General features: G+C 36.9%; 1 protein-coding gene across 1 annotated transcript; it reads left to right on the top strand.

Annotated features, from left to right (window-relative positions):
• Window positions 1–10,443: 10,443 nt before the first annotated feature.
• On the top strand, window positions 10,444–46,681 carry LOC121373487. Its single transcript, XM_041500157.1, has 17 exons — window positions 10,444–10,624; window positions 15,867–15,871; window positions 17,077–17,149; window positions 17,519–17,668; window positions 19,571–19,717; window positions 20,730–20,912; window positions 23,164–23,196; window positions 24,135–24,275; window positions 25,229–25,564; window positions 26,822–28,042; window positions 30,003–30,143; window positions 34,893–34,916; window positions 36,012–36,158; window positions 42,356–42,688; window positions 43,315–43,395; window positions 44,077–44,170; window positions 45,946–46,681. Exons 1-17 carry the CDS (start codon window positions 10,444–10,446, stop codon window positions 46,127–46,129), a joined length of 3,474 nt encoding a protein of 1,157 aa, XP_041356091.1. The 3' UTR covers window positions 46,130–46,681.
• The last annotated feature ends 5,640 nt before the right edge of the window (window positions 46,682–52,321 follow it).

The following is a 52,321-nucleotide window of genomic DNA, read 5'->3' as shown; positions in this document are numbered from 1 at the left end:
ATAGGCTACACTTTCCGATTAGCAGGAAGGGATCTTTTATTTGCGCTTCCCACAGGCAGGATAGCACAAACCATGGCCTTTGTTGAACCAGTTATGGATCACTGGTCGGTGCAAGTGGTTTATACCTACCCATTGAGCCTTGCGGAGCACTCACTCAGGGTGTGAAGTCGGTATCTGGATTAAAAATCCCATGCCTCGACTGGGATCCGAACCCAGTACCTACCAGCCTGTAGACCGATGACCTAACCACGACGCCACCGAGGCCGGTCGAACATAAACATAAAATAAACACATTAAAACTTCAGTCCCTGGAATATTTTTTATTATTTAAGCATTTAGAATAGATTTTCTTCATTTAGCGGGACGCCAGTAGAACTGGTTCTTTAATTGATTTGCGCAGGCGCTGGGCTTCTCACGTGATTTTGAACAAATTTAACTGTCTTGATTAAGGGGTCGTCTCATATCTCCAAAACATATTTATATCCATAGAGGTATGGTACAACACCTTTCCAGGGGTCGGTGGGGTGTTAATAATTACGTAACGCTCTAGGGGTAGAGGAAGAGGGTGTTGTGTTCGATTTACGTAACATTTATCAAGACTATATGTTATTTCTATTCATTACTTAGACCTAAAAAGGTGTTTTTTGGAAATGCGAGGTCGGTCTAGACTAAATCCCCACCGGCGGGCTCGTTCCAGCCAGTGCGCCATGACTGGTATATAAAAGCCTGTGGTGTGTGATATCCTGTCTGTGGGATGATACATATACACGATACCTTGCTAAAAAAAAATGAAAAATAATCAAAAGGCGCATGTGCAGGGATTTCAGCGGGGTTGGGGTTATAGACTGTGTTGAGCGAAGTTTATATATGGGGCGATGCACCCCCAGAAAATATATTTCAATTTTTTATTTTTTGTTAGCTTGGGCAGGTAAGGGTTTCGACGCCCAATACCCGCCCCCTGCACATGCACCCGTTTCCTCTTAAATCAATATGCTCTAACATTGATGTCGTTAAACAAAACAAACTAACTTTACCCTTTCGAAACGAAAGAATATTTATTTGAATTTGTCGATTTTATCACACGTAAAATTAAGAAATGAAAACGTTCATTGTCTACGTTAGTATATTTTATTTAAAATATATAAACATGATCAATGTGTTACTAGTATATAAACTAAATTTTGAAAGTTCTACTAAGACTTTATAAACTATTAATTCTGAAATAGGAAGGTACGATTGTCGATAATGCGTTGTCAAGATCAAACCGGTTTTAACGATATCCTTAACCGAACGTTCTTCGTACAGCGCAAAATTTTTGAGACGAACCCTACAATTTCAAATCCACAAGTGCACGTGTTAACTGAAACTGACAACAGGCTGTCGTTTCTGCTTTGCCGAGCAATGGCGGTACAGGCGACGAATCGAGCGTATACTTTTGACGATCTCCGTTCATAGCGAACACACACGAGTTTTTTAAAGGTGCATTTGTGCTTGTATTTCATATTTGTACATGATGTTATAATATGGTAACCAGAGAATGTAACTTTAAGTCAGACGTAGCCAAGTGGTAAAGCGCTCGCCTGAGGCGTGGTCAGTCTGGGATCGATCCCCATCGGTGGACTGATTAGACTACGTCCCGTTCCTGTCAGTTAACTACAACTGATGTAACAACGGCCTGTGATATGTACTATCCTGTCTGTAGTATGCTACATATAAAAGATCCCTTGCTGCTAATCGGGAAACAATAGCCTATTGCGTGGCGGCCGCGGATTTCCTCTCTCATTATCTCATTGGATTTATGCACTGGGTCACAAGCAGCCCGACTAGGCTCGGTAGCGGGCGAGGGTTACTTTTAGTGCTATTGAATTTGCAAATGTTCCGTAGCATTAAAGTTTGTTTTCTTTAACGACACCACTAGAGCACATTGAATTATTAATCTTCGGCTATCGGATGTCAAACGTTTGGTAATTTGACATATAGTCTTAGAGAGGAAACCTGCTACATTTGTTTTCATTAGTAGCAAAGGATTTTTATATGCACCATCCCATAGATAGCACATACCACGGCCGTTGATGTACCAGTCGTGGTGCACTCGTTGAACCGAGAAGAGAAATAGCCCAATGGGCCCACCGACGCGGATCCATTCCAGACCGACCGCTCATCAAGCTAAATATATATCATACAACAACACATTTCTTGAACTATGTTTCACTGGTAAAAGCAATAAAATCATACCTTAAAAATTAGATACTTTGAAAGATGACAGTTTCACAACAATAAATAAACCCATTCTTCCATTTAAACTAAAACTATTGTTAAAAAGCCAACGAGGATGTAAAGATATGTACGATATAATAAACCTCAAATCAGTAACGCCAAAATCACAAATTAAATACACGAATCAAGGATTTATTTTTACACCAAGTGATTGGGAACAGTACTATTTGCTACCTTTCCAATGCGTGAACGATTCAACTTTATTATGGTTCCAATACAGATTATTTCAAAGAATTTTAGCTACTAATACATTTTTACATATGATTCGCTACGTCGATTCGAATATGTGCAATTTATGTACTAATTATCCTGAAACCATTTGTAGTGTAATGAGACCAAAAACTTATGGGATTCGGTACAAGCCTGGATATTAACTAAGACTGGGAATATAATTACTTTTATAAAAATAATATCATGTTTGGTTTCATAAATAATGAAAAAGATAACTTTCTTAATTGGCTAATTATTGATATAAAATACTATATTTACTGTACAAAAATACAGAAAAAATGCTTGGAAATCACTGCCATTAAAAACATATTGCAACAAAAAATTTAAATAGAAAGATATATTCTATTTAAAAAATGCAATTATGAAACATTTATTAAAGAATGGTCCCCATGGCTCAACCTCTTTAATGAGTGAGTGATAGTAATATAGATATAATTAATATTAAGAAAATATAATGTATACATATATACATGTAGCAATAAATATTGTGACTGATTTAGTGCGTGGCTTGTTTGGAGATCGCAGAGTTTCATGTCTTATTTAATTCAAAACAACTTCTTTCCTTCTTCTTATGCCATCTATATCTGTCTTGTATTTTTCCTGTTTTTCTTTTTCTTCTTCTTCTTCTAAATCCTTTTCTGATTCTCATCCTTCTTATTCGATATTTTCTCTGTTCCCATTTAACTCTCGGATCATAACAATAGTTATATTATAGATCACTGTCCATGTTCATCTGTATGCATGAATTGAACTTCACCCTGAATCAGTTTCTATTAGTTTTAGTTATTTTAAACATAGTTTGTTGCTGCTTAGACCATGGATACAAATGTAAAGCAGTGATTCGGGGCTCCCAAACCCGACACTGCTATATGATCTGGGACAGTAAATATGTATTAAAAAAATAAAAAAAATAAAAAAAATAAAAGCCAACCCCCCCCCCCCCCAAAAAAAAAAAAAAAAAAAAAACAACAACCAACAAACCCCCACCCACAACCTCCACAAAAAACAACAACAAAAAACCACAAAAACCACAACCCCCTCCAAAAACAAACAAACAATCAAACAAAACTAACAACAACAACAAATAAAAAATAAATAGCAAAAACAAAAACCAAGCAACTATTTCTTGTAGAAAACTAATGTAAGTTTTAGCCATAATATTCATAGAAGAACGGGACGTAGCTAAGTGGTTTGATGCGCGGTCGGTCTGGGATCGATCCCCGTCTGTGGGCCCATTGAGCTATTTCTCATTCCAGCCAGTGCATCACGACTGGTATATCAATTGCCGTGGTGTGTGCTATCCTGTCTGTGGGATGGTGCATGTAAACGGTCCCTTGCTACTAATATAAACATGTAGCGGGTTTCCTCTCTAAGACTATCTGTCATAATTACCAAATGTTTCACATCCAATCGTCGATGATTAATAACTAAATGTGCTCTAGTGGAGTCGTTAAACAAAACACACTTTAACTTTCATACAAGGTAAAAAAAAAAAAAAATCAAGTTCCTTTAAGAACCCATCTGCGTTATTCCTGATCGATATAACGGACAATACAGACGTGGATCGTCTGTTACAATAACGTGAGGTCATTTGCAATATAAAATTCTTAACAATGATTCAGACGCACTGAACACAGACTATACAATGATTTGTTAACGAAACCGTAATCTATTTTAACACTACGAAAAATTCGCAATATTAAAAACCTAATATAAATAACAAAACCCTATTGCCACAAATACAAAGTAATAACACGTTTTTCAGTTGTATCTATTTTTAGAGACGGTTTAAGGATCCACGGGGCCTGTAGCACAAATAACAGCGGGACCCCCCTTCCCAGGCTATATATTTTGCAAACCTCTCTGGGAGAGGGGGAAAATGATTTGGGGAAAATAAATGTATACATCACCGCGGGGCCCCTAAAGCGCGGGCCGGTATCACGTGCTATATGTGCTACTAGTAAAAACCGTCTCTGTCTGTTTTATTGATGAAACCACAACAAGCAAACACCTGTACAGTGACAGTGACTGCACGTGGTTATTGCATATTGTGCAGGTGTGTTGTTTTCAGTTTTTTGGTCGCCATTTTGCGCGGAATTTTTCTCTTTGAACCCGAGTTTGACTACGTTGTCTGACTCCAGCCGGTACAATGTTGTTTTTGCGCCTGGTGATTCTTCGTTGTCATGGATACTGGTGGAAAAGAAAGGAATATTACTGTTGTTAAATAACTCCTCAGTACATTTTAAAACGTCGGCTATTTAATGTCTAAGATACACTTGACAACTCATACAGAATGGCGGAAATGGATTGATTGTTTGTAGTTTCTAGTAGACAGAACAGCACATACCAAGACGTTGATGTAAAACATGTAAAGCACTGGTTCAGACGAAAAAACCCTCACAACTTTACGATTCCGTTGACGGCGATTAATCTAAGAATACATAGCGCTTCAGTTGATTCTGTTCTTCATTGTGATTGCTAAAGGTTGCTAGCAGCAGTGTTTTGATTGGACGAATGAAAGGTCTCCTGATAACGTTGTTTTTCTTCAAATCTACTACTGTGAACAAAACTTAAAGTTAAAGTATGTTTTATTTAACGACAGCACTAGAGTACATTGATTAATTAATCATCGTCTGTTCAGTGTCAAACATTTGGAAATTATGACTTGTAGTCGTCAGAGGAATCTCGCTATATGTTTCCTAATGCAGTAAGGGGTCGTTTATATGCACTTTCCCACAGACAGAATAGCACAGACCACGGCCTTTGACCAGTAACACGACATACCACACCACTAGTCCTATTTAGTATAAAGGTCAATTTGATTTCATTTTAAAGAATTATATTTAATTCAGGATTCGAAATAATTAGAAGGGAGTTTTGAAGTTTAAAATGTGCGCGTAAATCGGTTGTCATGGAGATGCTGTAAACGACGTTGGTGATGATCTTAAAGGGAATGCCCAGAGCCAGTCCCATCAACAATGGTAATAGGAAGCTGACGAAAACAGGTAATACGATGGTGTAATTCGTTACGATTTTTTTAAAAACGTTTTGTTAGTGAGTTTCTTCTTCTTCTATCGTTCTAGCCAGTGCACCACGACTGGTATATCAAAGGCCGTGGTATGTGATATCCTGTATGTGGGATGGTGCATCTAAAAGATTCCTTGCTGCTAATGTAAAAATGTAGCGGGTTTTCTCTCTAAGATTGTATGTAAAAAATACCAAATGTTTGACATCCAATAGCCGATGATTATTAAATCACTGTGCTCTAGTGTTGTCGTTAAACAACAACAAAAAAAACCTACAAAAAATATTGCATAAGCCTAGGAGCAGTGAGCCGATGTTTTACAATGTACTAAGTTCAATGGATGATAATAAATAGATCATTATTATTACACACATAACCTGTAATCACATTTAATTATTACACATATATTAAATATATACCCCATGTTCATTACTATACATATGACGTACACCCCATTCATTACTATACATATAATCTGCACTCTCCACTCATTACATTACTATACATATAACGTACACGCCATTCATTACTATACATATAATCTGCACTCTCCACTCATTACATTACTATACATATAACGTACTGCCCATTCATTACTATACATATAATCTGCACTCTCCACTCATTACATTACTATACATATAGCCTACACCCCCATTCATTACTATACATATAATGTGCACTCTCCACTCATTACATTACTATACATATAACGTACACGCCATTCATTACTATACATATAATCTGCACTCTCCACTCATTACATTACTATACATATAACGTACTGCCCATTCATTACTATACATATAATCTGCACTCTCCACTCATTACATTACTATACATATAACGTACACCCTACATTCATTACTATACATATAATCTGCACTCTCCACTCATTACATTACTATACATATAACGTACTGCCCATTCATTACTATACATATAATCTGCATTCTCCACTCATTACATTACTATACATATAGCCTACACCCTACATTCATTACTATACATATATTCTGCACTCCCCATTCATTATTAAACATATAATCCTCACTCCCCATTCATTATTATACGTATACTACACACTCACCATTCATTAGTATACACATAATCTACTCTACGTTCATTATTATACATATATTTCATACTACCCATACATTATAATACATGTAATATACACTCCACATTCATTAATATACATATGACCTACACTACTTATGCATTGCTATACACACTATCTGTACTTCCCATAAATTACTATACATATAATGTGCACTCTCCAGTCATTATTTTACTTATAATCTACACCCCACATTCATTGTTATACACATAATCTGCACTCCCCGTTGATTATTATTCATATAATCTATACTCTGCATTCATTATAATATGTAATATGCTCAACCTATTCATTATTATAGGTATAATCTACACTACTCATTCATTATTATACATATAATCTAGAGGGTAATAGTGCATGATAAAGCTATACACAAAATTTAAGCTCGATATCTTGCAGCATTGCCAAAACAAAGTCCGGTAAACTAATTTTCATATCTCCTAAAAGCAAGGACCATAAGTCTGTGTGAAAAATGGGTAAATCGCCATGAAAGGCACACTTGATTTGTAACAGTACATGATAAAGGTATATACAAAATACCAGCTCAATATCTTGAGGCATTTGTGGGGAAAACATCCGGAAAACTATATGTGGACGGACGGACAAACAAGGACGGTGGTAAAACCTATAGTCTCCTCCAGTTGGATCGCTAGTGGACTAATAAAGAATATGGATTCAGTATTTAAACATAGTAGTGGTTAGTGCATATTATATGTATAATAATAACTGGAGGAGTGCAAATAATTCAAGGGGAATGCGTATTATACGTATAATAGTAACTGGGGGAGTGCAAATTATACGTGTAATAATGACTGGGGAGTGCATATTCTTGGGGAGTGCAAATTAAATGCTACACCGGCTCTGCAGACAGACAAGAAGGTATATAGAAACATAAACAAACGTACGGACACAGACAGACAGACAGACAGATATATAGACAGACAAATAGACAGACACTCAGACAGGTAGAAAGACAGACAGACAGACAAACGGACAAACGGACAAACAAACAGATAGAAAGACAATTCGACGAATTGTCACGAAATGCATACAGATCTGCAGTAAGAATGTTATTGATGTCGCATGTATATTGTAGTGCACGACAAACGGGTGGCGAGCTATGAGTAAAATAGCAGGAAGCTGTGAACACCTGTTTGTTACAGTTCAAATAAAAGTTTTTATTGTGCAGATTTCATTGTAGAATCTATATCAATACGTACACAATATACACGCCGTACACCACGCACACCGGTCACGAAACCGAGCGACAATAGCCCTGCATATTGAAAAAGTACAGTCATTGATCCATGCTACAAAGCAAAAGCTCATTAATATGTATTGTATGATCTAAAAATGACAGCGGAAAACGGTTATGTTATATGAATGCGTTTTAACTGTCTTAAACGGACATTTCAAGATTCCTCTCTAATGACTTATCTTCTTTGCTTCTCTCTCTCTCTCTCTCTCTCTCTCTCTCTCTCTCTCTCTCTCTCTCTCTCTCTCTCTCTCTCTCTCTCTCTCTCTCTCTCTCTCTCTCTCTCTCTCTCTCTCTCTCTCTCTCTCTCTCTCTCTCTCTCTCTCTCTCTCTCTCTCTCTCTCTCCTGGATTTTGATTATTGAAAACAATTAACTGCTTTTAGCCTTTTCCTAGACTATGAATGCCAAACACTTTAGTTACACTAGTCCCCAATATTGATATCATGCTCCAACATCATTAAATAAACGGTCGTCTCTGTTTCTATGTCATCTTCTTGACACCGTATAGCATCTAAAATTGTTAATAAACACTAACTCATTCATGTTTTTATACGCCGTGTTTAGTTCGTTGTAGTCTGTGTCTGGATATAATGTGGATATGTTTACTCAGTGATATTTGACATTGAAATCAATTCCCCATCAAATTCCCCATGACTGGTATTTGAAAGGCCGTGATATGTGCGTTTCCGTCTACTGCACAGTGCATTTCGTAAATACCGGGGTTTCTTTTAGTTTTTGTTGTTTTGTTGTTGGTTTTGGGGGTTTCTGTTTTGTTGGGGGGGGGGGGGTGGGGGGGGGGGGGTGGGTTTTTTTTTTGGGGGAGGGGTTTTGTGTGTGTGTGTGTGTGTGTGTGTGTGTGTTTGTGTGTGTGTGTGTGTGTTTTATGTTTTTTGTTTTGTTTTGGTTTGTTTTGTTTGTTTGTTTGTTTTTGTTTGTTTGTTGTTGGGGGTTTTTTGGGGGGGAGGGATTAATAATAAATACAAACGATGCCAAATTGGTCTCTTGTTGCATCATCTTGGTTTACCGAGACCTTTTGAATAATACTTGCAACCAGAAGAAATCTGTGAATCAATAGACATATAATCCAGTAACGGATCCAGAAAATCCATTTGGAGGTGTGTGTGGGGGGGGGGGGGGGGGGGCAGTGGCATGGGGTGGAACGCCAACGGAACTGTGGGGGAGGTTTGAAGGGGGGATCGTAAATAAATTAAAATTAGTATATAATAAAATTATAACTATCGCACAATTTAGGGGGCGGGTGCCCGGACCCCTGCTCCTCTAGATCCGTCTCCGTAATCAGTTTCAAGACTAGCGGGTACTGGGTTCGTGTCCCTCGAGGGAAAGTGCACTGCCAGAATCCGTGCTGTGGAGGTGTGTGAAGCTACATATATATATATATATTAAATGTGTTTATGGATGTCGCACACGTTTGATCAAATATTCAAATGAATATCCAATGGGCTATGTAGGTATTTGTACAGGCTGAGGAAATATAACTGGCAATATAGCTATATACATCTGTTTTGTGTGTGTGCTTTCTTCTTTCTTTCTTTTGTTGTTGTTGCTGTTTTTGTGTGTTGTTTTTTCGGGGGGGGGGGGGGGTGTATTGTTTGGGGTTTTTTTTTATTATTGTATTTTGTGTTTCACGAATTCCTTTACAATGTAAAACAGGTGCATATTCGAAATGTTTATTGTATTACCTATATTGTTCCAGATATGCAAAGATAGTTTTTGAAGTTTTTTGTCTGACCATACATTAACTTTGTAAAACCACATTCTTTAAATACATTAAATCTGCTTGTGTTAAAGGGACATTCCCGAGTTTGCTGCAATTTTTAAGATGTTATCGACTAACAGAGACTTTTTAACGACTGTAATTACATATCAAATATATTTTTCTGCATAAAATATTAGAGGCTGTATATTAAATGTGTTTCTGATCGTTCTAATATTTGTACTAGGTTAAATTTCATTTTATTTATAATAAATTTTTTCGTACGTACGTAATTATTTGAAGACAGAATCCAGTTTGGGTTTCTTATAAGTATTAAGACGTCCAGAAACACATTGAATATACAAACACTGATATTCTAAACGAGAAAATATATTTAATATGTAAGTTTAATCGTAGAAATATTATATTTTTCGGAAACATCTTACAGGAATGTCCCTTTAAGACAGACGTTATATATGCATTAGCACTGTAAGTCAACGTTTCTAGGCTCCCCAACATGTCAATTTGATCAGTTCGTAAAAAAGAAAAACAAAAGAAAAACGAAATGAAAAACGAAATGAAAAAGACGGAAGATCTTAACATAAACAAAATCCTTCAGAAGGGTAACAGATAATTTTGTTCTTAAATCATGCCAAAGTACTAACTCTCGCTTTATATACCTGTCTATTATTAGACTATGCATCTCCCAGCGGCCCGTCATATCGGCCACAAAGCATCTATTAGATATGAGTGTTGATAAAAAAAATATAAGACGTGACCGGGTATCGTATTGTAGTGACAGTGGCGCGTGCCACAGACAATGGCGGCTGCGCCTGCACCCGGGATGGGTATTGTTGGCAGACATCTTGCATACATCCTGGATTCCATACTTAGGGCGCGCCCAGTCAGAAAACGACACCCGGGGAAACGCCCGAGCAGCGACGACAAAAACCGTACGTTGCTTCACGTTCTGTCATTTAAATCTGAAGACCGGGGACAAGGTAAGTTTGAAGTCGATTCTTACTGCATTGATGTTTTAGCTTTTTTTCTCTCTCTCTTTTTTTTTCTTTTTTTTTTAAAAAATAAGAACAAATATATAAAAGCTGTCACTTTAGACAGAGAGGAAAGAAATCTAAAAGCTGTTAATGTTTACTATAATCAGTAATAAAATTCAGGAGATAGAAAGACAGAGAGAGAGAGAGAGAGAGAGAGAGAGAGAGAGAGAGAGAGAGAGAGAGAGAGAGAGCGATATATATATATATATATATATAGAGAGAGAGAGAGAGAGAGAGAGAGCGATATATATATATATATATATATACATAGAGAGAGAGAGAGAGAGAGAGAGAGAGAGAGAGAGAGAGAGAAGAGAGAGAGAGAGAGAGCTGGGGGAACAGAGAGAGAGAACAAAAAGGAGTGAAAGATGGGAGAGGGACAAAAACACACAGAGAGAAACACAAAAGAAGATATATATATATATATATATATATATGAATAGAAAATCCTTCTGTGTTGCTAGCACCTCTCATGTAAAGTAGCAAGGGAGCTTAAGATAATATATTTTACATATATTTACAAGTATTTTCCCAAACTTGTTTAGCATGCCACAATAGTCTAGCACCGTATCAAATAGAAGATGAGTATCATTTGTCCTCTGCTCACGTCATAATGATTTAAGAATAAAAAATACTTTTAAATTATACCATAGACGTCCAAGCGTTTTCAAACTTATCCAACTATTAGCGTCTGACTAATACTAAAAAACTTAATAATCTTGGGAAATGTTTATTTAGAGCAAATGCCGTTAGAGATCAGCTATTAGAGCAAACTGGTTAATATTAACATTACTTCTATTTATTCAGTATAGTACTATTCGTTTACATGTTTATTAAACCAATAATACATTTATCTCTCAGTATACTTAATAATGACTTATATGTATATGTAAATAATAAAAATAGTAATGATAATTTTTTAATTTAGGAAGCCCTCTCATAAACTGCGACTAAATTAGTAATTAAATTAATTTATTTTATTATTTTCGTTTTGGAAATGTGCTTTAAAATTTATTAAAACCCCTTTTATTATTTTTAGGCCGTAATATTCAAAACTGACCCGGTAATAATTTGTGTCCCGAGTCATGCCCCTGGCTATCTAGAGACAGGACCCGGGATAGACATGCTCGAAACCTTAGTCGTATATGAGCATGATCAAATGATCCGCTCCGATCCGTATTAAAGAAATAAAGAAATGTTTTATTTAATGACGCACTCAACACATTTTATTTACGGTTATATGGCGTCAAACATATGATTAAGGACCACACAGATAATGAAAGAGGAAACCCGCTGTCGCCACTTCATGGGCTACTCTTTTCGATTAGCAGCAAGGGATCTTTTATATGCCCGATCCCACAGACAGATTAGTACATACCACGGCCTTTGATATACCAGTCGTGGTGCCCAATGGGCCCACCGACGGGGATCGATACCAGAACGACCGCACAGCGAGCGAGCGCTGTACCACTGGGTTACGTCCCGCCCCCGATCCGTATTAAATAATATAAGTCAATAGAACCTTAATTTATTTATTTTATTATTTGTTACTAAATCACTCTCCACCATAATCCTGTACATATTCTGTATATATTTATTATTATTTTGTATATTGTATTATGCTGATAAGTTCAGGGCGACTAACTTAATGGAAATATTTTTTCGGAATTGTGTGGTATTTTCATTTTTAAGAGCGCGAACGCCCCTTTCAAAACAATAGTTTAAAGCACGCGAAAACGCCATTTTCAAAAATATAAAAAATAATTTGAAACATATTTAAAAAATAACAACAACCAAAGAGATAATAACAATACAAAAAATTATATTATTTATTGGAATGTTATGTATTCAATAATAAAAGTATAAATCAATCCACATAAGTGGCAGAATTTTTCTACTTCCTTTTTAAGCATAACCCTACTTTATGGCTTGTCTAGTAAAACATGCTAAATATATTCATCAGTGTAAATAAAGTTACTATACCTAGTACAGCAATTAACAGCATTATCACACACACACACACACACACACACACACACACACACACACACACACACACACACACACACACACACACACAGACCAAACATAAACAATTATCACCAAAAAAAAACACCTAAAAGCCCCACTTTATTAGCAAATAGTGTGGTACAGTTTCACTCCCACCTACAGATTAGTAATAAAGTGACAAACTTGGTACCAATGTTATTTTTATGTAGGTATATTGCCACATTTGCACTATTTCATCAGTAGGGTCGAACAAATTTGTGGTTAACTTGCTATCGTTCTGCATTACGCTTACATTACTATTAGAGTGGCACTTTTCGCGGCAAAATCTAACAATGGTTTGTAAAAATTTAAAAATTTTATAGTTTAAAGGCATACTGTCACAGATTTAAGGACCTTATTTCTCAAAAAATTATTAATAAATCAAAATTACATTTAATTTTTACAGACCAAACCTAGATATTGCATCACTTTAACTACACCATGATGGAGTGAAATCCATGTCAACCCTCTCAGCAATGTTAGTTTTTGAATTATGGACCATTGCCATAATTCAATTATTTTTACAAAATATCATTAATATGTGGAGTATGGTGGTTACGTAGATGGTTGAATAAAGTACATTTAGGGACAAATCAAATATATATATATATATTTAAGTAATACTTTGTTAGGCCATGTAATAGGTCAGTGGTCTGTGACAATATGCCTTTAACTTACTTGAATAAAACAAGATCGGTAGGTATATTAATTAATTAATATTAATGTCATGAATGTGTCACAGATCGCAAGTGTTCTGTTATATGTTCAGGTTTTTATACACCGTGGTGAAGTTGCATGCATCGTCATAGAACAGATGTCTGTCCCGTAGTAATTACTATATGATATTTGAAATATCTTTAAAATAAATACATAAACTACATAGCAAGTAAGACAAATTTCATACATGGCTTCAGTTTACTCGATTGTCAAAACATTTTCATTGATCGGCTATTGACAAATACAGCCAATAGACAAACGTCTTAGTAATAGCACGAAACAATCGATAATTCCAAGTTCAGGTTGCAGTGGAGAATGCAGAATGGTAAACTCTGTTTAATAAACTCGGGATTTCAAAATATAGAAAATTTTAAATATATTTAGAAATGGTTGCTTCCAAAAAAAAAATAATGATAGCGAATTTTGAAAAAAAATTCCGGATTTTTGGCATTAATTTCGGAATTCTGGATATAGGTGAAAAATTCCGGATTTTTCGGAAAATTCCGGAAAGTTGGTCGCCCTGTTTAAAATTGCAAAAACGTTAAGCAATAATGAAAGGAAGTGTTTTATTTAACGACGCACTCAAGATATTTTATTTACGGTTATATGGCATCAGACATATGGTTAAGGACCACGCAGATATTGAGGGAGGAAACCCGCTGTCGCCACTTCATGGGCTACTCTTTTCGATTAGCAGCAAGGGATATTTTATATACACCATCCCACAGACAAGATAGCACATACCACGGCCTCTGATATACCAGTCGTGGTGCACTAGCTGGAGCGAGAAATAGCTCAACGGGTCCACTAACGGGGATCGACCCTAGACCGACCGCGCATCGAGCGAACGCTTTACCACTGGGCTACGTCCCGCCCCCTTAAGCAATAAGGAAGTTGAACAAATCACCATCTTGCCTTAATCACCATCTTGCCTTAATCACCGTCTTGCCTTAATCACCGTCTTGCCTTAATCACCATCTTGCCTTAATCAGCGCCTTGCCTTAATCAGCGCCTTGCTACTCCTGGATTAAACAAGCCGTTTTCAATCATTCATTCTAAAACTGCCTAAATTGTAAAACACTCAGAAAATGTATTAGTAATTGACAAAATATCCCAGTTATATGTTTTGCCATTCATTTATTAAAGCAAGCATATTAATTACATTTATTAAAACAAGCATATTAATTACATTTATTAAAGCAAGCACATTAATTACATTTATTAATGCAAGCACATTAATTACATTTACTTTTATTTCAATCAGTTTTTGTCTTTAATAAAACCAGAAAAATGCCCTGAAAATGGTGAAAATATCCCAAAAGTGTTTAGTCTATCATTTCGTTCCAAATGTCTAGGCAAAACACTATTTACTATTTTTTGACATCCGACAGCTGATATATATATATATATATTTGGTGCTTCTTGTTATCATTAAGCATTCATTCGTTCATTCGTTTTGCTGTTTTAGAATTAAAGTTGTATTACCGACTGCTTCACTTTATATAATTAAATCTATTTGACTTTATTTCATTAAATCTACTTAACTGTATATCATTAAATCTACTTGACTTTATTTCATTAAATCTACTTAACTGTATTTCATTAAATCTACTTAACTGTATATCATTAAATCTACTTGACTTTATTTCATTAAATATACTTAACTGTATATCATTAAATCTACTTAACTGTATATCATTAAATCTGCTTGACTTTATTTCATTAAATCTACTGAACTGTATATCATTAAATCTACTTAACTGTATATCATTAAATCTACTTGACTTTATTTCATTAAATATACTTAACTGTATATCATTAAATCTACTTAACTGTATATCATTAAATCTACTTGACTTTATTTCATTAAATCTACTGAACTGTATATCATTAAATCTACTTAACTGTATATCATTAAATCTACTTTATATCGCTTTATATCAAATCTACTCCTCACATTACATGCACAGAAACGTTTAGACGACCCATCACAAGCTTTAGACGAGAAATATATTCTTTGAGCTTCTGATTGGAACTTAAAGTTCTCAGAGTTTTTAGACCGGCATCGGTGGTGTCGTGGTTAAACCATCGGATGCAAGACTGGTACGTTCTAAGTTCGCTCTTCCCCCATTAAGCCGTTACGACTCAGTAAGGTTAGGAGCCGGTATCGAGGTGCGAACCCAGGAACTACCAGGCTAACGTCCGAGGGTCTAAACATTATACCACCATGTCTGTTTCGAGATCGTTGTTTTTGTTGTTGTTTTTTAATCCTGTCGCCATCTGTATCACGAAAGCATCTCATGTTACTGTCGTGCACTGAAGGAATATAAATGTAACCGAAACGTACTTGTACACGATGTTTAACTGTATATTTTAATATCTGTTTAATTGTGAAGTTTATTTGCTATCTCTGTAACTTAAGAACACGTCAGAGAAAACCAGCTTCGGTGAACAATGAAAAGGTAGATCAAACTATGCAAGCATGTGCTAGAATTAAAGGAACTTCGACCCGACTCATGACTCTTGGGGTCGATCTAGTATGGGGAGAGGGAGGGGAAATGGGAGGAAATTTGTTTTTAAATGTTTTTAATGACAACAAAACACATTTTGAACTATCGCTAATCACAATTGGAAAGTTAAAGTTCGTTTTGTTTCATGCCACCACTAAAACATATTGATCAGTTAATCATCGGCTATTGGTTATCAAATAGCTGATAATTCTCACGTGCAATCTTAGTGTTTCCCGTCACAAGCAGTGCACCACGACTGGTATACCAAATGTCGTGGTATGTACTGTCATATCTGTGGGTAAATGCCTACTGTATAAAAGATCCCTTGCTGTTAATGGCAAAACAAATGTAGCAGGTTTCCTGTAAAACTACAAGTCACAAATTACCAAATGATTGACATCCAATAGCTGATGATTAATGAATTAATGTGCTCTAGTGGTTTCGTTAAACAAAACAAAATTCAAAATTTTAACTTATTAGTCTTAGAGGTAACCCCTCTATGTGTGTCAGTTATCAATAGCAAGGGATCTGTTATACGCACATTTCCACAGACAGCACATACCAAGGCCATTGATATATCAGTCGTGGGTCATTGCCTGGGAGGGGACAAAATCACAATCAGTGAATAGGTCCAATCGAAACAGCTCAGGCGAATTTGCGCTTGGTGTCTAACAAGGAAGGAAATGTTTTTATTTAACGACGCACTCAACACATTTTATTTACGGTGATATGGTTAAGGACCACACAGATATTGAGAGAGGAAACCCGCATGGGCTACTCTTTTCGATCAACAGCAAGGGATCTTTTATGTGCACCATCCCACAGACAGTATAGTACATACCACGGCCTTTGTTACACCAGTTGTGGAGCACTGGCTGGAACGAGAAATAGCCTGGTATCTAACAAATGCTAGCAGTTATTTCGACAGCGGGTACCGTTATTATTATTATTATTATTATTATTATTAATATTATTATTGTTATTACTATTATACCGAGTTGAGTGGAGGTGGTGGTGGTGGTGGTGGGGGTGGGGGTGGGGGTGGGGAATCGCATCTTCTATCCATTGATTACATTTAAATAAAATCCACTCATGCATTGAGTGTTATTGTTTAATTTGCAGATAACGATCTCGATGACTCTACGCAAGTTCCTCGTCACGTTCTGTTTGTGGCTGGCAGTCGTCCAGATCCACGGTAAATATTTTTTTATGCGGAGTATACACACTGAATATATAACTTGTCATATATGTAGATTGAAGCATTCACTGATTTGTTTTCCATTTGTCTGTAAACAAGGGCGAACCCAGGAAATATTTTTAAAAGAGGCCCACGGTGAAAGTGACCAACTCCTGAAAAGATGTTTCCAAAAAATAAATCGGCATTCGTGAAATGGAGATTGTAAACAAATTGCTAAGAAAACCCAGCGGTCTTGAATTTATTATTATTATTATTATTATTATTATTAATTTGGGGGTCCTATAAAATATGTATCGCGCTTGAGCTCGTCGCAGGCTAAATTTATTTCGTTTTTCGCATGTTGTGAATGTTTTGGGTTTTTTCCAGGCGCCACACTGAAGGTATCTGAGTCGTGTAAAGATGCCCCTGATTCCTGCCCTGTCAACTCCATCTGTCAGGCGGTTGGATGTCTCGACAAACTGTGCGTCTGTCAAAACGAAACCCTCGCTAGTGCGGACAAGACCAAGTGTTTCCGAGGTATTTTTATAAACGTGTAGTCCTTTGGCTAGCTCGAGTACTCTGACGATAAGAGAGCTAGACGGACGTTTCTCTTTAACCGTCAGAGACCAATCTGTGTAAATTCGGCGCAATTGCTGTCTACCAAACGGTCGTCAAAGATTACAGCTCTAATACAACAACAATTCTGTGTTTGACGTTCAATACAGGGCCGTAGCTAGGAATTTTAGTTTGGGGAACAACTGAGTAGTTAATGTCTAAAACTTCTTAAACGGTTAAGAAGAGGACATTACAATTACCACGCCCCATTTCTGCAAAAAAACCATATTACACTCGTAATGTAGATCGCCTCCTTACATACTTTTGTCGAACTAAACTTTTCGCGAATTCCTTTTTTCCTTCCGCAGTTAAATGATGGAATAATATAACGTCCGATATTAGGAATTCTTCATCGTTAAATAGATTTAAATCAGAATTAAATAAATCAGACCCAATTGTACCGTGCTACTTTTACGATGGTGATAGAAGTCAACAGATATTACATAGTCGACTCCGCTTGGGAACTAGCGATCTAAATGGTCATAAATTTGCAAGACACGTAAGTGACAGTCCATTTTGTACTTGTGGACATCTTATTGAAGATGCAGAACATTTTTTATGTTATTGTCCACTATATAATGTAATTCGTAATACTCACCTGTCAAAATATCACAATCTTAATTGCAAGACTTTATTATTTGGTGACCCAAATTTTAGTACCCACGAAAATAGTGTTATATTTAAATCTGTTCAAGACTTTATAATTAATAGCAAACGTTTCGATAACTAACCATTCATTATTCCTCCTTCTCCCTTCCCTACTGTGACTAAATAATATCATATAAACTATCTATTTTTATTTTTCCTTTCTTCTCTCTCTCTTCCATTCTTCTCTGAGAAGGCCTCTCCCTACATTTATAAATACAAGTTTGAGACTCATCTTAGCTAATTTGAATTTATTTAAATTATTATACTATTTCTGTCATCTTGATGTATCAAACTTGTATTTATAAATGTAGGGAGAGGCCTTAATATAGGCTCTTGCCTGTTGGCTAATCCCAAACCGCAGTTTGACGGCAATAAATATTGTTTAAACCAAGAAGAGAATGTTCTTTAAGTTTCTATATTTTTCCCCGAATTTTTTTCTTGCCCCCCCCCCCCCTTCCCCGCTAGCTACGGACCTGATATACCTATACACCGATCATGTTTGAGCTACCTTATTAATAAAATTCACATATTAATCACTAATACACAAACTACAGGAAGAAACCTGTAAAAAAATACGTATTTAACCGGAACATTATTGAAAGAGGTTCTGTCAGGGGTTTTTTCGTGTACGTCATATAACCGTAAATAAAATGTGTTGAGCGCGTCGTTAAATAAAACTTTTCCTTCCTTCCTTCCTTTTCCGTGTACAGTCAGCGTACTCGGGCTATCCCTTCGCGTGCTCAGGTGGATAGGCGTTATGAAACAGTTTGCTATGCTCTATTACCCAATCAAAACCAAAACAACAGATTGGCAAACGATGGCAAGTTCTATTCCACCTGAACGACTTTTTCTCTTCCAACGGGCAAACAAAAATTTAAATAATTCGACCAAAGGTCATTCCAAATATATTTATCCGTATAACGCTTTATATTTAAAACAATTTAAGGTAAGATAGTGTTTAAAAACAAAACAAAAAAACAAACCAACCAACCAACAACATGAAAAAGCTAAATTTGTATTTATTTTATTGGGGAGGAACAAAGTCTTGCTAGGGTTGAAAAGTTCAGGATAGTCCAACTGAAGGTTAATTGTTTACATCTACCGCTATGTACAATTCACCGTAAAACTAACATATTCTCAGTTTGTAAGGTCATATTTATCTTGTCTGTTTTTCAGTGGTGAGCTTGGGCGAGCCTTGTACAGAGGTCGGGCTCACGTGCACAAAACGCGCGGAGTGTTCCACAGACGGTCTGTGCGTCTGCAAGTCCGGATTTATCAAGTCAGACGATGGAGAGCGGTGCAAAGAACAATCGTTCATTCCTGGTAATGTCTCTCTACAAACACTATGTTAAAGAAACACTATGTTAAACAAACACTATGTTGAACAAACACTATGTTAAACAAACACTATGTTAAACAAACACTATGTTAAACAAACACTATGTCAAACAAATACTATGTTAAACAAACACTATGTTGAACAAACACTATGTTAAACAAACACTATGTTAGACAAACACTATGTCAAACAAATACTATGTTAAACACTATGTTAAACAAACACTATGCTAAACAAACACTATGCTAAACAAACACTATGTTAAACAAACACTATGCTAAACAAACACTATGCAGTCTTGGAGTGGCAGTCCTCCTGGTATTTGATTCACTTAACTCGGTAAATAGACTGTCCAAATGGGTCTTAAATGATCACAAACCATTGGTAATTTTAATAGACGGAAACTTAATAGGATTTAAACTGAATAATTAAAATAAATTAAAAAAAAACTAAATTCATATTTTCGTTTCTTTTGTCGTTTCGTATATTTTAAGGCAATATTTTTTGTTGCGTCCTTTAGTAGATAATATTATGTCCATTTGATTTCCTTCATCTTGGATTCCAAACCACTAACTTGTTTTGTTTTGTTTTGTTGTTGTTGTGTTTTGTTGTTGTTGTTGTTTGTTGGGGGTTTTGTTTGTAGGTTGTTTTTTATCCATCTATCTCCTTTCCTTTCTTTCCTTTGAAATACATTTCATTTCTTCCCGATCTGGCAACTCCTATCTTTCAACTTTCGCATCTCCACATCCCAATCCTTGTCTCCCCAATCGAGACAGGTGCTTGCCTCTTGTGGCTATCCGAGCGACATACCTGCCATTTCCCATCTGCTTCAGCTGTGGGATTAGTCTGACCATTTCATTGAGTCTTCAGTAGTTACTTCTGGCATTGTTAAGAGGCATTTGTAACCACCTACTACACTCCCTACTACTGGCGGAACAACTAAGTTTCTGTTAGAGAAAAATGTATTTTTCTTCAAGATTCTGAATTTTCGTATAGGTGAGAAATATTCCTTGCTTGGGGAGTCGTGCGATGACGTCAATTTGTTCTGCGAGGACGCACGGAAACAGGAATGCTTCAGTGGAACGTGTCAGTGTAAATCCAGCCAAAGACAGGTTACTGAGATCGAGTTCTTCAGCCTACCTAGCTTCACAGAGTGTGTTCCGAACGATTTCTTACTAGGTAACAGAAATAACAATTTAGTTTTACCTGTTAATAAATTAAGGTGGGTTTTAAAAAAAAAATCTAATTAGTTTCACAGGTTGTTTTCTCAAACGACTTCTCACTAAGTTACAGTAATATCAATTTACCTTTTAGTGAATTAAGTTTTTTTTTAATCCAACTAGATTTACAGAACTATGACTTTTCACTAGGTAACAGAAATAATAATTTACCTTTTAGTGAATTATGTTTTAAAAAAAAATCTAACTAGTTTCACATTGTGATCCGAATGACTTCTCACTTGGTGACAGAATTATCAATTTACCTTTTAGTGAATTAAATTTCTTTCTGTTTTTTTTAATCTAACTAGTTTCACAGAGCATGTTCCAATTGGCATGGCACTAGTCAACAGAAATATCAATTTACCTTTTAGTGAATTACATTTTTTTCAGTCTACCTATTTTAACAGTGTGTTTCAGAAGATTTTGTACCAGGTAACAGAGATAACAATTTACCTGTTAGTGATAACTCTAATTTAATACTATGTAATCTTCAATAGTTATGTTACAGAAACTTAATTCTATTATAATTTATATATCCATGTTTTAAACTGTTGCAAAACAACCGTAGGAAGTAAGAAAGCTCATTTTATCAGGAAAAATAGACTACGAGCATGCACGCTTCCAGTAATAACATTTGTATACGTACGAAGAGATGTTTGTCTTTAAAATTCGAAAAAAAACCCCACCCAACCCACTTTTTTCTGAAAATAAAGTACACGGACGTGCGTATAGTGCACATAGATCGAACATTTCTGTCCATTTTATATTTATGTCGCAGGTTCAATGGCTGTAAATAGATAAAATAATAATAATAATACAAATAATATGACACAAAGCTTTACAGAGACAGAAATATTCAATCTAATAGTGCGTAAATTTCAGTGTTGTATACTCGTTCCACTGTACGTGAGACATTTTAAAAATAATCACTATTATTAATAATATTAAAAAACAGAATATAAAACACCGAACTTTTACTGATTTTTACTTATTTCAATTTTGGATTTGTGAATAGTGTTTTATAATTTAATATATATATATATATATATATATATATATATATATATATATATATATATATATATATATTTTTTTTTTTTTTTTTTTTTTTTTTTTTTTTTTTTTTTTTTTTTTTTTGATAGAACATAATATATATGTAAATATACAGAACTTCACATACGTTGTTTTCGTTTCCTATTTATTGCACGAGTTTATTTAGCGCAAGAATATATACCACGAGACCGCGTAGCGGTTGAGTGGTATGTTCTTTCGCAAAATAAACGAGTGCAATAAATAGAAAGCGAAAACAACGTATGTGAAGTTCTGTATTTATTACATACCTTCTTTTATGTTTTACAAAAACCATTTTTAATTTAACGTCATAACAACACTTTGTTAAATCTATGATCAAAAATCCTTTCATGGATTTGCTTAACGTTAAGAATCATACTCTGCGGCAGTCTTGTGTAATGTTTCAAATACGATGCGACGTAATTTGTAAATCGTATATGACGTCAGTAAATAAAAGGCGCTAACTGCAGTAAAAATAAAAAGGGAATTCCCCATTTAAAAGTTCCGGTCCAGATTGCACATATGTGTAATACAACATAAATTTATTACACGGTTTGAAAATGCCTTTATCACTATAGGAAGATTGTATAGATATTATGTAATAAATGTTATTATATTACAATTCAATAAATTCCGTTAAGTTTGTATCGAAATGCCTGCACCCCACGGGGTAGCATGCAATATAACATACACATGCAATAAAGCATATACAGTGAAAAACATGTTTAGATATTTAATACATTTCCACTGCGCCCCCCCCCCCCCCCCCCTTTATTTTAAAGTAATTATATAAGAATTAAACCTTGTCAAATTAAAAACACATCATGTTATGAAGTCATCAAAACGTCAAGGCATGACATCACTGAAATACATTCAGGTAAAACGTTTGCTTAATCCACTTGGTTTTAAAAACAATAATGCATTTTTAATTAATCAATTCATCCGAGTATGTCATCATAAAAATGTCAGGGTATGATATCAGCGAAAAATATCTGAGTATGATACATTGAAAAGGTCCCTGGTATAAATAGGTCCTGGTATGACCTCATCGATGTTACCTACAATTATTCCTACATGTATTTTGAATTTAGTTTATATGTATTTAAATGCATTAATCAATACTTTATTTCCTATTTCAGGAACCGAAGTACAAGCCGATGACTGTTTAGACAGTAAGTTGCGACAGTTTGTTGTACAATAGAAATACCTGTAGGCATTGGAATTATGGGATTGAAATGAGGTCGTAATTATAGGGAAATATGGTATATTTAAAACCAGTTCAAAGTTTCATTTACATATTATTTAGTTGAGAAAACAAATCAACTTGTGAGTCAAGCTGACGTACACAACGAATAATTGAATACAAAACCTCCAAATATCACTTAATACAAAACCTTTTGTTTCAAAACTTTGTCTTACAAGTATACGTAAGCTAGGCTAGTCATAGCCATGATAGATCAGTGTCTATTACAACCAGACTTGTTCACAGTGGATCGTCTGTCTTCAGATCTCTTAGTAGTTTACCACAGAGATTTATACAGAAAATACTAGAGAAAACAGGTTAACAAAAAACATAACATAACAAAATAATGATAATAATAATAATAACAATAATAATAATAATAATAATAATAATAAATTACTGGCTATTAATATTGATTCTTTAAGTATAACCTCTCTGCAATGGCTTCAAAATGGTTCTTTCGTTCCACGAATTCATCTGCTCCCCCGCCTAAAAACATTCCTAGCTATGACAAAACCATTATCCATGACGAAGATGACAACAATACAGAGTCGAATGGATATTTGGCAGGAAACTGGTTGATTCCATGAATCTCTATCTAATGTCTCGTCTATAGGAGGACAGCCACCCCGAGGAGATCATTTTCTGAACATGACATCTTTCCAGCACAGCTCAAAAGATATTGATTGTATTTACCATAGTTTAACACTCAACAGCCGATGTATTGTTCGTGCTGGGGTGTCGTTAAACATCTATTCTATTCATTCGCTCAAAAGAGGACTGCCACTCTCAGACAGATTTACTATAATAGCTTCAAAAGTAACCACGAGTTGTCGTCTTGTAAAATATTCCTTTCTTTTAATACAGGTGTTGTTGCTCTGGGCGAGAAGTGCTACTCTAACAGCAACTGTCCGGGGAATGCCGAGTGTGCCCGAGTGGGCTGCGACAGGAAGTGTAAATGTAAGAACGGGACCATCACGTCTGATAACTTCCAGAGTTGTCTTGCAGGTTCAGTAGTTCCTGGTTTATTATTTATTAATAATATTCTTAAAGGGGAAGTCTCACCAAAAATATGTATTACTTTTTCTTACACCTTGAATTATATGCCCACAAAATATTACTTCAAACTTATTTTATTTAATACTTTTTATTTTATGAGTTTATACAATTGCAAAATCACACTTCTTTTTTTTTAAATTTTTAAATGCATCTCCATGTTAACAAAGAACTATGTAATTTATGTTGTTTTGTGAACAATTCTCGGGGAAATCACTGGTTACACATTACAACATTTATATTCTTGAGTTAGTAATTCAGAAACTGTTACATACATGTAGTTAGTTATCACAAATATATGTAAAACAAATACGGAGAGATGACTGGATGTGAAAAACCGTCCAGCGAAATTGTTCTGGGTCGGTATCGTTTTCATTCATCGATTCAGTTCTTAATGCATTCATTCATTCATTCATTCATTCATTCATCCATTCTTTATTCATTCATTCATTCATTTTTTCATTCATATTAACATGCTGTTCGTGCTTATATCCAGTTAAGTTTCAAGCACGCAGTCCTGGACATACACACCTCATCTATTTTAACTGTCTGTCTAGGATAACCGGTTAATGGTTACTTCATAGTGGTTAGTTAGTATAGTGGCCTTACGTTTATCCGTTGGGCCGTTAAAAGTAAGTGAAAGCATTGTGATTTACACAAAATGCATTTGGGTCTATCAGGAACATCAGAACAACCCTAATCACATTGTATTTGGGTCTATCAGGAACATCAGAACAACCCTAATCACACTGCATTTGGGTCTATCAGGAACATCAGAACAACCCTAATCACATTGTCTATACAAACATTGATAATTTAAACCAGACTTTGTAAAAAATAATAATAATTTGTTAAAACCGCCTTATGCTTATAGAAATATGATTTGAATTTCCCTTTTGTTTCAGTGCGTGTACTGGGTGAAACCTGCGACCCCGCGTCCGAATGTGGAACAAAATATTCATACTGTAAACCGGAAGAAGGCGGAGTATGCACGTGCGATCCGAGCCACTTACCACGAGCGGACGGCAAAATGTGCAAGCGACGTCCCTTTCCCTGCCCGACTTGCGTGAAGGAGTGGGCCACACTGGGGGAGGCGTGTGGGGGGTCGGGAGTGGAGTGCGATGATGACCTTATCTGTAACGGGACATGTCAATGTAAGGAAGGTTTCCGCGTTGCTACGTTACTAGAACGCAAGGCGTTCTTCCTGCGTGGATACTGCATCCGGAATGAAATGAAAATAGGTATGATTTGTTTCTTTTATAGTAGAATGCTTCCAGTTCTAAAGTTGGTTGTTAAAGCTCGTTATTAACTATACAATATTGCCAAACTGTCAAAGGTCCAGTGTTTTATACAGGGGCGTAGCCAGAAAAGATTTAGCATTACGCATTCCGAAAGCGTGCCCGAGCGGGGAGATTCGTAGGCCTCCCCACGTGAAAATTGTGAAACTCAGGACGCCTGTATATGCATTCTGAACCTTTTGTGAAGCATTTCTTTTCTATCTTTTTTCGAGTCAATTTTAAGAGGATATTTTATAGAACAAATACAGACCGCCTCGACCATTCCCTGATTTTTTTCTTGCATTACGCACATGCATACTGTGCGTAATGGGCTCTACACCTTTGTTTTAACGTGCGTGTTCAGAACAGGCTGGTATAACACCCGCCTATCTTGAGCGTAGGTTCTCACCACTACCACCTCCTTCGTCCAGGACAACAATTGTCAAATGTCTGGCATTGTGATTAAATAGTACATCTCAGGAACCACTTGTTTTGATGGGAATTCAGAATTCTTATCATGCATATTTAATATCGAAATCGAAATCACACAAATCCAAAATTAGAGTTTCGTAACATGAATCTTTAACAAAAATCATCTAGTAAGCCTTAAGAACTACATGAAAAACATGTCTCCCTTTGGGTAACAGTTCCGCCTGTTTTTCCAACGAACACCCTTCATTCTGCCTTTACATTAGCGAAAGTAGAATGAGTTTAACTCTTTCCAAGCTGTGAATGTGAATGTTAGAGATGAGAGTAAATGTTGTAAGTAGAATGAGTTGAACTCTTTCCAAGCTCTGGATGTGAATGTTAGAGATGAGAGTAAATGTTGTAAGTAGAATGAGTTGAACTCTTTCCAAGCTGTGAATGTGAATGTTGGATATGAGAGTATATGTTGTAAGTAGAATGAGCGGAACACTTTCCAAGCTGTGAATGTGAATGTTAGAGATGAGAGTAAATGTTGTAAGTAGAATGAGCGGAACTCTTTCCAAGCTGTGGATGTGAATGTTAGAGATGAGAGTAAATGTTGTAAGTAGAATGAACTGAACTCTTTCCAAGCTGTGGATGTGAATGTTAGAGATGAGAGTAAATGTTGTAAGTAGAATGAACTGAACTCTTTCCAAGCTGTGAATGTGAATGTTAGAGATCAGAGTAAATGTTTCATCTCATTCTAGGTTTTTGTGTGAATTATCTCACTATCAGTTGATGTATCTTTCTATTTAGAATATTCAGAGGATGAAATAACAGAAAATTGTGTGACATCAGCAGCACAAAGCAGTACCATGGAGACCGCAACAACAGCAATAGCAGTAACTGAATCAACATCTGATTCAGCGACAGAATCAACATCTGATTCAGCAACGGTATCAACATCTGATTCAGCAACGGTGCCAACATCTGATTCAGCAACAGAATCAACATCTGATTCAGCGACAGAATCAACATCTGATTCAGCAACTGTGCCAACATCTGATTCAGCAACAGAATCAACATCTGATTCAGCAACGGAATCAACATCTGATTCAGCAATGGAATCAACATCTGATTCAGCAACGGTATCAACATCTGATTCAGCGACAGAATCAACATCTGATTCAGCGACGGTATCAACATCTGATTCAACGACGGAACCAACATCTGATTCAGCGACGGAACCAACATCTGATTCAGCGACGGAACCAACATCTGATTCAGCAACGGAATCAACATCTGGTTCAGCGACGGAATCAACATCTGGTTCAGCGACGGAATCAACATCTGATTCAGCGACGGAATCAACATCTGATTCAGCAACGGTATCTACATCTGATTCAGCAACAGAATCAACATCTGATTCAGCAACAGTATCAACATCTGATTCAGCAATGGAATCAACATCTGATTCAGTGACGGAATCAACATCAGATTCAGCGACGGAATCAACATCTGGTTCAGCGACAGAATCAACATCTGGTTCAGCAACAGAATCAACATCTGATTCAGCAACGGTATCTACATCTGATTCAGCAACGGAATCAACATCTGATTCAGCAACAGAATCAACATCTGATTCAGCAACAGTATCAACATCTGATTCAGCAACGGTATCAACATCTGATTCAGCAACGGTATCAACATCTGATTCAGCAATGGAATCAACATCTGATTCACCAACAGTATCAACATCTGATTCAGCGACAGAATCAACATCTGATTCATCAACGGTATCAACATCTGATTCAGCAACGGTATCAACATCTGATTCAGTGACAGAATCAACATCTGATTCAGCGACAGAGTCAACATCTGATTCAGCGACAGAGTCAACAACATCTGAGTCAACAACATCAGGGACATCGGAATCAGCGACATCAGAAACAACAAGTGGCTCTACAGCGTCAACAACAACGACCAGTGCGGTGACGGAGACAACAACGGAAACGATAACAACTACGACCACGCCAGGTACAGCGTATTGTAGTACTGTAGTACAATAGGACCATCGCGAGACTTGAACCAGTCTTACAAGACCGAGGAAATGTCTCTTTTAGCGCGGGTTGGCACAAACTGATTAATGGGTGATTAATAACAGAGTAAAACATGCATTGTGCTTTTGGGTACGAAATCTGTTGTTGCAGACAAGTCCGGGGTGTAGGTGGGCATATATCCAATTAAGGTTCAAGCACGCTGTCCTGGACACACATACACACACACACACACACACACACACACACACACACACACCTCGGTTATCTTGGCTGTCTGTCCAGGACAGTGGGTTAGATGTTAGTAGTTGGTGAGCGAGAAGAGGGTGTAGTGATCTTACACCTACCCACTGAGTTGTTAAAACTCGCTCTGGGTGGGAGCCGGTACCGGGCTGTGAACCCTGTACCTACCAGCCTTTTTTCTGATGGCTTAACCACGACACCACCGAGGCGAATTCTTCGTTAGTAATGTTCCTTTCATTTTCATTTCAACTTATTTTCGTGCTTATATCCAATTAAATTTCAATCACGCTGTCCTGGCATACACCTCGGCTATCTGGGCTGTCTGTCCAGGACAGTGGGTTAGTTCTTGGTGGTTAGTGAGAGAGAAGAGGGTGTAGTGGTCTTACACCTACCCACTGAGTCGTTAAAACTCGCTCTGGGTGGGAGCCGGTACCGACCAGCCTTATGTCCGTTGGCTTAACCATGACACCACCGAGGCCAGTCAATTCTTCATTATTAATGTACCAAAGACCATTAGATTAGAAGGGACATAACTCGGTATTGTATTCGGTTGTAATCAATCATCAAAGTGATACTCCATTAACTGGTCAAATGGCTCAAGCAGGACTTCTAGATTATGGCATCCCCACTCCCATGGCTAGTGATATTCAGTGTTGGGCTAGTAAACAACTTCTATTGTCATGCCCGATGGCTAGTGAAAAACAATTTGTGAAATGTGTCAGTTAAGTCTATTTTGTAAATATGAATATCCTGACCCCACCCCCTATCCCCAATGTTAGTGTTTTTAAGCTCTATCTCCCTCTTTAGGTAACATATCTGATTATTACTATTATTTAGTAAAATTGTATTAACTTAAAGTAAAGTAGGGCTAGTGAATTTTAATCATGACTAGTAAATTATTTAAATCACTGATCCCATGGCTAGTGGATTTTAAAACAAGTTCTGAAAGCCCTGGTTCAAGCAAGCAATACCTGGACCAATCTAAGAAAAACATTATCATTACAGCTGTCAAAAAATGTCCATTGAGTTCAGCCTTGTGGAAAAATATGGCTTTGTGGTTAGAACTGGTAGTCATCCTATAGATGAAATAGGATGTATCATTTACAGTAACAATGAATTTGGATTTCTTTTATCCTTTGAATTGTATTTGCATTTTTAGTTCAGGATTTAGATGTTATATTAAATATATGTTATCCAGCATAAAATTTTAATTTTAAATTTCAGATGTTATTTAAAATGTTATTCACAATGTATTTATACTTTAATTCACATGCTATTAAATTTTTAATCTAAATGATTTACACTATATTTAATTTTTAGTTGAGATTTTATTCTAAATCTTAATTTAAGTGTTATACAGTGTACTTATATTTAACTCAGATGTTAATTTAAATGTTTTACACTGTATTAACATTTTAGTTATGTTATTCTAAAACTTAGTTTGAATGTTTGACAAATATAGCGTGTTTCCTCTCAGACGATATGTCAAATTTACAAAATGGTTGAAATGCTAATCATTAATAAATCTATATGTGTTCTAGTGGTGTTATTAAACAAGACAAACTTTTAAATGTTAAACATAGTGTATAATTTATATTTTAATTGATATGTTATTAAATATTTAAGTTTAATATTTTACATTGTATTTATATTTTAATTCAGATGTTACTTGAACAAATTTACAATTGTTTTTGCAGCTCCTGTGAATCTAGACCGTAACTGCACCAATGACGATTCATGCCCAGATAACTCTATCTGTGGACTTTTAAACTGTAGGCGGCGCTGTGTCTGCAAACAGGGCTACACAGAGGCAAACCAGAACTCCGCTTGCATTAAAGGTACAGGGAGACAGAATATTTGAATGAAATCTCTATCCCCATTACAACCTGCCCCATTTATCATCTACTATAATATTAAAACAAGTGTTTGATAATAAGTGTAATTATGTCAAAGCCTTTGAACATAAAACCATTGCGCTATTTCTCGTTCCAGTCAGTGCACCACGACTGATATACCAAAGACCGTCTGGGGCGGATCCAGCTTTTCTGCTTGGGGGGGGGGGGGGGGGGGGGGGTCCAAGACAAAAAGGGCACCATATCATTATGAAAAAGCACTATTGAAAAATTACACACGGTTCACATGGACCATAATATAATAGTGCTACAACAGGCAGACGTATTCTACAGAATAAATAAATTTGTAAAAAACCTAAACATCCTAAATAAAAGGGGCACTTCTCAAATTTGAGGGGGGTCCGGACACCTTGACCCCCCCCCCCCCCCCCCCCCCCCCCCCCCCCCCCCCCATAGATCTGCCCCAGACCGTGGTATATGCTATCCTGTCTGCGGGATGGTGCATATAAACGATCCCTGTCTAATAATGGGCAAATATAGCATGTTTTCTCTCTAAGACTATATGTGAAAAAATTACCAACTGATTGACATCCAATAGCTGATGATTAATAAATCAATGTGTTCTAGTGGAGTCGTTAAACAAAACAAACGTATTTAGCATAGAAATACATTGACAAAGCCTACAAGTATCATAAGGTCTAATCGAAAAACAAGAGTGTTTCTGGGCACCTGATGTTATCTATAAAAACAATGAGTGTTTCTGGGCACCTGATGTTTTCTATTAAAACAATGCTTTTATTAACATACCTGTATAAGTGAAAAGAGTTAACACATAACATTTTATTGGCATCTGCATGGGTTAATTATTAAATAATAATAATAATAATAATAATAATAATTCAGATTTATATAAAAAAAACATTTTTTTTACAAAAAGCCAACTTACCCATAACTATGCTAAAACAATTGACATGTTCTTTGAAACATATTTTGTCAGGTCTAAGTACAGTTATTATTCTTTGGCAATGAGGATTAAATTGGTTTAATCTATTCCGTTTGCATTAATATCATCATTACGACTGTATCTGTAAATTTCTGATATCTATAAGTAGCTTAATTATATATTTTGTTGTCTGACACAAATTTGGTTTTATTCGGTAAATGTGTTTTTTGATTGCTTGGCTGGCTTGATTGGTTGGTTGGTTGGATGATAGTTAACTAGTTGGTTGCTTGGTTGTAATTCCAAAGGAGCCATCGTCCTGTTTGTGCCAGTAATGCAATGTTTAGATACACACGGACTGTCAATAGGTTACGACACATCTTCAATGCTGGGTGCAGGAAACAATTTTTATAACATCAAGACTTGTTGAGGCTTATTAATATTCTGTACATAAACAATACAGGTATTTAGTATTCAGTTAGGTGCTGTTTAGTAGAAATGCAGACGTTTGGCTGCTACCTCAAATCAATAGACGTTTAAAGAGTCTGATATCAGGTAAAAAATAAATCTGATATGAGAGAGAGAGAGAGAGAGAGAGAGAGAGAGAGAGAGAGAGAGAGAGAGAGAGAGAGAGAGAGAGAGAGAGAGAGAGAGACACACACACACACACACACAGAGAAAGATACAGAGAGAGAAGATAGGATAAAAGGAGTTAGAGGGAGGATGAAGAAGAAGAAGCAGAAGATGATGATGATGAAGAAGAAGAAACAAACAGTGACACAAGCATCCCACACGTTAAAATGATCAGCTTACGTGGCATAAGTAGGTTTCTTTGTCAACACAGTTCACCATACGATCCATCAAACGTTCCTTTTCTTTTTTTTCTTCTATTTTAAGGGGCTAAACTGGGTGAGACATGCAATGCCAATACGGTATGTTCGGTTCCTGGTAGTGGTTGTGGTCCAGATGGAACTTGCCAATGTGGTGGTGATTATCCTCGAAAAACAGATGGTGGATATTGTGCTCCTAATGACCTCAAACTAGTTGGAGAACAATGTTCAGATCCATCCTCTTGTATGACCTTCGTATCAGAATGCACTGCAAACTCTGTGTGTCAGTGCATGGCTGGGTTTAGAGCCGCCACACCAGAAGAGATATATGCCGAGCCTGAATCGTGGAGAGAGCTTGGGAAGTGCCGAGCAGAAGGACATTCCCCTAAAACTATTACTGGTTAGTACTGGTCCAAAACCAGCTACGGAGATCATAGATCGTTGACTTACATCCAGAGGCAACGTGTTCGCGTCTACACTCAAAGAAACTGTCATTAATAATTTGTTAATATGTTTCCAACATTGCCTTTGAGGGGAAACATGTAACTGTTCCTCCAGTTTCGATGATAGAGTTGGTGTAAATATATATAATAGGCTTGGGTTTGTTTTCATGCAATACAAAGAAAAAGAAAAGAATTCAGTTTCGATGATAGAGTTGGTGTAAATATATATAATAGGCTTGGGTTTGTTTTCATGCAATACAAAGAAAAAGAAAAGAATTCAAATACTTCTCATGTTTATATACTTCTAACTGATTGTGTAATCGAAAGTCGATCAGTTGGTATCAACCGATTATAACCGATGATCGATGATTCAATTCCTACCGATTCCCAACACTACATGAAATACTCAGTAAACCTTACTTTGCAAACCACTGCAAAATGTTCTAGATCTCTTCTGCCAGCTCATTCATCTTTGAAACACTTTGCCTCTGGATAAAACGACTATATACCCCTAATACTATTTATGGAATAGTGCTTCAAAATGTCAGGAAGTAGTTCTCTTCGTCATTTAAGCATGTGCAGTTGTAGATTAAAACATTCCTTAGCGCTGGTACATCTCCGCTTTACCTATAAAATTACTAGCAGAAAACATAATTGGACTAAGGTAATATTTTCGTTTTTGCTTGTGGTTTGGGGAAATAGGTTTTGCTTCTTTCAGCACCGCTTGCACAGATATCCCATTAAAATGTTTTCTCTTTACACTTTGCATGCTGTTTGGTAGCCAACTATATACAGAAGCACCTTGCACTAGGGTAGGTATATACATGATTGTTTCCTGCACTACAAGCATGACAAAACAGTACATATAGTATTGCACCACGGACTAAAGTCCTAATCGAAAGTATAGCCAACTGTCGTTTGCTTATTACATGCCTAGTGTTTTCCCTATCTTGTTTTAACATGGTGTAGCTCAAAAGTCTAGCGCCATCTTGACTTAGTTAGCGCCATGCTGCCTTGAGATTAAACAAGCCTTTTTCAATAAATAATTACAGAACTACCTTTATAAAACAGCCAGAAAATGTATTATTAATTAATAAAATATATCCGTTATATACTTTGCCATTCATTTATTAAAACAAGCACATTTATTACCTTTATTTTTAATTCAATATCTTTTGGTATTTAATGGAACAAAAGTGCCCTGAAAATGGTAAAAATGCCCTAAAAGATTTTAGTCTGTCATGCCGTGCCAAATGTCTAGGGAAAACACCAAATGCCGCTATTATTAAATACAATTCCTGAAATGGAAATTGAAAACTACATTAGTATTATGTAATTTCTTTTATGGATGGTATGGTATGGTATGGTATGGTATGGTATAGGGATTAACGTGCACATTCAGAGCAAGCTGTTTTAGCGCACGCCTGTCATAGGCACAGGTGACGACCTCGGCTGGCTCCTTCGACCACGACAGGAAAGATTTGGGGTAGGTGGAAGAAGGGACCGCCTGCACAGACAGGTTCAAGAGAGCACCAGCAGCCAGACCGGGGTCGGTAGCAGGCGGGGGCGTTTATGAATGAAAACGTTTCACTTTTGTACAATAATGCCATAAAAACTCAGAGACTTTAAAAACGACTCAGATATGCTCAGATATGGCGTCAGTACACAACAGTTTCATAGGGTCTGTTTCAAATGGTTTTTGTTCATATCTATAGCTGATACTGTTTTACAAAATTAAAATATTTTATCGATGAAAGGCAACTTGTGTCAGTTATTTTGCAACTAGTTAGAGGTCATGATGATACAAATTCAGTATTAACGTTTCCATTCCAGGAATTTTACCAGTGTGTAAGAAGCAACGAGTTGGGTATAATTTAGATTAGGACTTTAGTCTTAAATTAGTTGTTGAAAACACTACATGAATTATGATTATGCAGATAATGCGATAACTATAAAAAATGTAGTTTTTTGTTAAAAATCCCATCATAACTAAATGTACACTGGGATGTTTTATGTATAAGCAATACTTTAAAAAAATACTATGGTATACGAAGTGCAAAAGTTAAATTAATCCTGAGTTGACTAACAAGGATCTTATGGATGAAAAGTTTTGAAGTGTGAGATAGAATTACCTAACGTCAGATAACAAATTTGTGATAATTTTTGACAAAATGATTGATGAACAATACGTAGGTCAAAGAGTGTGTCCCAGGTATGCTTTTCAAGAAGACAATGTTGTTTTGGTAAGCAAATTGTTTTATTCTGACTACACTCCTATGTACACGTGTTTTATTAAAGTGAAAACTAGACTTTTATAAGATGAAACCACTTTATGTTTTCAGTGGTATTAAGCAGATGTTTGCTGAAGCAAACTGGGAACAATTACCAACAAATGAAACAAAAGCACAGATAAGTGTTGTTAATCATTAAAACTGACATTAACACTACCATTTTGTATGTTAATAACATATTTTATTTGATTGGTATTTTACTATACATTCCTCTCTCTCTTTTCTTGCAGAGGATGGGAAAACCTGTGTAATTGGTAAGTAGCTAGTTAAAATTTAGCCTTTATTAAATTTGGGTAAATACCACCACTTAGACAGAATTATGGGATACTACCAATACTAATATAAAAATTAACGTGCATATTATATTAAAAAACCCATAAAATTATACATAAAAAGAATTAAAATAAACATGTCTAAGTTTAATAATGCCTAATGACAGGTTAACATTAAAACTTTCACGTAGTGAATTAAAACTTTCACATAGTGAATTGATATGTTGTAAAGTAATAACCACCAGAACTTTATTCGTATATTCTATACTGTATAACATAGATTTGTCGACACCTGATACCCAGCACACCAGTAGCCAAACTGTAACTCACTGCTTAGGTAAATGATATTCGTATAAATGAACAGTTGACTACCTAGCTTTAAAACAACCCCACATAAACCGATTTGGCTAATTAAAGTGTTTTGAATAATACTAAAATTACATGTAAAAGATTAATTTATGTCAATCAGTAAGAGTATAGGCCTAGTCTCTGTATCATCAGCGGATGACTTCCATCTCTTTCCAGACTACTAACTATGAGCATTTCTGTTTAATGATGCATACATAATACAGCTTATTATGCTCAGACATTATTTAAGATTATAATAATTGTTTGCCTTTTGGGAACATTTATCAATGTATAGTAGTCAAACATTGTTGTGACATGAAGCAATTTTATACTACATTAGCATTTATTGTAAACCAGTATATTCACAAAAGAAGAGATAGCCAAAATCAATTCTTATAGTTACAACAAAACCCACCCAAAACCTCATAGTTCAAAATACACATAAATCATTTGTTAGGATCTGCTGTTAATGACACCGTATTTGCCGTACTAACATTCATTTGTAAATGACATCTTCGAATCAGAATTTAGTAAGTAATATAATGACAGAAAACCGTAATTACATTTCTAGGAAAGTAAAAAATTGTCTTAAAAATGTGGATGGATATTCCAAGATAATCTTTTGCAAATTACTTAAGTATCCACTACTGACAAAATTTATAATAAATTAGCGGAGCTCTATAGGCCTCATGTTGAGAATTAAAGACAATTATCTGTGTATGTTTGCAGCTAAAGTAGGTGACGTCTGCAACGACACAACCATCTGTCCCATGGACTCGACGTGTATGAGTGTTGATGGAACTTGCGGTAGACGATGCTGGTGCAATTCAGGATTTGCTCCTTACAGCTCCACCACACTGGAGAAATGCGTGCGAGGTTCGTACTAACAGTATATAGGTATCCATGGTATTACCAGGTTTGCTCCGTACAGCTTCACCACACTGGAGAAATGCGTGCCAGGTTCGTACTAACAGTATATAGGTATCCATGGTATTACCAGGTTCGTACTAACAGTATATAGGTATCCATGGTATTACCAGGTTTGCTCCGTACAGCTTCACCACACTGGAGAAATGCGTGCCAGGTTCGTACTAACAGTATATAGGTATCCATGGTATTACCAGGTTTGCTCCTTACAGCTCCACCACACTGGAGAAATGCGTGCCAGGTTTGTACTAACAGTATATAGGTATCCATGGTATTACCAGGTTTGTACTAACAGTATATAGGTATCCATGGTATTACCAGGTTTGTACTCACAGTATATAGGTATCCATGGTATTACCAGGTTTCTACTCACAGTATATAGGTATCCATGGTATTACCAGGATTGCTCCTTACAGCTCCACCACACTGGAGAAATGCGTGCCAGGTTCGTACTAACAGTATATAGGTATCCATGGTATTACCAGGTTTGTACTCACAGTATATAGGTATCCATGGTATTACCAGGTTGGCTCCTTACAGCTCCACCACACTGGAGAAATGCGTGCCAGGTTTGTACTAACAGTATATAGGTATCCATGATATTACCAGGTTCGTACTAACAGTATATAGGTATCCATGGTATTACCAGGTTGGCTCCTTACAGCTCCACCACACTGGAGAAATGCGTGCCAGGTTCGTACTAACAGTATATAGGTATCCATGGTATTACCAGGTTCGTACTAACAGTATATAGGTATCCATGGTATTACCAGGTTCGTACTAACAGTATATAGGTATCCATGGTATTACCAGGTTTGTACTAACAGTATATAGGTATCCATGGTATTACCAGGTTTGTACTAACAGTATATAGGTATCCATGGTATTACCAGGTTTGCTCCTTACAGCTCCACCACACTGGAGAAATGCGTGCCAGGTTCGTACTAACAGTATATAGGTATCCATGGTATTACCAGGTTTGCTCCTTACAGCTCCACCACACTGGAGAAATGCGTGCCAGGTTTGTACTAACAGTATATAGGTATCCATGGTATTACCAGGTTCGTACTAACAGTATATAGGTATCCATGGTATTACCAGGTTCGTACTAACAGTATATAGGTATCCATGGTATTACCAGGTTCGTACTAACAGTATATAGGTATCCATGGTATTACCAGGTTCGTACTAACAGTATATAGGTATCCATGGTATTACCAGGTTCGTACTAACAGTATATAGGTATCCATGGTATTACCAGGTTTGCTCCTTACAGCTCCACCACACTGGAGAAATGCGTGCCAGGTTCGTACTAACAGTATATAGGTATCCATGGTATTACCAGGTTTGTACTAACAGTATATAGGTATCCATGGTATTACCAGGTTTGTACTAACAGTATATAGGTATCCATGGTATTACCAGGTTTGCTCCTTACAGCTCCACCACACTGGAGAAATGCGTGCCAGGTTCGTACTAACAGTATATAGGTATCCATGGTATTACCAGGTTTGCTCCTTACAGCTCCACCACACTGGAGAAATGCGTGCCAGGTTTGTACTAACAGTATATAGGTATCCATGGTATTACCAGGTTTGTACTAACAGTATATAGGTATCCATGGTATTACCAGGTTTGTACTCACAGTATATAGGTATCCATGGTATTACCAGGTTTGCTCCGTACAGCTCCACCACACTGGAGAAATGCGTGCCAGGTTCGTACTAACAGTATATAGGTATCCATGGTATTACCAGGTTCGTACTAACAGTATATAGGTATCCATGGTATTACCAGGTTTGCTCCTTACAGCTCCACCACACTGGAGAAATGCGTGCCAGGTTTGTACTAACAGTATATAGGTATCCATGGTATTACCAGGTTTGTACTAACAGTATATAGGTATCCATGGTATTACCAGGTTTGTACTCACAGTATATAGGTATCCATGGTATTACCAGGTTTGCTCCGTACAGCTCCACCACACTGGAGAAATGCGTGCCAGGTTCGTACTAACAGTATATAGGTATCCATGGTATTACCAGGTTCGTACTAACAGTATATAGGTATCCATGGTATTACCAGGTTTGCTCCGTACAGCTCCACCACACTGGAGAAATGCGTGCCAGGTTCGTACTAACAGTATATAGGTATCCATGGTATTACCAGGTTCGTACTAACAGTATATAGGTATCCATGGTATTACCAGGTTCGTACTAACAGTATATAGGTATCTATGGTATTACCAGGTTTGTACTAACAGTATATAGGTATCCATGGTATTACCAGATTTGCTCCTTACAGCTCCACCACACTGGAGAAATGAGAGCCAGGTTCGTACTAACAGTATATAGGTATCCATGGTATTACCAGGTTTGTACTAACAGTATATAGGTATCCATGGTATTACCAGGTTTGCTCCTTACAGCTCCACCACACTGGAGAAATGCGTGCCAGGTTCGTACTAACAGTATATAGGTATCCATGGTATTACCAGGTTTGCTCCTTACAGCTCCACCACACTGGAGAAATGCGTGCCAGGTTCGTACTAACAGTATATAGGTATCCATGGTATTACCAGGTTTGCTCCTTACAGCTCCACCACACTGGAGAAATGCGTGCCAGGTTCGTACTAACAGTATATAGGTATCCATGGTATTACCAGGTTTGCTCCTTACAGCTCCACCACACTGGAGAAATGCGTGCCAGGTTCGTACTAACAGTATATAGGTATCCATGGTATTACCAGGTTTGTACTAACAGTATATAGGTATCCATGGTATTACCAGGTTTGCTCTTTACAGCTCCACCACACTGGAGAAATGCGTGCCAGGTTTGTACTAACAGTATATAGGTATCCATGGTATTACCAGGTTTGTACTAACAGTATATAGGTATCCATGGTATTACCAGGTTTGCTCCTTACAGCTCCACCACACTGGAGAAATGCGTGCCAGGTTCGTACTAACAGTATATAGGTATCCATGGTATTACCAGGTTTGTACTAACAGTATATAGGTATCCATGGTATTACCAGGTTCGTACTAACAGTATATAGGTATCCATGGTATTACCAGGTTCGTGCTAACAGTATATAGGTATCCATGGTATTACCAGGTTTGCTCCTTACAGCTCCACCACACTGGAGAAATGCGTGCCAGGTTCGTACTAACAGTATATAGGTATCCATGGTATTACCAGGTTCGTGCTAACAGTATATAGGTATCCATGGTATTACCAGGTTCGTACTAACAGTATATAGGTATCCATGGTATTACCAGGTTCGTACTAACAGTATATAGGTATCCATGGTATTACCAGGTTTGCTCCGTACAGCTCCACCACACTGGAGAAATGCGTGCCAGGCTCGTACTAACAGTATATAGGTATCCATGGTATTACCAGGTTCGTACTAACAGTATATAGGTATCCATGGTATTACCAGGTTTGTACTAACAGTATATAGGTATCCATGGTATTACCAGGTTTGCTCCTTACAGCTCCACCACACTGGAGAAATGCGTGCCAGGTTCGTACTAACAGTATATAGGTATCCATGGTATTACCAGGTTCGTACTAACAGTATATAGGTATCCATGGTATTACCAGGTTTGCTCCTTACAGCTCCACCACACTGGAGAAATGCGTGCCAGGTTTGTACTAACAGTATATAGGTATCCATGGTATTACCAGGTTCGTACTAACAGTATATAGGTATCCATGGTATTACCAGGTTCGTACTAACAGTATATAGGTATCCATGGTATTACCAGGTTTGCTCCTCACAGCTCCACCACACTGGAGAAATGCGTGCCAGGTTCGTACTAACAGTATATAGGTATCCATGGTATTACCAGGTTTGCTCCTCACAGCTCCACCACACTGGAGAAATGCGTGCCAGGTTTGTACTAACAGTATATAGGTATCCATGGTATTACCAGGTTTGCTCCTTACAGCTCCACCACACTGGAGAAATGCGTGCCAGGTTTGTACTAACAGTATATAGGTATCCATGGTATTACCAGGTTCGTGCTAACAGTATATAGGTATCCATGGTATTACCAGGTTTGTACTAACAGTATATAGGTATCCATGGTATTACCAGGTTCGTACTAACAGTATATAGGTATCCATGGTATTACCAGGTTCGTACTAACAGTATATAGGTATCCATGGTATTACCAGGTGTGCTCCTTACAGCTCCACCACACTGGAGAAATGCGTGCCAGGTTTGTACTAACAGTATATAGGTATCCATGGTATTACCAGGTTTGCTCCTCACAGCTCCACCACACTGGAGAAATGCGTGCCAGGTTCGTACTAACAGTATATAGGTATCCATGGTATTACCAGGTTCGTACTAACAGTATATAGGTATCCATGGTATTACCAGGTTCGTACTAACAGTATATAGGTATCCATGGTATTACCAGGTGTGCTCCTCACAGCTCCACCACACTGGAGAAATGCGTGCCAGGTTCGTACTAACAGTATATAGGTATCCATGGTATTACCAGGTTTGCTCCTTACAGCTCCACCACACTGGAGAAATGCGTGCCAGGTTCGTACTAACAGTATATAGGTATCCATGGTATTACCAGGTTTGTACTAACAGTATATAGGTATCCATGGTATTACCAGGTTTGTACTAACAGTATATAGGTATCCATGGTATTACCAGGTTTGTACTAACAGTATATAGGTATCCATGGTATTACCAGGTTTGTACTAACAGTATATAGGTATCCATGGTATTACCAGGTTTGTACTAACAGTATATAGGTATCCATGGTATTACCAGGTTTGTACTAACAGTATATAGGTATCCATGGTATTACCAGGTTTGCTCCTTACAGCTCCACCACACTGGAGAAATGCGTGCCAGGTTTGTACTAACAGTATATAGGTATCCATGGTATTACCAGGTTCGTACTAACAGTATATAGGTATCCATGGTATTACCAGGTTTGTACTAACAGTATATAGGTATCCATGGTATTACCAGGTTTGCTCCTTACAGCTCCACCACACTGGAGAAATGCGTGCCAGGTTCGTACTAACAGTATATAGGTATCCATGGTATTACCAGGTTCGTACTAACAGTACCATACTGGAGAAATGCGTGCCAGGTTTGTACTAACAGTATATAGGTATCCATGGTATTACCAGGTTCGTACTAACAGTATATAGGTATCCATGGTATTACCAGGTGTGCTCCTTACAGCTCCACCACACTGGAGAAATGCGTGCCAGGTTCGTACTAACAGTATATAGGTATCCATGTTCATGGTATTACCAGATTTCTCTGGGGCAACTCACCATCCCCCAAACAAACAATAACAACAGGAGAGCATATAAAAATACAGAGCAAAAAAAAAAAAAAAAAAAAAAAAAAATACCCAACAACCCAAAAATCACAACACACACAATAAACACCAAACAAAACAAACTACAACCAGAATAATGTGTACACAATGGGAGATCGGAGAGGTGGTGGAAGTTTTTCTTATATTTTTTGCCATTTTTAAAAACACGTTTTTAAAAACCAGAAGGATAATAACATCAGGTAAGAAATGCGTTTACAAAATAAACATAAACAAAAACAAATTTGCATCAATCTTATTGATAAATAATAACTGATGTTTCTTGACTTTTATCATTCTCAATGTAATTATTTATAATTGAGTTTTCAACTTTCAAGTTAAATGAGAATATTTTCTGATTTTCCTTTTTTAATGGGTCATCTTGTACATAAATACTGTGCAACTTTGCCTTTCAATAGTATACTGCAAGGGCGGACTCGGGAAATAATTTAGGGAAGGGACAAATGGAAAAAAAAGACACATGGACCAACTCCTAAAAAGGGCATCCCAATAGTAGTTTGGCAATTGTGAAATTAAAATTGTAAACAACCTGTTAAAAAGTGACTCTTGAATCCTTTAGGATGGGTGCGAAACATTCTGATCCCTGTCATGGACGGAACTCTGGCGAAGTCAGAGGTCGTGCCCACGACAGGCATACTTGAACACTTCTCTGATGAAAGTATGTCAAAAAGTACCCACTCACCTCCTGATCCCACCCCTTTTGATCCACCTTTGTCCTGGGATGTAATAATTAAATTCCATTTCTATTCTTTATTTTCCCAGTGGTTGAACTTGGCCAGTCATGTACTATTGGTCAGAACCGTTGCGGTGGGTATGGCGTGGTGTGTCTGAGTGGAACGTGTCAGTGTCGGAGCGGACAGATACCAAGTGTCAACAACTTCGGCTGTAAACCGAAACCCAACCGATACTACAGCCTCGCACAGCTCGGGGAACCATGTAACAATTCTATACGAAAGTTCTGCTTCGACAAGGCCAACCAGCAATGTGTCGGTGGATTCTGTGTTTGTAAATCTGGCAAGAGGAACGCCACTCTAGTGGATATTAAAGCCCAGTACACTAACCTAGCACAGTGTCGCGATGAGAATCAACGAGAAGGTTTGTATTCACGCCAAAATATACTGAACAACATAAGAAGTGCAAATTGTTTTATAATTTATCTATTTATTAATAAAATTAATTTTGTAAATGCACTGCCAAAATGGAACTAGACTGTTCACAAGATGTTGACCATTTTAATACACACAAAAACTAATGGGATTCATATTTATTTTATTGTTCAGTATAATATTGATGTGTCACTGTAATCATACACATTACTCTGTCATTTTCCAGCCATATCTTATAGAATGCTTGTCTAATTCGTGGTGGGTCTCGGGATTAATTTACCGCTATGGACTGTGGGTGTTTGGTCATTTCCAAACAGAACACCACGACTGGCACATCACAGGCCATGGTTTATACTGCCCTGTCTATGGAAAAGTGCATGTAAAAAGATCACGTAAAGCTTTATTTTCAGGAATTCCATGTAAAACACTGGTTCAAATCTCGTTAGGCCCTGTTTCTGGTTCATATTTTTATCTTTGTTGTAAGTTTGTTAACTATAGATACGTTTATTGCAGGATATATTCCAATATTGAAGTGTATATATAAAGCTTATTGATTGCTGGTTCATATTTGTACCTTTGTTATCAGTTTGTTAAAAACAAATACGTTTATTGCAGGATATATTCCGACAGTGACGTGTACACAAGGCGTCATTCCATTGGTTGCTGACCCACCAGACTTCTCAGACCAAGTTGGAGGTAAGACTTAGTTAACGTTAAAGGGTCTGTTCCGAGTTTGCAATCTTTGAATGTGATCGACAAAACCGTGATACGTGATCAGGGCCGAATCTATACACAATATAGAATCGAATGGTCATTTGACAAAATAGTGGTTACTTCCATGAATCTCTATCTACTGCCATGGATTGTCGATAGGACAGCCACTCCCGAGGAGATCCTTTACTGGAGATTTCATCCCTCGTGCATTGTCAAAAAGAGGACCGCCACTCCCAGACTAGTTTACTAAAACAAAACTACCACCAGAACGAGGTTTTCGGCCAGCAGACTATTTTTGACAACTAAAATTAAATATTAAATATATGCCCACCCCCACCCACCCTAATCATCCTTTAAAAAAACCCAACTATATTAAATTTGATAAAATCATACATACATACATAAATAAATACATATATGCATACATACACACATACATACATACATACATACATACATACATACATACATACATACATAGTGTGGGTTTCCCCTCCTCCCAATATGGGTTGGTCCCAACATACAATCCTGGCTACTCTAGTGAGTTGAATTTTTAACATTGATGTTTTGTTGATGACGCAACCTTTTAAAATAATATTGTTTCCTGTCCACCTGCCAAGCCATCCATCGGTCCGTTGATCCAGCATTACGTCTGTGTTTCAGGGTCAGGTCTTCTAGTGTTTGTTTACGTGGCGGTTCCAACAGTTGTCGTTATAGCTGCAGTCCTGGCCACTCTACTCACTGTAGTACGTAGAAGGTAAGTACGTTTGTGTTATCTTTACTGTTTGTTTGTGTTGTTGTGGTGGTGGTGGTGGTGGTAGTGGTGGTGGTGGGGGGGGGGGGGTGCACGGGACGTAGCCCAGTGGTAAAGCGTTCGCTCGATGCGCGGTCGGTCTGGGATCGATCCCCGTCGGTGGGCCCATTGTGCTATTTCTTGCTCCAGCCAGTGCACCACGACTGGTATATCAAAGGCTGTGGCATGTGTTATCCTGTCTGTGGGATGATCCATATAAAAGATCCCTTGCTGCTAATCGAAAATAGTAGCCCATGAAGTGGCGACAACGGGTTTCCTCTCTCAATATCTATATGGTCCTAAGCTATATGTCCGACGCCATATAACCGTAAATAATATGTGTTGAGTGCGTCGTTAAATAAAAACATTTCCTTTCCTTTGTTGTTGTTGTGGGAGGAGTGTGTGTGTATTTTTTATAAGTCCCTGCCGATCCAACCGGAGGAAACTATAGGTTTCATCTCCATCTTTCTGTATGTCTGTTTTCTTGTTTGTCGGTCTTACATATAGTTTTCACAAAAGTAGGGAACCAGGGATTCTAGAATTTTTATAAAAGCCACAAGTCATGGGATCCGTGATTTTTTAAATTTACTAGCCACGACTTAAAATTCACTAGCTCTACTTTACTTTAAGTTAATACAATTTTACTAAATAATAATAATCACCTAAAGAGGGAGATAGAGCTTAAACACACTAACATTGGCGGTTTGGGTGGGGTCAGAATATTCATATTTACAAAATACACTTAACTGCAACATGTGATTTCTTTTCTTTTCACTAGTCGTCGTGCATGGTAATAGTAATTATTTACTAGCCCAGCATTGCATATCACTAGCCATGGGAGAGGAGCTACCATAATCTAGAAGCCCTGGGGACATGTATTGCTTTAGCGGTACTCCCAGAATGTTTCTTTGTTGGTGTTTTGCTGAAACAAACATTTGTGGGGGTTTCTAATTCCGGACCCCATTCTTTCAAAGACAAACATGTTCTTGTTATGAATTCATAAAACTAGTATATAGCACCGCTGTTTCTACAATGCAAGTTAAAGGGGCAATAATGGCAGTTCCCGCCAAAATGTTTATAAATGTTTGATTTAAAACATAAAACTTATACCTTCAGCTATATGCCTATAAACATTACAACCAACTAATGTCATTTACTAGTAGATGGACCTCACTGTTTTATGCATACACATTCAACACACGGAGGGTTTTTTTTCACCATGTTTTGGTGACCATGCTATATTTAGACACAAATTATTTGGGGACCCCCCCCCCCCCCCCCCCCCTCCTTGTTGTCACATTGCAGTTTCAACTTTGACATAGGACCTTTAATATCTGTGCGAAGGTAATGGAAATAGCTGATGGCTTAATGCTTTTCCAAACATGTACATTTGTGAAACGTGTGGGTTTTTTTTGGCTTTTAAACAATGGATTCGTTGCGACAATCACTCTAAGACTTTATATCAGCTAACATTGTGGGAAAGTAGACTTTCAGTTAACAAAAATGGCTGCCACAATCTCTGGCCTACCTTCAATCAGCTATTTTTTTTCTATAAATTTTTTAAAATCTTTTTGACTAGTCCGCCCCATCCTCCTACAAAGATGTATTTGTGTAAATAATTTCACTTTGGTTTGACGTGAGAAGAAAAGTTTAGAAAACAAATGTGTATCGTAACAACAACGTAGATTAGCAAGAGCATTTTCAATTTTATGATCCAGTTGTTCTAATTATATTTCCAGGAAGCGGCATCAGCAACTTGACAACACTTCTGATAATTCCTCGGTGATGAGTGAATCTGAAACTGGTTTCCACATTCCCCGACCAGATGTGTCTGGTATGGGACTGTTCAGAGGTGACAAGAACTGGACGAAATCCGAAACCAGTTTCACCAATCCATCATTTGTGGCGCCATCGAACAAATAAAACAGTGACAGGCTATCGACGTGATGAACAAACTGTTGATCCAATAGAAACTAGGAAAACATAATAATGAGTCGAGAATTATAAGGTTCTATGTGCACAAAACCTCATTTTGAGAAATCGCCACTTGGAGTTTGGAGCTGCCATATCCGAGTCATAGAGAGGTCTTTGCAATAGTTTTAAATTAACAACAATGTCTTAAAATATCATATTCTAGTACGGTTTATAATGTAGATAATTTAATTTTCTATCAAATACATGTACGGTTGGACTGCTCGTGCTCTCTTGCCAGTGCAGGCGGTCCCTCCTTCACCCACCCCAACCCTTTCCTGTCCTGGACGGAGGAACCGGCTGATGCCAGTAGATGTGCCCAGGACAGCCATGCACTACAACAGCTTGCTCTGAATGTGCACGTTAAACAATTTCCCATTCCAAATAAGATGGATAATTCATTGTTTTGGAAAAATTACAGATAGAACCTTGTAATTCTTATTATCTAGGCTGCCACTAAATAATGGAGATCTGTTTTAAAGTGACATAAAACTAATTTCTTAACATTTGTGTTTGAATTTGATTTTTAATACATATTTAGAGAAATAAAAATAAAATAAGGATATTAAATCTGTGAAGGAGCGCCTTTAAATCCTATGTAAAGCTGTATAATTCATGTATTATATATATATATATATATATTGCATTGCCTTTTAAGCTGCTCATCTCGCCCTAGGTAAAAAAAAATCCAACAGACCTTATAGTTCTTCCCAAAGGGAACGCCCTTTTTTACACTATGGAATTTACTGCAAGATATGTATTTCTGAGCCGACTGTTTTCTAAATTGCACACACAAAATTATATTTTTTGTTAGTTTCTAAAACACTTTTACTTTTGTTCTTACTCAAACCAAAGTGAAAGTTTTTACCAAAAAAACCCCACATTTTTGTAGGAGGATGGGATGGACTATAGCAAAACATGTTTACCACAAAATAATGAAGACCAAAATTATGTTTGGCAACACATTAAAACCTTTTCTTAAACACATGCATTTGAATTTCTTACTATTTACATAATTACTGGTATGCAGTTATGCATGTTATGATGCCAAACAACTACATCTTCTACAAACTAAAATTGGTAACAACTCTTCTTTGCTACTGTAACACAGAACCCCAAACTCTTCACTTTATACTGCAAAGATGTTCAGCAGGACTTCTAGAATTTTTATAAAATCTACTAGCCATGGGATCAGTGATTTTATTAATTTACCAGCCACGATTAAAAATTCACTAGCTCTACTTTACTTTAATACAATTTTACTAATAGCAATAATGTCACATAGGAACAATTGCATAAAGCACTAAAATTGGGGGTGGGGTGGGGGCAGGATATTCATATATCAGGTGGGAATTGGTGAACTGTTAAAAAAAAAAAAAAGGAAATCTAGTGGAGTCTCAGAAATTCTTGAAATCCTAGGTTACAATCTGCGCCATCTGACACATTTTGGAGGAAACGACGATTAAAATGCGAGGAAAACAGCTGATCCGAGGAGAATCCCCACCTCTGATATTTACAAAATAAACTGAAATGCAGTATTTATAAACCTTTTTTCACTAGTCATCGGGCATGGTAATAGTAGTTATTTACTACCCCAACATTGAATAGCACTAGCCACGGGAGTGGGGCTACTATAATCCCTGCGTCCAGCCTATGACTGTATACAACAGAACATCTGGCAACAACCAAGAACAAAGAGAAATACTCCTCACAAAAACACTCTGTGATGAATGAGACAGGTTGCTGTCCTAGGCACACACACAACTGAGCCACCAGGACCGTCTGTCCAGGACAGTGGGTTCAAGGTAAAGATAACCAAAAATAAGGTTTGTTTAACAAAACCACTAGAGCACATTGATTTTTTAATCATTGGCTATTGGATGTCAAATATATGGCAATTTTGACATAGTCTTAAGAGATGAAACCCGCTACATTTTTCCATTAGTAGCAAGGGATCTTTTATATGCACCATCCCACCGACAGGATAGCACATACCACAGTCTTTGATATACCAGTCGTGGCACATTGGCTGGAACAAGAAATAGTCCAGTGGGCTCACCGACGGGGACCGATCCCAAACCGACCGTGCATCAAGCGAGTGCTTTACCACTGGGCTATGTCCCACATGTAAAGATAAGCAAGTCATAATCGTTTTACTTCGTATTTTAATAACAAATAACAGTAGATTGTTACAAAACACCATTCACACTTCATTAGTTACTCATATTATTACCTATCGTGGTTATATATCAGATTACAGGAAGATCAAACACGTATATACTAAATACAATTCATTAAGGGCTCGTAAATATTTTCCACATTTTTCATTAAAAAAACAAATCAACTGATTATTGTGTTGTGGCATGTTCTTAAACGTAATGATTTTAACAACAATTTAGTGTAAACAAAATTCAAGTATCGTTCCAAACCAGTGTGTATGTGCTATCCTGTCTGTGGGATAAAGATCCCTGGCACTACTAATGGACAAATGTAACAGGTTTCCTCTTTAAGATTAATATATGGAGAATAATACACGAGTGGCCGTTAGATATCATATATCTCACAACGAGTTGTTTTAAAATGTATCTTAATGAGCCAAAGCGAGTTTGATATGTTTTTAAACAATGGGTTGTGTGATAAATGGTATCTAACAGACACAAATGTATTATTCTATTTCTTACATATCCTCAAAAACCAGGTTTTAAGCAAATTGTAACATCTTTTTCGACTAAAAGTTATTTACAGCCTTTGCACTTGTAGCTAACTTACGCGTCATACACACATGACTGTGAGGTTAACTATACATCACTTTGTAATCGATGTCCATCACGCTGATTTTTTATTGGACGTATGGCAGTGGTGACCTGGTTATCACCTAGGAGCAGCCAGTCGTATGTCTTGAAATTGTTAACGTATGTATATGTGTTAACAAGTATGTGTAATCATAAATAACACACGGTGTTCTCCCCAACTGGTGTCTAAGAAATCTCTATTACCAAATGTTTGACATCCACTAGATGTGCTCTCCACTAGATGTGCTCTAGTGGTGTGGCTAAACAAAACACACGTTTTACAAACCAATATGTGTGACATATCCTAGCCGAAAGTGGAGTTCGGTAGTTTTCACACGTAGAAAAAAAAAAGATTGTTTTGTTTAACAACACCACTAGAGCACATTGATTTATTAATCATCGACAGTTGGATGTCAAACATTTGGTCATTTGGACATATAGTTTCAGAGAAAACCTGGTACATTTTTTCATTAGTAGCAAGGGATCTTTTGTATACACCATCCCACAGACAGGATAGCACATACATGTACCATGGAATTCGATATACCAGTCATGGTGCATTGGCTGGAACGAGAAATTGCCCAAAGGGCCCACCGACGGGGATCGATCTCAAACCAATCGTGCATCAAGTGAGCGCTTTACCACAGTCTAGATCCTGCCCCTGACACATGTAAATCCACAAAGACCTCACCCTGTGTCTAGATCCTGCCCCTGACATGTAAATCCACAAAGACCTCACCCTGTGTCTAGATCCCGCCCGCTGACTCGTGTAAATCCACAAAGACCTCACCCTGTGTCTAGATCCCGACCCTGACACATGTAAATCCACAAAGACCTCACCCTGTGTCTAGATCCCGCCCCTGACTCATGTAAATCCACAAAGACCTCACCCTGTGTCTAGATCCTGCCCCTGACAGGTATGTCTATATAAACTGTTATACCGGTGTGTCTGAAATGTCTTTCAGGTATGTCCATATAAACTGTTATACCGGTGTGTCTGAAATGTCTTTCAGGTATGTCCATATAAACTGTTATACCGGTGTGTCTAAAATGTCTTCCAGGTATGTCTATATAAACTGTTCTACCGGTGTGTCTAAAATGTCTTTCAGGTATGTCTATATAAACTGTTATACCGGTGTGTCTAAAATGTCTTCCAGGTATGTCTATATAAACTGTTATACCGGTGTGTCTAAAATGTCTTTCAGGTATGTCTATATAAACTGTTATACCGGTGTGTCTAAAATGTCTTTCAGGTATGTCCATATAAACTGTTATACCGGTGTGTCTGAAATGTCTTTCAGGTATGTCCATATAAACTGTTATACCGGTGTGTCTGAAATGTCTTTCAGGTATGTCTATATAAACTGTTATACCGGTGTGTCTGAAATGTCTTTCAGGTATGTCTATATAAACTGTTATACCGGTGTGTCTGAAATGTCTTCCAGGTATGTCTATATAAACTGTTATACCGGTGTGTCTGAAATGTCTTTCAGGTATGTCCATATAAACTGTTATACCGGTGTGTCTGAAATGTCTTTCAGGTATGTCCATATAAATTGTTATAGTGGTGTGTCTGAAATGTCTTTCAGGTATGTCCATATAAAGTTATATAACTGTGTGTCTGAAATGTCTTTCAGGTATGTCCATATAAACTGTTATACCGGTGTGTCTAAAATGTCTTTCAGGTATGTCTATATAACCTGTTATACCGGTGTGTCTGAAATGTCTTTCAGGTATGTCCATATAAAGTGTTATACCGGTGTGTCTGAAATGTCTTTCAGGTATGTCCATATAAACTGTTATACCGGTGTGTCTAAAATGTCTTCCAGGTATGTCTATATAACCTGTTCTACCGGTGTGTCTAAAATGTCTTTCAGGTATGTCTATATAAACTGTTATACCGGTGTGTCTAAAATGTCTTCCAGGTATGTCTATATAAACTGTTATACCGGTGTGTCTAAAATGTCTTCCAGGAATGTCCATATAAACTGTTATACCGGTGTGTCTAAAATGTCTTCCAGGTATGTCTATATAACCTGTTCTACCGGTGTGTCTAAAATGTCTTTCAGGTATGTCTATATAAACTGTTATACCGGTGTGTCTAAAATGTCTTCCAGGTATGTCTATATAAACTGTTATACCGGTGTGTCTAAAATGTCTTTCAGGTATGTCTATATAACCTGTTCTACCGGTGTGTCTAAAATGTCTTTCAGGTATGTCTATATAAACTGTTCTACCGGTGTGTCTAAAATGTCTTCCAGGTATGTCTATATAAACTGTTATACCGGTGTGTCTAAAATGTCTTCCAGGAATGTCCATATAAACTGTTATACCGGTGTGTCTAAAATGTCTTCCAGGTATGTCTATATAACCTGTTCTACCGGTGTGTCTAAAATGTCTTTCAGGTATGTCTATATAAACTGTTATACCGGTGTGTCTAAAATGTCTTCCAGGTATGTCTATATAAACTGTTATACCGGTGTGTCTAAAATGTCTTCCAGGTATGTCCATATAACCTGTTATACCGGTGTGTCTAAAATGTCTTCCAGGTATGTCTATATAAACTGTTCTACCGGTGTGTCTAAAATGTCTTTCAGGTATGTCTATATAAACTGTTATACCGGTGTGTCTAAAATGTCTTTCAGGTATGTCTATATAACCTGTTCTACCGGTGTGTCTAAAATATCTTTCAGGTATGTCTATATAAACTGTTATACCGGTGTGTCTAAAATGTCTTCCAGGTATGTCTATATAAACTGTTATACCGGTGTGTCTAAAATGTCTTTCAGGTATGTCTATATAAACTGTTATACCGGTGTGTCTAAAATGTCTTTCAGGTATGTCTATATAAACTGTTATACCGGTGTGTCTAAAATGTCTTTCAGGTATGTCTATATAAACTGTTAGTACACTTGAATTGTCATACAGGTACATGCATATCTAAAATATAATATGTCCAATGTCATATAAATATAAGTCATACAGATATGTCCAATGACATACAAATATGTGTCATACAGATATGTCCAATGACATATAAATATAAGTCATACAGGTATGTCCAATGACATATAAATATAAGTCATACAGATATGTCCAATGACATACAAATAGATGTCATACAGATATGTCCAATGTCATACAGATATGTCCAATGACATACAAATATATGTCATACAGATATGTCATACAGATAAGTCCAATGACATATAAATGTCTCAAATGCTATACTTGTATAGAATCAGTCTAAATTTTCATACAGATACACATGGCTATCTTAAACGTCATTCAAATATATCTAAAAGGAAAATATATAAAGTTAAGCAAACAATACTTCTTTAATTGAAAATAA

The sequence above is a fragment of the Gigantopelta aegis genome, chromosome 5, assembly GCF_016097555.1.
Source record: "Gigantopelta aegis isolate Gae_Host chromosome 5, Gae_host_genome, whole genome shotgun sequence".
Taxonomy (NCBI): Eukaryota; Metazoa; Mollusca; class Gastropoda; order Neomphalida; family Peltospiridae; genus Gigantopelta; species Gigantopelta aegis.
Note: the sequence above shows the minus strand (reverse complement) of the source record. Positions and strands in the feature narration are given on the sequence as shown.

What these genes read in the sequence shown, in the direction of transcription:
- LOC121373487 (XM_041500157.1), top strand. Translation starts at nt 10,444, where the DNA reads ATGGCGGCTGCGCCTGCACCCGGGATGGGTATTGTTGGCAGACATCTT. An exon ending in CAAGACCAAGTGTTTCCGAG is followed by an intron (nt 17,669 to 19,570) that starts GTATTTTTATAA and finishes TCTGTTTTTCAG; the next exon opens with TGGTGAGCTTGGGCGAGCCT. An exon ending in AGAACAATCGTTCATTCCTG is followed by an intron (nt 19,718 to 20,729) that starts GTAATGTCTCTC and finishes ATTTTCGTATAG; the next exon opens with GTGAGAAATATTCCTTGCTT.